The sequence below is a fragment of the Coptis chinensis genome, chromosome 4 (genome assembly GCF_015680905.1).
Source record: "Coptis chinensis isolate HL-2020 chromosome 4, ASM1568090v1, whole genome shotgun sequence".
NCBI classification, from domain to species: domain Eukaryota; kingdom Viridiplantae; phylum Streptophyta; class Magnoliopsida; order Ranunculales; family Ranunculaceae; genus Coptis; species Coptis chinensis.
Window position 1 is genome coordinate 69,227,102 of NC_141459.1, and position 72,089 is coordinate 69,299,190.

The 72,089-nt window shown below is 38.6% G+C and overlaps 3 protein-coding genes across 3 annotated transcripts; all 3 read left to right on the top strand.

Annotated features, from left to right (window-relative positions):
• The first annotated feature begins 19,888 nt into the window (after positions 1-19,888).
• Positions 19,889-28,867, top strand: LOC147504547 (eukaryotic translation initiation factor-like protein). The gene is made up of 6 exons (XM_086557370.1): positions 19,889-20,415; positions 20,501-21,464; positions 21,585-21,772; positions 23,330-23,366; positions 24,875-24,942; positions 28,130-28,867. The coding sequence occupies exons 1-6, from the start codon at positions 20,315-20,317 to the stop codon at positions 28,623-28,625; spliced, it is 1,854 nt and encodes a 617-aa protein (XP_086413496.1). The 5' UTR covers positions 19,889-20,314; the 3' UTR covers positions 28,626-28,867.
• Positions 28,868-43,584: 14,717 nt separating this feature from the next.
• LOC147504548 (uncharacterized) lies at positions 43,585-44,511 on the top strand. Its single transcript, XM_086605260.1, has one exon. The coding sequence runs from the start codon at positions 43,585-43,587 to the stop codon at positions 44,509-44,511; it is 927 nt and encodes a 308-aa protein (XP_086461386.1).
• A 3,055-nt stretch (positions 44,512-47,566) lies between these two features.
• Positions 47,567-48,151, top strand: LOC147504549 (uncharacterized). Its single transcript, XM_086605261.1, has one exon. It carries the CDS (start codon positions 47,567-47,569, stop codon positions 48,149-48,151), a length of 585 nt encoding a protein of 194 aa, XP_086461387.1.
• The last annotated feature ends 23,938 nt before the right edge of the window (positions 48,152-72,089 follow it).

A 72,089-nucleotide genomic window follows, 5' to 3' on the forward strand; every position in this document is an offset into this window, starting at 1 on the left:
GAAGGAGTCAAAACAATCGAATCTCCCAAAAGTTCAAAATAAAAAGAAGACGATATCAGAAACAAAACGAAACAAAAGCCAAGTCAGAACTCCCAAAATTCAAAATCATATGGAGTCACAAAGCCAAAGGGCTAAACGAATGTATCACAATTCGAAAGTAAAAGAACAAAACGAGGTTCTTCTCTAGTTACAAGTATCTTGAAGACCCAGTTTCTTGACTTATCAGATTTTGTTTTTCCATTCCTTTTTCTTTCTAAACCATCACCCTAGCCCCGTAACTCCTAATAAAATACCTCTAACATGATGAGGAATATGATGGTGTGATAGTAAATGGCAAGCGTGATCAATCGACCCCGATTTCTTTGTACGTCATTTGACTATGTGAGGAATATAAGTGCCCACTGCACTTGAGAGAATGAACCTTGAGTGAATCTATCAGAGAGTTGTGATTGCAACACACCCCTGTGAGAACCCACTTTAAGGAAGCTCTCCAAAAGCCTCGGAAATAACTCTGCTTTTGCATTTTCTTGCTCATGTTTTGTGCATTTATCTTTAGATGATTAATTAAATTACTGTATATATGTTATTCTAAGTTCAAAGGAGCTTGTCCTTATTCCCCGCTAATGTGATGTATGAACTTCTAAGAATAAATAAGGAAACAAGACCCTTTGTACTAAATAGAAAGAGTTTGTGAGTACCTTCACTGGAAAACTCTCACGAGGCTTAAAGCTCGTCCACTAGGGAATTCCTAGTAGTTTAAGGCTTTGTTGCATATGGTCAATGCAATCGCACTTTACGAAACGAGATTAGTATAAATGATAATAAATCACTCATTTGTGATCTTAGTTTTTCTCTCATCCTTACTTGAGGACAAGCAAGATGTTATTTGGGGGTGGTGATCAGCTCCCAAATGTGCATTTTATTACTCGTATATTGTTGTATTACAGTCCCTCTTACGCTTAATAAAAAGACAACTCATAGCTTTTATTGCCTTTTTAAGGTTAAGGAGTATTTCAGACCACTTATCATAAAAGTTGTGTCTTAGCACCAAAAAGAGCCTTAATCACGCTTATTATGAAGACCAATAGCTGCTATGGAAAATTACTAAAAAAGTCAAAGTCAACTGATCAAAGTCAAAAGTCAAAGCCCTCAAATAAAAAAACTAGAGATAGAGTCCCTTATCTCAAAATATGAGGACTTTCTCCTTAAACCTACCTTGGTCATAAAGAAACCAAAAAGCAAAAGCAAAACTGAAAATGTGAGGTGTCTAGTTTGTAATAGAGAAGGAAAAATCTGCAAAAGGCAAAAGTAGGGGTATATAAGCAAAAAGCAAGGGAAGAGAGAACCTCATCCATTGTCTTAGGATCCAAACCATTTGGTTTGTTTAATTTCTTGTCTTGTTTTTCAATTCATATTTTCACTTTAATTTCTTGTTCTTTTATTTTATTTCAATCAATCTTGTATACTTGTTCTCTGTTTTAATCTTCAATCTTGTTTACTTGTTCTTTGTTTTAATCTTCAATCTTGTTTACTTGCTCTTATTTCAATGTTTTAATCAATCTCCATTTTCATGTTTTCAAGTCATTTTAATACAACAATCTAGCTTTCAAGTTTTCATTAGCTTAGAACCATTCTAATCCTTTCAAGAGTCTACCTTTCTTCTTCACATCTCCCTCACTCAAGCTCTGAACAATTTAAGATGAACCTCAACTTCTAATTAAACTCTTTTTAAGTATACAAACCACTAGTAAAACTTCATGTTGCCTCCCATAAGCGCTACGTTTAATGTCGCCAGCCGACACAGAGGGAGGAAACTTAAGTTTACCCCTAACTAAATTAGGGTCATATCCTAATGTGGTCTGACTTGTTCTATCCTTCGTTTTCTCACAGCAGAAAATAAGAGTGATATAACCATAATAGAGAAATTCAAGTACATATTGCATATCTAATTGAAAGAACATTCTCTAAAATAATTAAAAACTATACTAGAATGACTAGTAATATTAACATTGTTATACCTTATGTGGTCTATAATTTTGTGGAGCTAAAGAGTTAATGTATATTGATAACTTCCGAAATATATAGACACTCGAAAACAATCAATTAATCCAATGCAAATAGACCCACACACTAGGTTGCCCCCGTATTGCTAAGTTTTATGTCTTCAGCTAAATGTAGTGAGGGTGCACCTCCCTCTTCATAAAGGAGTGCACATTCTAATTAATGGTCTAATTGTAATTGAAAACTCAAAAAAATTGAGGATCATTCCAAAAAACATGATATGGTGGTGTGGGATCATATGTGACATAAAAAAAGATAATAGAACGTTGAACCATAGAGGTTACTTAGATCCATTAAATTAGAACAAAAGAAATCATAAAACTTCTCAATTTTGAAAAGGACTTTATGTCTATTTGATATGAAAATGAAGTTAAGAAAGGGTCCTCATAAGAAAATTCTACCATATAAGTATCATTTTCTTTTACTTATTCTAATAGACGGGTAGGTTGTGGGTTGAAAAAATTATACAAGATTAGGGAGGCATTGTTAGAGAACTTTCTAAGTGTAAATTTAGAATCAGTCCTATGGGGAACAATTATGTTCTTCTCAACTATGAGGTAGGTAGAACAGTCCATAGTATCACTATTTGAAGTCTCTTTTTCTTTGAGTTACTCTATGGCATAGGAATCAACTGTCTCTCTGATTGTTGGGTTGTTACTATCCTCTAAACGTAAAAGACATTCTTGAAAGGAAAGATCGGAGGAAAGTAAATCAAAAATTGCTTCTTCATAAAGTGGTTCATTCTTCGTAATTGGACCTATTTCTTTTGATAAAATGTTCAATGGTTTTGGGTCCTCTTGAGTGATTCCTATTTTGTCTTTGTTCGTTGGTTTATCCGAGTCTACAATACCACAAGAAGATGCCTCAATTTGGATTTCTATATTGGGAGTAGAATAATCAATTGGTTGAAGTTCTGGTTCAGTACTTGCATTCGTTTCCTCTTGTAAAATTTTGGTAGGACAACTAGTAGATTTTCTAAAGAAATATGTGATTAGTTTTTGCTTTTGAGTATGGCCTACATTGTCTTTAAGTGTTTGAGGATTATTAGATTCATAATGATCGTCAATATATATCCCTAGTTCTATAATATTGGTGTCACTAAAATTGAAACCATCCTCAGTATCTAAATTGTTATCTAAATCTTCAACAACTTCTATAGTATCCCCACCCATGGTAGTTTTATCTATGGTCACACTATGGGTCATATTATGTGGATTGGTAGGATTTTGAACTAATTCATTCCGGAAAAATTGGGTGGGTGGTTAGTGTTCACCTATGGTATTTATGAAAAATTGGGTAGGTGATTGGTGATAAGCACCCAAAACTGTAATATAATGATAAAACATGCATCGAAGTATAGGAATATTGGAATATCTGAAGTCTTCCCACTCAGCCAGTGAAGCCCAACAAAGCCTGACTAGATCCGAAATTTCCAAAAGAACAAAACCAGTGCAGAACGGGTCCACATATAAAGAAGCAGCAAACTTCTGAAGCTCACATCTGATAAATCTGGATTCCGATGTTGGCTAGTGAACTGCCAGAGCGACCAGGGCGACAAACTCTACGCAAAGACTGAAAGTTATAAAAATATCAAAATCGGCGCCGCCACTAGACACACCACGTGGACCCACTCTGTGGGCCCAAAAGGCATGACGAGTCAGCATAGGCAGGTGGCAAGTGATGGTCACAATTTTGTGCCACCTTGCAAAAGGAAAAGACATGTACCAATTCAATGTTTGAATTGAATTGGGCTAAAAGACAAAACAAATTATAATAAGACAAAACTTTATAAATACAAAGTTTTGATCTTAACAATTGAATGAAACAAAACCTATTAATGTTGGGACTTCACGTGAAGGGTCGCTAGCCTATATATATGTGAGGGGGGTCTTCGATATTCCTCCTTCAGCATTTTATGCTTTAGCCTATACATTAGCTAGTTAATTATCATCTGTAGTTTTCATTCCAGTAGCTTAAATACTGTAAGTCATTTTTTCTTAATAAAAGTCATTTCTTTTCAAGTTTAATTCATGTCCTGTATTTATTTATTTAATGTATATAGCAAGTTTAATTATTCCTTCTATGACCATGAGCTAATCCCCCCCCCCTCAGGGGGAGGGTTATGCTGCTCATGTGAGAATCCGGATTGACACTTTAATGTTCTAGAATCACTACTTAGGAATTAGGTGTAGATTAGACATCCGGTCCCAAAATGACTAAGATTGTACAAATTTGGAGTGCTGACGCTCCAGAACAGTCTCCCGAGAGACCCAAAATGTCTCGCGCACGACTCTCTGGTGTCAGACAGCTCTCCAATTTGTCTAGCTGATGTAGAATCGAACCAGAAGCTGAAATAATATTCCAAAGATGAAATATTAGTTCAACTCCTTATGCTAGTGCGATGCGACTCAGAGATGTGCACGTTTTGCTAGGGATCGATACTCGACGTCGTCTCGGGTTTGTCTATGAACTCGAGACGAATTAGAGCTATAGTGATATGGTAATATAAAATGTTAAAAAATCATTCTTGCATGAGTATGATTAACCCTCTCCCTGTTTTTCTATTTTAGTTTATTTACATCAAAATCACCGTTAGTAATTTACATTATTTACATTTCCATTAATTTAATTAAACCAACTAAAAAACCTAAAATCCTACTCACTAAAAGTTGTAATTCCAGTTGTGAACCTTGCCGAGCCTTAAGGTTTGGATGATCCCTTACTCGACCTATCCTATTAAACCCACGTGAGTAAGGTAACTTGACTAAATGGACGACTATACGGACTTTGGACTTCGGACTGTGGACCTCGAACTTAAGTATAAAATCAAAAACGTGAATTTAACGTTTTAAATTGGTGATTAAACTAATTCATTCCATCTGTTGCTTCATCATTTTAAAAACATTAACTTCTATTGAAAGATTTTCGAAAGACATGGTCATAGATCCATTGCGGCAATTGATAAGAGCATTGGTTGCTGCAAAAAAGGGACGCCCTAGAATAATAGGTATAGAATCATGAGCGACTTCAGTGTCAAGGATGACGAAATCAACAAGGCAGTAAAAATCTTTTAACTTTGACTAGAACATTTTCAACTATGCCTTTTGGGTATTTAATGAACCGATTGGCTAATTGTAATGTAATAGTTGTAGGAGTAAGCTCATGGAAACCGAGTTGTTTGAATAGGTAGTATGGAAGAAGGTTAACACTTGCTCCAAGATCGAGTAAAGCAGTAGTTGTGTATTTATCTCCTATAGTGCAAAGAATGGTAGGACGACCAGGATCTTTATATTTGACGATTCCATTGGTTTCTGTGAGGGATGGAAATTGTTCTGTAAGAAAAGCATCTTTTGAAAGGTTAGTTCTTCTTTTGTTGGTGCACATATCCTTAAGAAATTTGGCATGTTTGGGTAAATGTTTGATGGCATCTAGAAATGGTAGATTTATGGTCAGATTCTTGAATGTCTCTCTGATTTCATCAAAATTTTGTCATCCTTGGGTGTCATCAAGCGTGATGGGAAAGGTGTCTTTTGTTTATATTTCGTAACTGGGTCATATGAATGAGTTGATGGTTTAAGAACTGGAATATCTATAGGGACATTTGGAAGTATCTATTTTTCAGAGTCTAGTTATGGTAAAATTTATACTATAATTAGTATCTCTATAGGTGCAGGATCTTCTGGTAAGACTACTCTATTGTCAACTATTTTGCTAGAACGCAAAGTTATGACTGCTTTAATCTCTTGTGTTTTAGGAGTTTCATTTTGATCATTGGTAGCATACTGTTGTCTTTGATGTAACAGCTGGATTGTTTGTTTTATAGTTTCCATGATTTGTGTTTGTTGTTATATATCAAAGATAACATTATCTCTGATGTTTTATCTGATGGGACGCTAGTAGGTGGTGTAACTAGAACTAGGTCTCTTTGGTTGTTGAGTGGTAGATTTTGGTAGTTCTGATTAAAATGGGATGAAACCATTGCTCTATTCTGATTGTTATAGGTACATTGTCCTTGTCTGAACTGATTGAATGTATTTTGTGGTTTGACATGATTAGTGAACCCTGGAGGTGGTTGGGTTTGTGGATTAGTGCTCCATGTATAATTTGGGTATTACCTTCATAGTGCATTTGGTACATTGAAAGCACATACTTCTTCTGGTTGAAGTGATGAGATGTTGTTGAGCAAGGGATAATTGGTATCTATGTGATTTAAGTTGAGACAAAACGTGCATAGTGAGGTATTTACGTTCATGACTGGGTCAAGAGAATGGTTATTTTGTTTGGTTGTGAGGGCATCTATCTTTCTTGTGAGGGATTCAATTACTGTCTTGATCTCTAGATTGGATTTTACTTCAAAAATACCATTGGCTTTAGATGTACTGGGCTGGGATATTCTAGAATTGTTTGTGTCGCCCCAATGAGTACTCTTTTATGCTTGGTTTTCAAGAAATGTTAAAGATTCGGTTGTTCCTCTATCTAAAAAAATTTCATTACTCATGATATCGAGTGTTACCTTGTGTTCTTGGAGAAGACCTTTGAAAAAACATTAGACAAGAGTGGATTTTTCTAGTTTATGGTGAGAATATGAATGGAGTAGGTCAGAGAATCAATCCCATGCTTCAGAGAATATCTCACTCGAACTCCGTCTGAAGAACTGTATTTTGCTTACTATCTCCTCTTCAATCAAAACTATATCTTCATGAAGGAGAACACTACATTTTCCCCACGTATCGAAATAATTGGGCTTTTGAGATAAAAGCCATGCATGGCTCTTACTAGCTAGAGTGAAAGGAAACACTCATAATTTAACTTGATCATCATAAATGCCCAGATGATTGAAAGTATTGCATACCTCATGTATCCGTCTTAGGTGCTTGTATAGTAACTTGTGTTCAAAACCGTGGAAGACGGGTAAGAGATTGAACATGTTTGGTGGGATGCGGAAATCCCTTGTGAGTGGTGTGAGTCATATACAAGATGGATAACCATCTTATAACCATGTGTAGATGTTAGAGAGAGGCTCTTCAGCTTGTACAACTCCGTCCACCATCTTAGAAAGTGGGGGAACAAAAGATAGGAGTTTGTCAAGACCGATGTGCTCTCCTACGTTAGTTTGTTTTAGTTGTGCTAAGCTTTTGATTGCCTGAGCGTAGTCTCATGAATGTTTGCAAGACTAGAAAATCTAACTATATGCGCAATCAATGAGTTGGATGCTCAATCAATCGAAATACGTTTATGCGCTTAGGAATTTTGGAAAATTTATTTTGTCTGTAAATTTGATACTATGCCATGTTCGTAACGAACAATTGGGCACAAAACTAGGTTTTGGGGCTCTACACGCTTCAAAAGAGAAGATCCCTACTTCACCACATGGGGTTCTACCAAGAATCTCAATCGCAATGAAATGAGGGAGGGGAGTGAGGAAGGTAGTTGGTCCGGTAGTTTTCCACTCTTAATCTTCATGCTAAGTGTTTGTCCTGTGGATGTGACTAGATTGGCTCTGCTTGGTTGATTTTAGATTTTTGTTTAGTCATGTAGCATTTGAATCATGCAACGTCCATTAACTAAAATAGGGATTAATCCCACTTGTTATTTGTTATGGCTCGGATTTAGCTTTAAGCGTGTATAGTAAATACGTACAATACAAAAATTTAACATGGAGTCACGCAAGCATGCTTTTGTAAACAACCAAGTATCCTCTGACTGGGAGTTGTGAGGAGGTTGAGAGATTACCTCTTAAGTGTGCGTACACGTACTTGGGCATGGAGATGACGTGGTGGGGTTTGACCAAGTGTTGGGTGTCTTGATACATCAAACCCACCTTTCGAGCTTTACGTTTTTTCGATTACAAAATTTCTAAACTAAACCCACATTTTAGGTTGGAATGGTGGCAAAGCCAATAAGTTTACAAATTTGCCTTCGTGGGCTCAATTTATAGAAATGTAAAGCAAAAAGTAACTAAGCTAAACTTTTTAACTACTCATGATTGAACTATTAACTATGTGATTATGAAAAGATAACAAGAATTGTCAAAGATTGAATATTTAATCCCCAAGTTGATTTGTAATGTGCGAGCCTTTTGTTATATGACTCGCCTCGCACATTCAAATGTCTCAAGGTGCACTACAAGAAAATAGGGCTTTAGCCATGATGACCCGGAACATTTGCCACGGACCAAAGCTGTCGAATACTTAGCCACGGTTGTTCTCTGTTGGTATTGTAATAGTTGTTGTAGCATGAGTTGACAATATTTTGCAACCTTTCTCCACGGTCAGTACGCGTAGGTGTTCCCATGGTTTGGACCGTTGGATCAGATCCTTAACACTATCTATTCTCTCCCACGACTATACGGCGCAGTCATAGATCCAAAATTGCTTCAAAAATTTTGGCGCGCACCAAAATTTCCAACCACAAAAACACAAAATATTCAGAGAAATTTAGAAACTAATCTCACCTCTAGCTTCCACCGCCTCTGTCACCATCTCTCTCATCTTCTTCCCTATCAGTTCGTCCCCTACCACCACCTCTCTAACAGTTCGTCACTACCACTTCTCTCACGATCTCTCTCATCAAACATCAAAGATAATGCTTACAACTATTTAATTTTTAAGTGTTTATTTTATTAAAAGCAAAGGGTGTTTTTTTTTTGTTATTCTTGGCAAATCAAAGGACGTCCGACTATACACAAAATCAAACTCTTGGTCTTCATTGCCTTCAACTTTATCTTCAAACTATCGGTAATCAAAACTCCTCTTTTCCATCTCAACTCACATACGATTTTCAATTTGGAATTAAGTGCAATAGGTTGCATGTGTTTTTTGACGTTGTACGTACCACCAACAAACTGATTGAAGTTGTAGTTTGATATTTGACGTACGTTAGATTAAAGTTAGTATTTTTTTAAGTTGGGCTTTTGTTTTTTCACTGTTAGTTAATTGGGTTTCATTTATTTGATTTATTTATATGTGGATGTTGCTATTCTCACTGGTTTAGTTCGGTTTGAGATTTGAGTGCTTGATTTGTCTGCTTATTTTAACTTGTATGATTGATGGTTTGTTGATAATTGAATATGGTACTATTAGTTTTTTATGAAAATAAGGTTGAAGTTTGTTAAGTTTTGATCATGTTACTGCTTTTGAGTGTTTGCCTTGACTGTTTGTTTCATGGATGTTTTTTCAGAGAACAATTTTTTTTTTCTAACTATATATAGTATTAATATATAACTATTAAATTACTGATTCTTTGTTGGTTTGAAACATATAGATAGAAACATATTTAATTGTTACGCATTTTTTTTTTGCTCAATAAGGTAGGCCTCAGTGCTTATAGGGTTCTCTTGTAGCGTTTTACTTACTACGGAGGTGAGCTGTAAAACTATTAAATGTATTTTGTTATTGGTTGTATGAGTGAATAAAACAACTATGTGAAATGAGTTTATTTAATTTTCAATTTAGCTCATTTGGATATGCTCTCTTAATATATATTTTTTTTCTAATCAATATGACCTCCCTAGATGGCCGAGTTTTAGTTTTCTTAGTTTGAGCATATTGCACACATTTATTTATTTCAAAAATGGATTTACATTGATATTTGTTTGGTTACTGTCTCTTTTGCTTTATCTGTTACAAATATTTTTTTTTTTCATTACAAATTGCTTAGGTTTTAAATACATATTTATGTGATTTTTGCTAGTCCGGTAAAAATAATTCATTTTTAGAGATTTTGTTAATTTGGTTAGACATTTTTGCTTCAGATAAAGGTTTGGGATAGGTGTATTCATGAATGGATCATGCTATTTATCTTGTATATAGTTTGAATTTTTGAACTTGTGTGATTCTTATTTATTTGTAGATACGTCATGGATGGTTTTTCTCCAACTGATAGAAGTAGTTGGGTCAATTTAGACTGCTATAACACCCGCTTTATAAATGGGGTAAACTATTTTATGGACTTTGTGGTAAAAAAGACTACTGTAACAAGCTCTTAATGTCGTGTCCTTGTTGTGTTTGTAAAAATGGAGGGAAAGCAAAAACCTACGAACTCATGAGGTATCACATCTATAAAAACCAATTCGACCCAACATATTTAAACTGGATATTTCATGGTGAAGAAAGACATGATCCGAATGTGGAGTCCCATGGGAACTCTAATCTACATGAGATGAATCTAAATGATGCATTTACTATCGTGGTTGAAGAATTTGGTGGTGAAGAGTTAGATTCATTTCTTGGAGATCTCGGAGTTGATAATAGAGAGGCACCGGGGATTGATGATGCTGAATCGATATTGTCAGATAAGAACTTTGAAGAGGTCATGAGTGTTTTGTACCCTGGTTGCAAGAATTTCACTGTCTTAAGGATTGTCATAAAACTGTTTAGAATCAAAGTTACACATGGGTGGTCTGACATAAGTTTTACCGAGTTGATTCAATTACTTAAGGCAGCGTTACCGACGAATAATTGATGCATGCCCAAATGATTACATTTTATATTGGGGGAAGAAAAATGAATTGTTGCAAGAATGTCCTACTTGTAAGGTGTCGAGATATAAAATTGCAACAATTGAGGAGAGAAAAAACCTTGTAAGACTACCTGCGAAGCAGTTGTGGTACTTTCCAATTGGGGATATGCTGAAGAGAATGTACGGTGTCGGTTGGATAGCCAAAGCTATGTGTTGGCATTCCACAAATAGATTGGGGGATGGTGAGTTGGGTCACCCAGTTGACTCATCATCTTGGAAACACATTGATAGGACATACCCAAGATTTTCTTCTGAGCCACGTAATGTTCGATTAGGCATTGCCACTGATGGGTTCAACCCCTTTGGAATGCAAAGCACATCGTATAGTTCTTGGCTAGTGATGTGTGTCACATATAACCTCCCTCCCTAGCTATGTATGAAATTGCAATTCACTATGCTAGCACTGCTCATTGAGGGACGACGACAACCTGGGAAAGACATATATATTTATTTACAGTCGTTGGTCCATGAATTGCAATCCTTGTGGGATAAAGGAGTGCTAGTCAAAGATGTTAATAGGGGTGATGTGTTCAATATGCGTGCAGTTCTGTTATGGACAATTCACGACTTCCCAACTTTTGGGAACATCTCTGGATGTAGGACTAAGGGGAGATATGTTTGTCCCCCTTGTGGTCTAAATACATCTACTGTGAGACTTGTTCATGGGAGAAAAAATGTTTACCTTGGTTATAGACGATTTTTGCCGCAATTAGATCCAAATAGACTTGATGTGAGAGAATCTACTTTCAACAAGGAAGAAGAGCTCAGGTCACAACCCCTACGTTTGTCTGGGGAGAAGGTTAAAAAGTTAACTCAGAATCTCAAAGTGAAATGGGAAAAGTTAAAGAAAAGGAAACGGGGAGGTGGTGACTCCGATGATGAGGAAGATATGGATAGTGATTCTCATTTTTTGAAGCAATCAATATTTTTTAAACTTCTTCCATATTGGGAAGAACTCCCCGTTCCTTATAACATTGATGTGATGCACACTGAGAAAAACGTATGTGAAATTCTTATTGCTTTGATGTTGGACACGAAAAAAAACCAAAGATGATCTCAATGCACACAAAGACTTGAAACTTTTAAGGATAAAGAAGAAGTATTGGGTGACAGACAATAATTGTAAAAAGCGTGGAGTGTTCTGGCTTACACCTGCCGAGAAGTCTTTGTTTTTTTCCACCTTAAGAAACATGCGTGTACCTATTGGTTTTAGTAGCAATTGGAGGATTATTGTCAAGGAGGGGCCCATGGAACTCAAAGGGATGAAGTCTCATGACTATTACATTCTAATGCAACATTTGCTTCCTATATTGATCCAACACGCATACAAAGATGGGAAGGAGGCTCTGGCTGTTCTATTGAGTTTTTGTACTTTTTTTCGTGCTCTATGCTCGAGGAGAATTGAAGTTGATGCTTTGGTTATACTTGAGATAGGTATGGCTAGAACCTTATGTGAGCTTGAGAAGATGTGTCCTCTGTCGCTTTTTGGCATAATGATGCATCTTCCCATTCATTTAGCCAATGAGGCCCGCGTGTTAGGACCAGTGTTCTATCGGTGGATGTATGTCTTTGAAAGGTATACTTAGATCAAAAACTTTTCACATGATTATTTGGTTTTATTTCTTGTACTTTCTATTTAAGTTTTGTTATTTAAAGGTTAATGAAGCAGTACAAGGATTATGTTATGAATAAAGCATGCCTAGAAGGTTGCATTGCTGAGCGATACTTGAAGGAGGAGACAATGATATATTGTGGAGGATACGAAGGAGGGGGTGGCCTCCTTCAAAAGCTAGAAGAGTGCACTGAGGGTTTTGAGGTAACAATGCCTCCTGGTTTGCTCGATGAAGTTGACAAAGTAGGTCCTCTTGGTCCAAGTAAACGTTACCTTTTAGAGGGTGTTGAGTGGGAGCAAGCATGTAATTGGATATTGATAAGTCATCCAAAGTATGAAATGTGGGAGAAGTAAGTCTATTGTAGTTTACGTGTATGTATTTTTCAATTACCAAATAGACATTTTTATATTATTTATTGTGCTTTTATTAATAATATTGAACAGAGAGTACAATAACTTCCTCGAGGTCTGCAAGAGAAACACAAGAAGAAAAGTCTGGCTAGTTCAAAGTACCTGAAAAAGATGAGCTCATGCCATGGTTGAGGAGACAACTTGATGTTCAAAACCCAAAAGATGACGAGCTTATAGAAATAGCAAGGGAACCAACACGTTTTGCCATAACATATGAGAAGTATGCAGTCAATGGTTTTTTATTTGTCACCAAAGATTATGAGTTGACTAGAAGAAATCAAAACAGTGGAGTTTGTACCAAGTGCCCAACTACCTTTCGCTCTAGTGCTAAGGATAAAAATCATATAGAAGCATCTGCGGAATACTACGGTGTTCTTAGGAAAATTGTTCAATTGGAGTACCGAAATACTGATTACAAACCAGTGTTATTCAAGTGTGATTGGGTTAAGCTCCCAAACGGTGTGAAGATGGATAACGAGTCAAAATTGTTGTTGGTCAATCTATCCAATATGCTTGGTTCATCTCAAATGAATGACGAGCCATTCATTCTTACTAAGCATGTATCCCATGTCTTTTACTCTAAAGACCCAGTCAATCTTGATTGGCATGTGGTTATTGAGGTTCCAAGAAAGGTTTACTCTGATCTGGACTCAACAAGAGTAATGTTAGAAAATATAGTTGTGGATGAATTGTTCGCAAGGCCTATCATTCCAGAATGTATGGAGGATGAGTTGATCTTTAATGAAGAGAATATGGTTGCTGTTGTTGAGGTTATCAACCGAAGAAAAAGACCTAGAAAGAAATGAGATGTTATTTTATTATATGAAGTCTTTTGTTCTGAGAATTACATATTTAAACCTGTTTTGCTGCTTTTTATGAATTCATATTTAAATTAGTGGTTCACGTTTTTAAATTAGTGTTTCACATTTTGACTAATTTCTGAATTCATTTTTTGTTATTTGTACATTGATCCTTATTGTATTGATCATTAACTTAACTATATATGCAAGTTCTTGTTTAATTTGCAGAGTTAAGTTGTCGCTTTGTACTATGGCTAGTAGCACATCCCCAGATTCAGCTCACCCACTAAAGGACTCCCCCAACACTAACACTGGTAATTAGTTAATAATTCATGATTATCTTATTAAGTTAATTATTTCCATTTCATCCTTATATAACATCATCAGTTTTTGCATTATCAGGTGGGTCTGCTACTTCACGACCACGCTAAGATAACACTAGAGGTCTTACTCTACCTATATCCGATCATTTCGAAGAGGGGCAGAGAATTGAACTTTGGCTTAATATTTATAACCAGCCTGATTTTCCTGAAGAAGGTGTCAGTAGGCTATCTAGTGAAGCTGCTCGCCTTGCGAACCGTGAGATCCCATGCTTCTATAAGGATTTGCCAACTATGATGAAACTTAGTAAAGGAACTCACTATAACATAATCATTAAAAGCTTGAACGTGTTAATGGTGACGAAGACAAGGGGGTAGACTGTAAGTATGTTCGGGATAAAGTCATGGACGCATGGAGGAGCCACAAGGGTGAACTGAAAAAGAAATATGTTGCTGGTAAGGATCCAGAAATTGTGAAAATGAAGGAACCAGACGGAATCCCTTTGGAGGATTAGAAAGCTTTTGTGAATCATTGCCATTCAAATGAATTTAAGGTACTGTATTAGACATTCTAATGATATACTATACAATATGCCTTGTCCTTACTAGCTTATAAGATGCAAAGCAAACTGTAATTGAATTTGTGTATGTTTTGTAGGCATTAAGTGCGAGAAATATTTAGAACCGTGCAATGCAAATTGAACCAAACTGTGGGGGGAGGACACCAGCACAAGTTTATTGCCGTAAAATTGCAAAGGAACAAGGTGTGTCAGTGGAAGAAGTTGATTGTGGTGATATGTACGTAGAAATGCACACACTTAAAAAAATTGGTACACCCCAACGACCGAGTTTGGTAGTAAGTCTTTATTTTATATGTTTTTTTCTTGGATGCTTAGTCAATGCATCATATATATATATATATATATATATATATATATATATATATATATATATATATATATATTTAAAAGTGTATGCTTAGTCAGTGATACATCTGTGTTATCTATATGATTTTAGAATTTTTTTATGTTTTCCATTGAATAGGATAAGATTTCTCAACGTTCCCCTTTAAACTCTGACACGACCTCCAACTCCGACTTTGAAGCATGCGACAATGATGTTGTGACAAAGGTATGAATTTATACTTTGCTCAATTTTTTTTTTTATTCCTCGAATTAAAATCTCCAAGTACACAGGTTGTTGGTAAAGACTCAAGAGGGTGCATGCGGGTCATGGGTTATGGTGTCTCTAAGTCTTCATTTAAGCATTCGGCTCCTTATAGGAAGAGATATCAGAAATAGATTACTGAGGAGTTAAAAAATCAATTTGAAAAGAAAATTGATGAGCTGAAAGACTCATTTGATGGAAAAATAAATCAGATTAATGAAACGGTGTAGAATCTTGTCCGCCAAATGCCGCCCACATGTAATTCACGTGATAAAAAAATCCAACACTTGGTAAGTTTGTCAAACTTTAACCAAAAGACAATTACTTCCTATTTTAAGTCTAAGTTGATATTATCCTAAATCTTATCTTTCAACAAGTTGATATTATCCTAACTTTTTTTTTAATTAACCATAATTAACAATGATAAGAGCAAAATATGACATTATCCATAAAAAAAACCTAAACTATCTAATAATGATAATAAACTAAGCTATTTTTCTTTTCTTTTGTTTATTTCTATTAATTTTTTTTATATATTTTGGATTTTGAAGAACACTAAATATTGAAAATAGTTTCAAAACATTAACAGTTGAAGAAATACGGACTAAGGAGAGAGATCTCCTGAACAAGGACTACCATCTGAGCCAAGGGTTTTCCAGGTGAAGCAACTTGAGGGGGCGGGTTGCGGGTTGAACTGGGCGGGTGCTGGCCGAACCGGGAGGGCGCGAGTCGATCAAGGGCGGTCGCGGGTCTCTTTCTGGCAGCTTTTGACCGGCTTCCTTCTGTGGCTTCACGAAGTTGTCTTTAACCCAGAGTGATACTTAAAATCATCAAAAAAAATGGATCAGTAAGATTTAACAGTAAAGAAAACTTGAAAATAAGAAAAACAAGTTGAAAAGTAGTAAGAAAAGATAAAGTTATTCCCCTTTTGCTTCACCCTTCTTCTCATATCATCAGATCCCCAGTAGCCGCGCCATTTGAAGTTGATCTAGTGGTTGGGTATTGGGTTTTGAAGTTGTTCATCCTAGATCTTTGAAGAGTAGAAGTGTGATGGAGAAAAACTAAACTTTTCTTAACTTTTCATTTGTTATTTGTATGCTTTTGGTGTATGAAGATGTAGACAACTAGTTATTAAGGGTTTGAGGATTAAAACATGAATACTAGAGTTGTTTAGGTGTAAAACATGTTGATCTTGATATGTAAAGGTAGCTTGGTTAGCAAGTTATACTAATTTGATTGATTCAAATGAGTATAAATAACTTGGGTGTGTTGAATGAATGAATAAGAAGATGTTTTGAAGAACTATTTTGATGAAAAACAAGATTAAACACTTTGAATGGAAGAAAATCAACTTGATTTAACAAAGCTCAAAGCTTTAAAACAATGAAAATGGAAAACAATAATAATAAAACTAAATAAAAACAATTAACTAATTATTATCTCCTACTCCTACTCCTACTAAAGTCTAGATATTAGTTAACTAGCTCCCTTATTTTGTGAGCATCTCTACACTTATATATATGTAGAGATGTACTAGTTTGCCCTCCTCATATCTTATCCATTAAGTAACCTAATCAAGAACCTTCTTGTACCTTCTTTGAGTGGATATGATCAAGCCTTTTTTGGCCCAAGCCCATGTCTTTGGAAGTTTGAGCCCTTTGGTCTTTTGAAGCTTTAGGTGCTTAGTCATAGTCTTGCAAAGGGTTGAGCCCTTGGTCCTTGAAGCCTTGGAGTGTTTCATGATCTTTTGAGTTTTTGGGCTCTTGAGTTGACTTTGACCTTAACCTTGACTGTTGACTTTTTGGCACTTTTTCTCAATTGTTCCATGAGATCCCTTTTAGGGTCTTTTTGTCTCATTTTTGCTCTAGAACACGTCTTTTGAGATATTTGGTCCATAATAGGTTCATATCTTGAAAAATCAATAAGAATATGAGTTTTCTATATTATTGATCATATAATTTGACTGAATTGAAACATTATAAGGGGATAAAAACACATATTTGAGGACTAATCAAAAACCCTGTACAGACATAGCATTTAGGTTAATTATGTGTTTAATAATCATAAATTAATTATATTTTCGTGCTTTTACAGGTTTTCGCACTCAACATAAAAATAATGACAAAGCCAGTATTTAAGCACGAAATAGTGTGTATGCATGAAGTATTCTGATTTAATTAGCCCACATGAAGCTTAATGAAGCCTGACTAAAGCCCGAGGACTCAAACATAACTTTTCCAGGTCAGAATGGGATTAACGTGCTGAAAAGCATCAAACTTTCGACGCCCATATCTTATGAACCTAGACTCCAAATTCGGCAAGCAAACTATCAGAATGATTAGTGTGACGAGATTTACTCAAAGGTGGGACTTTATAAAAAGTCAACTTTCAGACCCACCACTGGTCAAAACATATAGGGCCTACTATGCGGACCCACAAGATTTGGTTCTTCATTATTGATCAAGTCAAGCTCTCAATAATTTGTGCCCAAGTCAAGCTTGATAATTGATGATTGAAGACTTTTGTGCACACCACTAATTCATTTTTTGTCTAGATTAGAAAATGGATATGGAAGAATTAAATGGTGTGGTTGATTCACGTGGGTGGAAAGGAAATGAAGTACTCCCTTGATATTCTTAAAGAGGTGGAGTCTTCAAGGGGAGTTTTTACCTTACACCATAACTAGTTTTAGACTTTACTCCATTTTTAGTTCTACACTTTTCACCAGGCAAAACTTCTATTTTTCTAGTCTCCTAGTTTTCTTGTAATTAAGCTTAAGTTTTGTAACATCTTTAACTCTCAAAGGCTAATAAATATTTTCTTCAAGTGTAAATTTAGGAATTCTTCTACTTCTCCTCCTTTCTAGCTATTGTCTTTGTTATGAATTTGTGCATATCTTGATTCTTATGATCATGAGCTAAACCCTCCATTGTGGAGGGTTAATGAAGCTCATGTGCGGAATTTGTATCTGTAAAATGGTAAAGTCACTAGCATTATGAATATCAAGCTTTACTTGATATCCTACCACAAAATGGTAGTGTCCGGCCAAGTTTGGAATCTGGACCTCAAGATAGACTCGTGCACGCAACCCAGGTGACACTGGGACTAGTCGCATGCACTACTACTTGGTGGAATCAGATTGTGAACTTTGGACGGGTGGTGCAAGGTCAAGCTAGGAGTTGAATGGTACATTCAGAGATGAAGTACTGGTTTAACTTCTTATGCTAACAATGTTCTCAGACATGACTTCGTTTTGTTAGGGACCAAGACTTTAATCCGTTTCAAGTTTGTTTATGAACCCAAAATTTGATTAAGAGACGCAGTGATGAAACTAGATCATTATTAATTGATAGTTAAACCTTGCATGAGTGGATTTAGTTCTCCACATATCTCTTTCTATCTATACCTCTCTTTTGCATTAAAATTAAGTAATTAGTAAAATTAAAGTTTTTAGTAACTTGTAATCCAAGTAACGTAGTAAAGTAGTTTAATCGATATCAATCTAAAATCCTTCTCACAAGTTCCTTAGAGAGTAGGCTCCAGTGAATGATAAACAAGTGTTCAGGACATTAGGTTTGGGACAAAACCTTTGCTCGGATTATATTTCAACATAAACGTGAGTGAGGTAACTTGAACAAATTGTATTTGAGTGTGTGTGAGACTAAAATCCTATACATATACAATAGTTCAATTATCAATAGGGTCTTGGGGATATCCTACTACTTTATATGTTTCAAGTAGGGTTTATATGTGTGGGTTAGCTTATGGGCCAAAAGTATCATTAGAGTCCATTACATTACATACAAGCCCAAAAGGTGCCAAAAGAGCACGTCTTTTAATGTAGCGCAATTCATGTCTATTTGTATTAGTCTTGTGCGAGCGGGCTTTATATCATTAGAAAGATCTTCTCGAGCCTGTCGTTTTGACATATAATGGGCCTTAATCCGAGGTCTGAGTCAAAAGTTATATACCCAATTGAATTTCTATTAACGTTTAAGCCTTTTTGCTATCCGGATTGACTTTTGCTTGACCTCTTTAACGTGGGCTTTTTGAAAACTTTTTCGTCTTGAATCTTGGCTTAAGTCCATATAATTCTCCTTAGCAATCAACTACTTAGCTCCATTTTATGCAAATTTGACCTCTTTTCACACATACTCAATTCCAAGCCCTGAAACATACAAAAAGGAGTAAATGGTACGTGATTCATTCACATTATTATAAATACATTTGGCCTAAATGCATAAAATGTTCTTAAGGGGTTTAAACCACAGCTTTTGGTGTTTATCATGGGTCTGAAACCTTTTCCATCTCTTCTGCTTCATATGTGTTACTTATTACCTTAACTTCATTGCCCAACACAAAACCTTGCAATTCTTCTTGTAAATTATTCATTTCTTCTTCTAACATCATTGGCTCAACACAATCCTATAACAGAAAACTGAAAGTCATCTTCTTCGTTAGATTCATATTTAAATGTATTGCCAGCTTCATTTCTCTCACTAACAGTGGGACCAAATTAAACTTGTCACTATAATCATCATCATTGTCTGAGTCATTGTCACAATTCATTTCCACATTAGCAACACCCATTCAATTCCACATCAGCAAAACATCATTCAACTGCACATCATCAACACCATCCAATTCCATATCACCAATATCATGCATTTCATGAGCATATGCATGTTCCAATGCCTCCATGTATTCATGAATATTCTGACTACAAAAATCATGGTCTAAGTCATCTAACTGAGAGTCTGAGACTGCTAAATGTTCTCAGAGACTCCTTCAACAAACCCTCACTATCTCTTGATCACCTAGCTTAGACTGCACAATCACTTTCTCAGTCCCCTTCATCACATTGTTACCTTCATTATCAGAAATTTAAAGTAACAAAGGCTCTCCATTATGTCTCATGAACCTTCTTATAGGTGTCATTGATTGCTTTAGTGGGAACGTATTTTTTTTAATTAGCACACTATTGGATGTGTTTTTTTACGCACCCATTGTGTAAATTTCTTTGTAAAATACATGTGGCTCTTATGAAACTATGAAACCATGGTAGAGAGAGCGTACGTGGTCGTGTAAATTTACACTATCCATTACCCCTTGGTGATGCTCTAATCCGAATCTGAAAGACAGGCTTGAAAGCCGAGGCTATGTCATTGGGCGGGCTGTGTACGTCATGAGCGGTTTAGCCAGTAGCCACGGGTGGGTAAAGTGGTCACCTTTAAACCTGACTCTCAAACCTTTTTCCACTTCCTTGTTCTTCTTCAACTTTAGCAATTTTCCCGTTCTCTCTCTCACCAGAATTTTGAGGCACAATATAAAATAGTCTTCACGGGCATCATTTATTATTATTAAAAAAAAATCTATTATTATTAAAAAAAAAGAAAAAAAAGAGGGAGAGGAAAGAAAAAAAAATGTCGAAGAAGAAAGCTTTCAGCGGTTCAACAATGACGCTGAAAGACTTTCACGGTGGTTCCATTCCATCTGATCTCCCTCTCCCTTCTGCTCCCGGAATGTAAGTTTCCCATCTTACCCCTCCAATTATTATTTTATTTTAATTCCCTAACTAATTATTTTCTTTTGTTCAATTTTATTACCAGTGTTGTAAGACCTACCGATCGATCCGGTTTCGATCGACAGATACCAAATGCATGGGGAAATAGATCAGATCATCGTATACGTCCCGGATCTTCCGGTAACAATAATCGTAATAATAACAATTATGATGAGAAAAGTAATTTTTTTACTCATAGTTCACATATGGGAAGAAATTTTGATGAAGATGAAAGGAAACCATTAGATGGTGTATCCATTCCCCGACGTACCGTTAGTGACGATACTTTTCGGGGCGGGCCAGTTCGGTCTGAACCCAAACCTGATTCTCCTGTTGGGAGATTTAGTTCTCGGTCAGTTACTAGTCCAGTTTCTCAATCGGCCAATCCTGTTAGGTTTTCTGGATCGACAAATGTGCATACACAGATCCATAGTGGTGGTCAACAAGTTGGTGGTGCTTTAGTTCCGAATGCTTGGGGGACTAGGAAAGAAGTGGCGAGTGTTAATGAGCCAGTGCCGTCTTCGAATTGGACTGGGCCGAATGCAGTTTCGAGATTTGCACAAGCTAGTGCACTTGAGAAGGTGTCTTCGGGGAGATGGCAGTCTAAGCATTTAGTTGTTAATCAACCTGATGTAGAAGCTATTAGGTTCTCGGATGATACTGATTTTCGGTCGAATTCGTTTAGTGGGGTGGAGAATGAGAGGGGAGATTTTAATGGAATGAGGGGGAGGTATGAGGAGAAGAGTCGGGTAGTTGAGGATGAAAGTTTGGGCGGTGGGAATGTGTATTATCAGGAAAGGGTGATGCCCCAAATGTACACTGAAGCTAAAGAGCCGAATTTATCATTCAACCGTGAGGTGATTCGTCCAGCTTCTACTGAATGTAAATTGGGTGGGTCACAAATGCAACCCGTGATACCTGCCGATGTAGTCGAACGGCCTAAGATAAAGCTCCTTCCAAGATCAAAGCCATTGGAGACTTCGGAACCACCTATCGTTGATTATAAGCAGGTAATGCTACTTTTTTTGCTAGTTGTTCGAAGCTGGATTTCTAGTTTTATAATCTGAAAGTTGGGTAATTTAGAATTTTATTTTATTGAATGTTTATAAGCAACTGTTCTCTGCAATCAGGGGTACCGACCGCCATCCAATCCCGGTCATGTGGAAACTGTCATTGAGTTGCATGCAAGTGAAATTTCAACGAAACCGGGATCTTCTGGGAGTGATGGGGGAAAGCGGGCAGTGGAGAGGCCCAGGTTGAATTTAAAGCCGCGGTCCCAGCCTCTTGAACAATCCGAAGGAATAGCTGAAAGGGAAAGGTTGGTAAAAGGTTTCCAAGTTTTTTTTTATAGAGTTAATTTGCCTGCAGGATTTAATTGCAGTTCTCTAAGTGATATTCATAAGTGCATGATGATTGACAGAAATTAAATATTTTAAGAATATAATAGTGTAAGAGAGATATTTGGATAATGGAAAGAGAGTAAGGCCCATGTAGTTTTGGAATTGTTTCACCCTCTTTATGGATTTCATAAATACGAAGTTTACTGGTTGCTTGTTGTATAGGCTGTTACGGCTATGGATTCTAGAGCGTATGAGCTCACATTTTTACAGCGTCTTCCTTTCAAATCATTGTCCTCATTTTCCTCTCTAAAAAGTGGAAAACTCTAAATACTTTTGTTGGAATAGCCTACATCTTGTTTTCTTGTCATCCTTCTATAGCAACATCGAATGGTAAGCAAATATTGAATAACTTACATCTTGTTTTCTTGTCATCCTTCGTTTTTCCCTTGGTAGTTGGTACACTATTTTCCATGTTTCCTTTACGTATTCCTTGAGGTTTTTAGTCTTTCACAGATTCAAACTCAACCTACATATAGTTCTTGAGGATCTGATTCCTTTCGTTGAAGCTATCGTGTTGTAACGTTAACTCTAATCATATATAACAAAAAAATTGATTATTCATTGTATGGAGTAATAATATTTTAATAGCCCAAACAAGTGACAGCTCACTATGCTAAGCTGAAGTTGCGTTTGGATTGACTTTTAATGGGTTCAAGACTGGTGCATGGTTACTGGTGTGTGTTGAAGTCAACTTGGTTACAGACTCACAGGTGCTCCATTCAGCCCACTAATCTGAATTCTTTAAACAAGCTGAGCGAAAAAAAGAAGAAGAAAGAGATTCCTTAGTCTTGTTGTTGTACAGGTTATGTTCAATGGGTCTTCTAGAATGGTGGATAATTGGATTCTAATGTTACTCTGATGTCTGATTTACGGTGCAGTAAAATTATAATTAGCCTCAGTTTTTTTTTTTTTTTTTTTTTTTTTTTTTTTGCATTTGGATTGACTTTTAATGGGTTCAAGACTGGTGCATGGTTACTGGTGTGTGTTGAAGTCCAACTTGGTTACAGACTCACAGGTGCTCCATTCAGCCCACTAATCTGAATTCTTTAAACAAGCTGAGCGAAAAAAAGAAGAAGAAAGAGATTCCTTAGTCTTGTTGTTGTACAGGTTATGTTCAATGGGTCTTCCAGAATGGTGGATAATTGGATTCGAATGTTACTCTGATTTACGGTGCAGTAAAATTATAATTAGCCTCAGTTTACTTAAATAAGCGTGATGACAAATATATCATAGATGTAAAACTGATATCTTAACAAACTTAGGGTGTTAAAATGACCGAAAATCAAGTCAATAATCAGAGCGTTTATGGAGAGTATGATGAAGACGAAGGAGATTGATTTTATATTTGTTTCTGATTATTTATAGTCATGAACTGCTGTGAATTACTTGGAATCAGTATACTGTGCATATGTATGTGACTATAGCAGAATTAATTTCTTTGAATTAACGTTTTTTGTTAATTTGTTCATTTACAGGAAAGGTTTATTTGGTGGTGCTCGCCCTCGGGAACTGGTAAGCCCTCTAAATTTTATTATCTCGAATTCGTTACGATAGTAGTGTTTAAAATCAAAATTAAAATTCTTTGTCCACCACATTAAGTACGATCACCTTACTTCTATTAATATAATATATTCTTTTATCTTCTTTTGGAGAAGACAAGGAGCAAAGCCTACTGTTCACAGTTGACATTTAAAGGTTTTAAATAGGGGAGCACTCCCTCTCCAGCCACATCCTACCCACTCCCAAGACGTACAAAATGAATTAGGACTTATTTTTTGTGGATATGATCTGCTCACAATGTAGATCACCCTCACAAAAAATCATCCTATTTGGATATGTCTAACCTTGCGAAAACTAATGTTCAATTTTGAACTTTTATCTAATGGTCCAGCATTTTCTGATTTCATAATAAGATTTGATTAGGTTAGACATATTTGAATGAGCCGAAATTTTGTGGGCATGTTATTCATGGTGGGGAGATCATATCTACAAAATATCAGCCCTTCCCGCCCGTGTTGTATGTAAAGTGTGTAAAGGAGCAGTGTGATGTGCAAAGGGATTTGGAAGAAATTCTTATTTTAAGTTCCATGGAACAAGATCTTATTCCTACCGAGTGATATATTGTTTAATTACCAGTGAATTTATATTGTCAGAAGTTTGGAATCACAAGTTGAGTTGTAAAATTTTAGAGCTGAAATACCATAAAACGATTGAACACGCGTGTATATTGAAATTTCCAGGAATTATGCCAACTTGCTGTCAGTTAGTATGATGCAGGGTGACTAGAACTGCATTTATCGATTTAGTGAACTTTGGGTGTCTTATGTTGCTTTGTCTCTCCCAAAAGTGTTAATAATGTATAATAAATCCATAGTTACCACTTTTGTATGAAATGTTCCTATTTTATGTTTGAGACCTTCACTCATTACTTGTTACAATGCAGATTAATAACTGGCGGAAGGAACAATTGTGTAAATTTTAGAGTTTGAAAAAAATATTGAAGAGCCCTAAAGATTGTTCTTTTATTTCTAATCTCTCATTAAACCCAATAACATCAACTTTGCCTGCCCTTATTTGTAACTAGAGTTTACCTTGCTAACCAAAGAAACCAACTAAACTTGCCATGTGGCGGCAAACAACTTTATTAGATAAAATGAAACAAAGCAATTAAAAAGAGGGCGACACCTGTTACCTGCGCACGCTTGGGCTAACCTTCATTCGATTTGACAAAGCAATTCGATTGTCAGAACAGTTGAGTTATTTTTATGTCATAGAGGGGAAAAAAGAACTACAGAAAGAACAATGTAATGAATGTATATAGGACTAAAGAAGTCATTAAGGTTTTTTTTGTTAGATACATATCTGGAATCATCTGTATTTGACTATTTGTCTGTAATGCATCTAAAGTTTGCTTAACAAGAAGAATAGGTCATAGGCAAATGAATACATGCAGTACTTTGCCCTCTTGCTTGCTATCTTATGTGTGGTTTGTTGCTTGATACTGCATGCTTGTCTCTCAGGTTCTCAAGGAGCGCGGTGTGGATGATATTGTAATCAACAATGTTGAATTGAGCCAACCATCAAACAGGTAAAGAACGCTTTAAATGACTAGCAGGTTACTTTTCTACTATGACTAAAAATATATTGGAAACATTATAGTACTAGTATAACTGCTAGCAGTGGGGAGTGAGCAGAGAGGGAAGGCGGAGAGTGAAGGAGGGAGAGGGAAGGTGAGTTTGGGGCAAAGAAGAAGAGAAGAGAGTCTGAGGACAGTGAAACCAACGAAACAACATTTTGGGCCACATACCCCCTGGCCCAGAACGTTCACTACGGTCACTTGATTATATGAACAGGTACCACCTTCAGGTTGAATAATCATTTGCGGGTAGTTCTCGAATATTATGATATTCTTGGAGATGCCTTTTACTAGTTAGTAATCACTTTTTTTTTTTCAGTAATAAAATTTATGTACTGTTGACGCTTATATAATGTGGGCACTCCCTTATCTAGTAAGTAGGAGTGTGGATACTGTCATAGCCACCTTTTATATACCCTTGGAAATTTGGTGTTACTAGTTCCTCAACTAGTTTCTGTTTTTAACACGCTTGAACTACTAACCTTTGTCTTTATTATATATAGCTTGCATTAGTTACTGCTAGAAAATAGCATGGAAAGAACTAGTCTAAGCAATGAAAGCTATCTAATTAGTGATTAGTAATAAGTGCATCTGTAAAGCTCTACTATGAGGAGTATCACACTTTCAATTAACTATTTCTTGGACAATTTGAATGCATTTTTAAATGAAGGACTAGGATATATGACTTAAAAGCTTTGTACCATAAGACATACTATATTTTACAAATATTCCGAGTCCAATCTGTATCCACGGATGACACAAACAATAATGTATGGTAATGGTATGCCTCAATGTTTGGTATTTCTCTGTGTCGGACACTCGGATACACGTACACTGTATAAATGTAACTGATCTCTGTACCATGAAACTAGAACTTTGGTTCTTATGGGCTTGCAAGGCTGCTTTTAATCAAAATTTTTTTAACTACACCGATGATTTATCAAGATTTGCTTAATTTTTATGAAGATTTTCTTGTAATTCTGCAAAATCGTGGTACATTTATTTTGAGATCCCAGTTAATTTTTTCTTTATTTGCATATGGAACTCTCAAATTTGCTTGCAATAGCGCATCCAAATAATTGGAGTTTTTGCTTCGAGGTAGTTTGCTACTAGTGTGCAAATGGCATTAAGATTTTGTTTCTTGACTTGATTTGCAGTTGAGAACACTACAATTTTTAAGTCATGTAAGCATTTCTTAAACGGGATTTGTGACAAACATCGCCTCATGCCTAACGTATAGGACGGGGAGAACTCCTATTTTGTATATTACTTTCTGGCGGTTCTAGATTTTCGATGCGTCATGAATGGTGCATCTGCAGCGGTATGCATTTAGAATCACTACATGTGAAAATTCAGTGCAACATGTTGAACTGAGAAGGTTCAGTACAGTATGATTGTTGCATTGAGAATTACAATGCATCATACCTTTTAAAGATGCATAACATACGTAAATTGCCAAAATACCCCTTAGATTTCATTCCATATAGTCAAAGTACTCATTGCTAAAACCTATGGCCACATGGGAGTGTCCACATTAAAATAGAGTAAGGGGTGGATTCATAAAGTTAGTTACTTCTTCCCTATTTTTTGAAGCGTGGACTCGGACACTGTAGCAGAGGTCTCTTAAAAGTTAAAACACTTGTTTATGTTTAATCCAAGACCACCCCAATTTTGTTTTCAGCTAAGTTACATTCACACGGATATGCGTGTTTGTATTTGACCTGGATACGAAGTGTCTGACATGCCGAAATATCAAAAGATGAGGTATATATGACATAAAATATGTGTCCGTGTTGTGTACGATCAGCACATGTGGATATGTATCCAACACAGATTAATTTAAAATATGCCGTGTCCATGTAACATAGTTTTTTAGTCTTTTGTTTGTATTAAATCCCAAGCAAAAGTTCAATACATTAGCTTTACTTACATAGATTTTAAATGCTCCTTACTCAACATAATCTTAGCCCTTGTTATCTTTTTCAAGTCCATTAAGAAGCTCTCACGGTACTTTTGTCTACCAAATGATTACTAATAGATTAAGAGGGATCCCCGAAGTCAAAAAAGTTGTTTCTGTTTCGTTTTTATGAGGTCTATATCTTACACCTTAAAGCATTGGCTATTGGATCCACAAAGACACAAATTGTAATGATGTTTGCATTATATCTCACCTTAGAGCATTGGCTCCAGAAGGACAGGCACTCAGTCACACACACATATGCACAATTTATAATGAGGTTTACATTACATCTTGTGGCTTTGATTACTAAATGAATGAACCAGAAAATGGTTCTCAAAATTGAGATGATCACCTTCTTTCCTAGATTTATTTTAGTTTAGAACACTACAACCTCCCGCGAAACCTTCCCACGATTCATTTATTTATTTTTTCTAAATAACAAAAAAGTAATCAGATTTGTTTGTTTTACAAAAGAGAAGAAAAAAATATAGCAGTCACTGAGATTCCAGTGTTGTTCATTCTGCATTTATGTCTTGAAAGATTGATTTTGTGTGCCCTGATGCACTAATGATATGAGACTGCCAAATACTTGCGGGTCCATGCAATGGACTTCTGTCATATTTGCCGTCATTTTTTAGAGCTTGTCCGTTCCAATCTTTTAGATTTCAATAGTGATATACTGAATTTTACAGCTGGGAAGATCGTACGTCATGTCTTGAAAGATTGATTTGTGTGCCCCATTGCCCTAATGATTTTGGACTTCCGTCATATTAGCCGTCATTTTTAGAGCATGTCCTTTTGAATCTTTTAGATTTCAATATACTAAATTTTACAGCCAGGAAGGTCATACATCAGTAGATTGAAAAACTAGCAGGTCATTCAAGTGCAAGTTCAAAGTATTTGTGACGCGGGCATGTGCCTGGAAAAAAATAGTATTTTTTTTTTTTTTTTTGCCCTTTTCGATTATATATTGAATGAATCTTAGTAACCTCGATCCAGACATACATTCACATGCTTGATCCATAGCCATCATCTATTTTAGTTTTACTAGTTGTTGTTTGGAATTGTATGATAAGGCTTTAGATGTATATATACCTCCAAATTGTTTTGTTTCATGCGATAGATGATTTATGTCCTTTTAAATATATGAGAACTAATATCGCTTGTTGGCATTTGAAGGCTAAAGCAAGATCAGCCAAAGACCGAGGCAAAGCTAGAACCTGTGGTATCTGTTGCGGCACACGGTGATAAGGTTGAAAATATTCCTCATGAAAGGAGCGGAAAAAATAATGAGAGAAGAGATAACCGTGCAGACATGGATAAAACTGAAGTGAGAGGTTCATGGAGGAATGAGAATTGGCGGAACACTAGGGAGCCTGAGCAGCAGCAGCAGCAGCAGCAGGATTGGCGCCCTGAGCCAGAATCTTGGCGCAGGCCTGCTGAGCAACCCAACTCACCCCCACCTGATTCTGCCGGTTTGCGCTATGGGAAAGCTGCTTCAGCCATGGAGCTTGCACAAGCTTTCTCAAGGTCAAATTCAGGCCCAAAGACAGCTGATCGAGTTTCTGCTCAGAGGGCCCTGCCTGGTCGAAACCAGATACCTTTTTCTCGTTTAACTGATACCCGAGAATTTTACTCGGGTCCTACCCCAAGGCGCCAGATCAACGGTTACTGAATAAGATCGGTGGTTCGAGTATTTCATTCTTCCATCAGAATTGTGTCACAGGTATTGTTAATTATTAATATTGAGAACTTCAATTCTTATAGCACCTGCAAATGGAAGTTGCTAGAAGATGTAGCTTTCATATACCTGATGTCTGTGGAATGCACCTTAATGTTAGGTTTTTTATGGTTAAATGTTGAATTAATTTGTTTTCACCATTTGGGAATGGATGAGCTACTTTTGCTATGGTTAAACATAGTCTACAAGTGGAGGCATTATATCCCTTCATTATAATTTCAAATGGCAGTGACTATGCAGTTGACTGAACTGTGTCATTCCAGGCAGTGACCGAGAGTTGTAACAACTCAAGCCTTAGGAGGTTGGGCTCGTGGTCTTGGGACCACTTAAGGTTTAGGGTTAAATGAATATAAAAATATAAATAAAGAACATATAAATTATTCAAAATGTGATCTGCCTTTCTTACTCTGTTTTGAGCTGCGTAAGTCAGTTCTTGATTTTTCAGGATCACATTTTTTTTTACAATTTTAATTATGATGTGACACCTATAGTTAGGACTGTGGTGCCCATCCACTGTCAAAGCTCCTGGTGCGGATCTCCGCTGGTAGACATTCTTGGTGTCCATGTCCATGGTACCACTTGCTGATATAAGACACTGTATAGTCGGGATTGTTCTTGCCCATGTGGTGTCTGTGTTCATTGGAACCACTGGCGAAGTTCCTGGTGTGGATTCTGGTGGTAAAAAATTATTGGTGTCCATGTTCATAGAAACACTTGAGTGCATTCAGCTATTGTGGGAATCGTTGTAGTTGCCTACTTGCCTTCATGGTTCCTCCCGGAAATTACCATAACCAGCTGTCAAGGCAAATGACTTAATCTGTATCTAGGCATACATAGCCAAGAGGGGGAGATACCCACTTACAAACTGTGTTTTCAGAATACAGGAGAGCTGTACATTACTATGTGCTGCAAACTGTCTATTCAGCTGACTTTTCTCTATTGCTTTGTATTTTATTAGATTTTTGTCCTCCACACTTTTTAAACCTTTTTGGATTATATGCTCTTCATAGTTCTTTATTTCTAAATACCCTTTTGTTCCTTTCTTTCCCACAGTGCGTACAATGTAGCATAAAGACAGCTTTTTATCACTTCATCTTGTAGGCTGCTACCATGTAATGTCACGGAGATCCATCTCCATTTTCTATTGGACTTAGAGATATGTCTTAGAAGTCTACAGCCCTGTTCTACATCGGCTCAATATTTCAAAGAAAGTTTGTTTAGTGGTCTCCTTTATAGGTATATCCTGGTGGAGCTATCCTTGCTTTGGTTACACCTTGGAGCACAAGCATATGTGAGGGAGTCTGATCCAGATTCTTTACCACTTAGATCCTTACACTTCTCTCTTTAGTAGCAGGAGGTTTCCGAAAATCTAGTTGCATAATCTGCAGTTTGATTCTATCAAGTGGTCCTCTCTAGAAGCCTACCTTTGGTATTGATATAGTGTGTAAATCTGCCAAAGGGCATAATGACATTGTTTAGTGTGATTATTCTTCAGAGGAAGTGGTTCTTGTTGTTGAGGAGAATGGGTGAACATATATAACCACATCCGGATGGCCTCACTTCAAAAGACCTGAAGTGGAGCAAGAGAATAGGTGCTTAACCTTTATATTAGGATAACCTGATGACCATTGATGGATCCCGTTCTGGGGGCAGAAAACTAGGTTACAGTTGAGTTCATATTATTGGATCTATAGAAAATTTCCTTGCTTTTTTATGACGTGTGAAGTTTCCATTCTTGCAATTTGTTAGAAGTCAAATTGCATTAGGTAAACCTACTCAATATGGGAACTTCTGTGTTAACTCAGATGGTTTTAGCAAGATTTAGTTTCCTATTGTAAGAGACTGATTGGTTGGGTATGTAGTTTCTTTGTATGGGATGTCGTCTAGCAGTTAAATTTGGTCGAGTTATATTTGCCTCTTTTTATAGGGGTATTATTCCTCACAGGTTAGTTGACACTGATTGCTGATCAAATGATATCAGGAAAGCTTACATGGACTGACTCTACAGTAGAGAATATAAGTTGATTGAGCAGAAGTTGATTACTACGCCTGTTTTGGGTTGGCTTAATCTTTAGAGTAAGAGGAAGTGGGCGTTTCCGTTGTCCTTAACCAATGTGGGAAGCTTATTGCTTAGCAGCATTAACGTACTTATGAGCTTCTATTAAATGTGTGGCTTCTTTTTTGTTATGATGATGTTTCTTTAGATGATGGCACTAGATTGGTGCAGTGTCTCACGCTGTACGGGAATAATGGCATAGGTGCTATAGCTAATGCTTATATAGCATGGGACATGTCGTGTTTAGGATATCTATTTTCATATATAGGTCTTAAGACGTCTAGTTAACCAGGACAGCACAACTGTGTAAGAAGTCATAGTTTGTGTTCGTTTTTGAGTGCTGAATACGGAATAGGGGGTGGACCAATTTAAGTGTCTTGAATGCTGAATCTATTTTCTTCTTGCATTCAACATTGATCCATTTGCATTTAGCTTTGCTGTGTCATAATCTGGCTTCTCCATATACAATAGTATTGGTGGAATCATTCGAAACAGTGAAGGAGAGGTCTTACTGGCTTACACAGGTGCGGGAGGAGAGAGATCAGTCCTATATCAGGAAATGAGGGCAATCTTGATGGGACTTAAAGGATGTGGACAGATAGAAAAGAGAAAAATCTTAGTAGCTTCTGACTCAAAGAGAGTTATACAGATTTTAGTGAACAAAAGAAGTACCATGGAACTGTTTGAACATCAAAGCTGCTATAGTTGATGTAGTGGTAGATTAGATTCAGTAGAATTTATTCATGACTTCAGATAATGCAATAGGGCTGCAGACTTCTTGGCAGCGCAAAGAGAGTGTGCAAGGGTTGTAACCCCCTCGTCGTAGCTACGCTACATCTCATTGTGGAGGAGGACAAATCTGGACAAGTATATGTGAGATTTAATGAAAGTGAGGACTGTAACCCCAAATTCTATTAAAAAAAGACATTTAACATTCCGCATCAAGTTGAAATATCATTAAATCAAGTTCAGCAGACTAATCCTCTTTCAACCAAATACCATTAAATCAACAACCCAAATCACCAATCGCCAATCAGAGCATGAATCAAGCATGCTGTGATTCTTTAAGCCTATAAGAGGTTTTAATCATTAGGTTTGTCCTTAAAAAAAATCTAGGTTTCATAGTTAAAATATCTTTTTGTGTGTGTACTGCTCGTTCAGTCCACCTCCATTTTTTTGGAACAAAGTTATGGGGTTAGGCAGACCCCTACCTGAATTAGAAATTCAATATCTTACATTGATTTTTCCAAAAGAGTCAAGAGATACATCCATAGGAGATATAAAATAAGAAACAAGAAACTGAGTTTCAAGTTTTGACAAATAGTCGGCCACCCTGTTAGTTTCTCGATAGCAATGGCTGACCCTACATACTTCCAACAGGTTGCATAGATTGTTGATAGATTTCACAATATTCAAGCAAAACCAAGCAAAACCATGGAGGTTGTACTAGACCATTAACAATCCGAACCGCAAACAAAGAGTCAGAACTAGCATCAACCCTCCCAAAGCCATGTAGTTGACATCCTTGCAACCCTTTCTCTATAGGTTGTAGCTCCTGAAAAAGAGACTTCCTTACAAAACCACCACAAAAAGCAAAGACAACTTCACCTAAATGGGCTCTTGCAGTACCACCATATCCAACGCCAGTAGCACTAACTGAGCCATCTGTGTTTACTTTAACGGTACCTATAACAGGTTTAATCCATTGGCACAAGATTGGTGGCTTCAGTTGTATGTAAAAAAATCTCTTAAATATCCTCAAGTTTTTGCGGCTGATCCAGTAGGGCAGAGTGGTGGTATTGCAGTGCTCAATAAGGATAACATATCCTTTCAAGTGATTGATGGCTGTAAACATGCAATATCTGGTACTTTTATCAATTACCTCTCTAATGTATCTTGGCATGTATCTTTCATATATGGGGATCCGATAGCCCACAAAAGACGTGTTGTATGGGATTATCTCAGAGCCTACAAAAGGGTTTTCTCTGTCCCATGGCTCATTTTGGGTGATTTCAATGCTGTTGTGTGCTCGGCTGAGAAGGAAGGGGGGAATCCTATACCCCCTAGACATTTGGATGATTTTGTTAGCCTCATTAATGATCTTGATATGACTGATCTTGGGTTCTCTGGACCATCTTTCACTTGGTCGAATCATAGAATGGGTGAAGCCAATATTAGAGAAAGACTGGATTGAGCTATTGCGAATGTGGAATGGCTAGATATTTTCCCTATGGCATGTGTTTCACATTGCAACTTCTTTGTGTGATCATGTTGCTCTTGTTCTTCATATGATTGGTGTGGTTGATAGTGGCCCAAAGCCTTTCAGAGTCCATGACATGTGGAGTAAAGATGTTTCATGTGAAGGCGTGATCGAAAACTGCTGGAGTCACCCATCCTTGAGGTCGTCATCTTTCATTCTTAATTCTAAGTTCAAGCCTCTCAGAACCTCTCTTCGGACATGGAATAGGGAAGTGTTTGGGAACATTTTTACCTAGATTAAAGAATCAGAAACAAAGTTAAATTCACTTCTCTCGGAACCTGTTACTAATGTCAATCTTCTAGAGATCAAGGAAATGAGAAACAATATTATGGACCTATATCAGAAAGAACAGTTATACTGGAAACACATTTCTCACTCAGCCTCTGTGCTGGATGCGAACAACAATACAAAAATTTTTCACTCCTTTGCTAGCTTTCGGCGGAGAAGGAATGGTATTGATAAAATTCAGAGAAGGGATGGCACATGGCTTACCTCCAGACAAACTATTGCCACCGAATTCCTCACTTCCTTTGAGGATATTTTCAGACCACCATCTAACCCGACTCTTCCTATTTCTTTGAATACAATTGTCAATCTCTTTGACCCTTGTATAACTGATATAGAAAACATGTTTATCATCAGATGTCCTTCTATTACAGAGATTCAGAAAGTTGTTAAATCCATGGTGAGTCACAAAGCACCGGGACCTGATGGCTTTCCAGCCATGTTTTATCAAAGATTTTGGAGGATTGTGGGTACTGACCTTGTTAAGATGGTCCAGAATTTTTTCACTGAAGGACAATTTGGAAAATATCTTAATCAAACTTTCATTTCTCTCATCCCCAAGATAGACAACCCTTGTTACACTTCACACTATAGACCCATCATCCAATGTAATGTTTCCTACAAGGTTATCTCCAAACTCCTTGTGAATAGGTTAAGAGGGTTGTTGCCTAAGTTTATCTCTCCCAACCAAGGTGCCTTTGCACCTAACTGTGCAATTGGAGATAATGTTGGAGTAGTACATGAAGTCATCCATAAAATAAAAAAAGCGGCGAAGAACAAACTGGGTCTTTTTGCTTTGAAGATGGACATGTCAAAGGCTTATGACAGAGTTGAATGGGTTTCTCTCCTTGCTATCATGAGTAAGTTGGGTTTCTCTGACAGAGTTATTACGCTGGTTCGTTTTTGCATCTCATCTCTACTGTGAAGTATAATGTTTTGTTGAATGGCCCACTGAAGACCATCACATCGATTAGGGGACTTCGGCAAGGGGACCCCTGTCTCCATACCTTTTCATCATACTCTCTGAAGTTTTATCTAGACTTATTCTACAAGTTCAAGCTGCACAAGCCATTTCTGGCATCAAGATCTCAAGGAAGGTTCCTAGTATCTCTCATATGCTATATGCGGATGATTTGATTATATTTGGGAAGACTGTACCGAATGAAGGTCACAATATCGATAAGATTCTAAGACTCTATTGTGATGCCACTGGTCAAATGATAAATAGAGACAAATCATCTATTCTTTTCAGTCAGGGAACAAGTCCTGATATACAGGAGTCGGTGAAGCACACTTTGGAGGTGGCATGGATGACTGGGTCTGATATGTATCTTGGCTCGCCTATCATCTTTTCAAAATCTAAAGTCCAGGACTTTCACTTTTTGCTAGATAGGGTGAGATGTGCAGTGGCGAATTGGCAGGGGAAGCTTCTTTCCCAGGCAGGCTGGACAACTCTCATTAAAGTTGTTGCTCAAGCAAAGCCGGTTTATACTATGTCTGTGTTCCATATTCCCATATCCATTACCGCTAAAATGGACAAGGCATGTCGGGATTTCCAGTGGAATAGTCCGGATAGTAATGCCATTCACCTCTGTAAATGGAGTAACTTATGCAAAACTAAAGCAGAAGGGGGTTTGGGTGGGTTTCAGGGATGCTCATTTTTTTAACTTGGCACTCCTTTGCAAACTTTTCTGGAGAGCTATGACAGAAAAGTCGCTCTGGAGTGAACTCATGAGGTCTAAGTATACCAAAACTCTTACCTTACATAATTTCACTACAGATACTTCTGATGCTTCTCCTATCTACCAAGGTTTGAAAAAAGTTAAGTCTTTTGTGGAATTGGGTGCGCTGTGGAGGATTGGGGATGGTGCATCGGTGAAATTTTGGACTGACCAATGGGTGATGGTGATGAACAAACCATGGGCACTTCTGGATCTTGTCACCCCCCTTCCACCATGTGTGGACCTGGAACTTACAGTGGATGATTTTATAAATCCTGACGGCTCTTGGGATTGTGTGCGCCTCTCTTCTTTGGTTCGTCCTATAGTTCTTAATTCTATCAAGAGTGTGCAAGCTCAGCCATCTTCTTATGATAAGCTGTTGTGGAATCCGGCTTCAAATGGGAATTTTTCAGTAAAGTCTTCCTATGATTTTATTTGCTCTCTTAACAGGTCAGAAGGTCAATGTTCAACTAATCCACAAAATAAGGATTTGATGGGAATATGGAAGCTCAAAATTCTAGCAAGAGTGAAACTTTTCTTATGGAAACTTGCCAAAAAATTACTGCCCACTGGTAGTGCTTTGGTGGAGCATCATATCAATGTAGAGAATTTTTGCATTTTTTGCAATGATATGCCGGAAGATTTGGATCATTTGTTCTTTGAATGCCCTTGGAGCAAAAGACTTTGGTTTTCTTCTTGGCTCGGGCTCAGAGTGGAGCTTTTATGTTTCAAAGATGGTTTAACTTTTTTAAAGGCAGAGATAGTCTTTCTGAGAATGTTTCCCTATATGCCTTTGCTTTGTTGTACCACCTTTGGTGGCATAGAAATGATTGTCGGTTTAGGTTTGTTCGACCTAACCATGAACAAGTTCTTGCCAAGGCTTTGGCTGATTGGCATGAATGGATTACTGTGGATAGCCCCTTGGCTATCTTTTCACAACAGATAGAACCTTTTGAAAGTGAGGGGGAATGGATTACTCCTCTTTTTGGTCAATTCAAAGTAAACTACTATGGTTTGTTTACGAAATCTAAGCTCTCTAGTGTTTCTGCAACAATTATCAAAGACTGGAATGGAGTGTGTGTTGCTGCTGCAACCCAACACATGCGGTCCCTATCTCTCACTGAAACTAGCCTTCTTGCCGCAGAATTTGAGGTTGATCTCGTCAGACAAAAGGGAGTGGTGAATACGATCTTTGAAGGAAATGATCAACAAGTGATCAAAATCATCACTAATCCATCAAGGAGCTCAAATAAGGATAGTAGCGCTGCTATAGAAGAGATGAACAGGAAGCTGACAGATATGATAGAATTTTTGTTTAGGAACACTTCTATAACAAGGAATGAATGGGCTATAAAGCTAGCAGAGTGGGCTGGTTCTGATGTGTTGGGTTGTGGAACCGTCGAGCTTTGCTCCGGTGTCCGATGCCGCGTTCTAGACTTTTCTGTTTGGAGAAGGAGGCGCACCCTGCGCTCCACTTAGCTTTGGAGAAGGTGCGACCCGCGCTCGGATTAGCCTTGGCCGAGGTGCGACCCGCGCTCTTGCCTTCCGAAATTTTTACTGATTTTCGATATTTCGGCCCAAAGCCCATTTTCTCACATTTTTCTATGTGTACCTATATAAAGGAAATAGATTAGGGTTTGAGTGAGGCCTCTTGTTCTTGATTCTTGTTACCTCTTTTAAACTCTTCAATCTTTACTATAAAGGAAACTCAGCTCTTGTGTGGATGTAGGTAACATTTACCGAACCACCTTAAATTTTTGTGTCTCTTTGCATTATTTACTTCCATATTTATTGTTGCTATGAATTGTGATGATAAACTATGGCTTTGCTTTGTTGAGTTTGTTGTGATAACTACCAAAGTCTTGAGTGGGTGATTTCTTTGGTGTGATCTCCAAGTTGAAATCATTTGGGATAGAAAGTAGCTAGATTGAGGTGTGACTTTCTAGTGAAATCTCCCAACAAGTGGTATCGGAGCACGATTTTGAATCATTGGAACAAGGTGTGTGAGGAAAGTCTCCACCTTTAGCATTGAGAGTTAGGTGTTTGAAGAAATTCCTCTGAGAGGTTCTCCACCGTTGTTTTGGTTCAGTAGGAGTCATGACGACCGACAAAGGAAGCTACAAAATAGAGAAGTTTGATGGTACAAACTTTGGCTATTGGAGGATGCAAATTGAGGACATACTCTATCAAAAGGATTTGTATGAACCTTTGATGGGAGAGAAGCCAGCGAGTTGCGAGCAAAGTGAATGGGATTTGCTAGATAGAAAAGCATTAGCGACAATCCGATTGAGTCTCTCGAAGTCTGTGGCCTTCAATATTAAAAATGTGAAGACGGCGGCGTCTCTCATGAAGGCACTAACGTGCATGTATGAGCAACCTTCGGCCACGAACAAGGTCTATTTGATTACCAAGCTCTTCTCTATGAGAATGTCAGAGAATGATTCCTTCAAGGACCACTTAAATGAGTTCAACCAAACGAAAGACCAATTGGAGTCAGTTGAGATTATATTTAGTGATGAAGTGAGAGCGTTGGCGTTAATAAGACAAATGCCTCCAAGTTGGAAGGCTACGGTTGTGGCTATGAGTGGCTCGGCAGGAATGAATAAGTTGAAATTCGACGATGTTGTTAGTATGATACTAGCGGAGGAAATTCGAAAGAGTTCGGATAGGGCCTCGACATCAGGTTCGACTTTGAGTACCGAGAGCGAAGGGATGCATGTGCACAAGGGTCGTGGTAGACCAAGAAATAGAAGGGGGAGAATGAACTCTCATGCCCCTAGTGATGAGCTTAGAGATGATAGTATCATTGTATGTTATAATTGTGGTTTGCCTGGCCACTATAGTAACCGATGCCAAGCACCAAGGAGTGACAACTACAAGAAGAATCAAGAAGCTAATGTAGTTGAAGTGGAAGATGATGCCTTGATATGTTCGATGGAGAAAAATAAGGAGTCTTGGGTTTTAGATTCCGGTGCATCATTCCATGTGACCTTAAATCGAGAGTTCTTTGTGAACTACACCAAAGGTGACCTTGGAAAGGTCTTTCTTGGTGATGACCAATCTTGTGCCATTGTTGGCAAAGGTGATGTCCATGTCATGTTGAAAGATAGGACATGATTATTAAGGGATGTTCGAAACGTTTCGGATTTGAGGAAGAATTTGATTTCGGTGGGTCAATTGGCTAGTGAAGGATTTGTTACAATCTTCATGAGGGATACTTGGAAAGTCTCTAAGGGTTCTCTAATAGTCGCTAAAGGCGACAAGGATGGTACTCTCTACATGACCGCTGCGGGTGTGGGTCGAATGTCAGGGCAAATGGCAAAGAGGATCCAAATGTTTGGCAATCATGAACTTGGTCACATAAGTGAGAAAGGAATGCAAGTCCTTCACTCCACTGGTAAACTCCCGTTAGAGTCGACGGACTTTGACTTCTGCAAGAATTGCATGTTTGAAAAGTAGAGAAGGGTGAGTTTTCAGGAGATGGGTCGAACTCTGAAAGCTAGGAAGCTTGAGTTGATTCATATAGATGTCTGGGGGCTAGCTAATGTCTCTTCACTTGGCAAAAGTTATATTTTGTGACTTCCATTGATGACCATACTAGAAAGGTGTGGGTCTATTTCTTGAGACACAAGTTTGAGGTATTGGAAGTGTTCAAGACGTGGAAGGCCATGGCTGAGAATGAGACATGCTTCAAGGTGAAGAAGCGGAGATTCAATAATAGTGGAGAGTATGTTGATTCAGGTTTTGAGAAATATTGTGCTAACAGTGGCATCAAGATGGAAAAGACTTTGCGAGGGACACTTCAGGAGAATGGGGTCGCAAAGCGGATGATTAGAACACTGATAGATAGGGCTAGGTGTATGCGTACACTAGTAGGCTTGCCTGAGCAATTCTGGGTAGAGAGTGTTAGCACAGTAGCTTACCTGATCAACCGAGGACCGTCAGTACCTTTGGATTTTAGGATTCCAGAGGAAGTGTGGAGTGGGAAGGATGTGAATCTTTTCCATTTGAGAGTTTTTGGGTGTGAGTCCTATATGCACACTAGTGACCAAGCTAGGAGTAAGCTTGATGTTAAGTGTACCTTCATTGGATATGGCGATGATGATCTTGGTTATCGTTTTTAGGATGACCAAAACTGGAAAATTATTCGAAGCAGAGATGCTTTGTTCAGTGAGATGGTTTTGTACAAGGACATAAAAGAAGCACAGCCCGTGGAGCCGGTTACAGACAGTGACACTGAGTATGTTGAGTTGGAAGGCTCTTATATGAGTCGTGGTGTTGTGGAAGTTCCACAGTCAGATGATGATAGTAGTGACTCGGGTGAAGAGACTACACCATCAAGTCCATCTCCATCTTATGCACTAAGGAGGTTATCCAGGCAAACTGTACCGAGCATGAAGTATCCTCTTTCCACCAATTTATTTACTGATGATGGTGAATCTCATTGCTATGATACGACATTGGAGGTTGGTGATGCTAGCAAGTGGGAGCTTGTTATACATGATGAGATGAAGTCCCTCGTCTTTAGTGTCACTTGGGAGTTTGCCAAAGTACCCAAGGACATGACTCTACAGAGCAAATGGGTGTATCGAGTCAAGGAGGAACATGATGGTTCCAAGAAATATTTGGCAATGATATTCTCCCCAAATACTTTTCAGTCAGTGTTTAGTATTGTTGTAGCGGAATGTTTAAATCTTAAGCGCAGTTAGATGTGAAAATTGCTCACCTCTATTGTGACCATGTTGAGGAGATTTACACGCGATAACTGTTGGGTTTCCTACGAAAAAATAGAGAGAATATGGTGCGCAAGCCGAGAAAGAGCTTGCATGGTTTCCAACAAGCCCCTAGGCAATGGTACATGGTTTGAATGCACCGAATATATCCCATGCAGTGGGAGTTGCTTGGAGGTTTATGGCTAATTTTGGCAAACATCATTGGGAAGCGGTGAAACAGATATTGTGTTTTTCATAGAGTACCATGGAGACATGTCTATGTCATGGTAGGGGTGTTGTGAAGATGAAGTTGAAGTGTCCAACTTCGTCGGGTCTTCTTGCTTGAAGACCATCTTGGATGAGCCGAGTGTTTCATTAGTAAATTGGATTTGGATTGAGTTGATACAATTGAGATGTGATGTGCATGTAGAATCTCGAAGGTTCCAAGTGGGAGATTGTTGGGTTGTGGAACCATCGAGCTTTGCTCCGGTGTCCGATGCCGCGTTCTCGACTTTTCTGTTTGGAGAAGGAGGCGCACCCTGCGCTCCACTTAGCTTTGGAGAAGGCGCGACCCACGCTTTGGTCATGAGAAAGTTATTGGAGTTGGGCACGACCCGCGCTCGGATTAGCCTTGGCCGAGGCACGACCCGCGCTCATGCCTTCCGAAATTTTCACTGATTTTCGATATTTCGGCCCAAAGCCCATTTTCTCATCTTTTTCTATGTGTACCTATATAAAGGAAATAGATTAGGGTTTTGAGACAACTTTGAGAGATTCATTTCATGGGTATTGTGGGAGCTCTATTGAGCTAGGGTTTAAGTGAGGTCTTTTGTTCTTGATTCTTGTTATCTCTTGTAAACTCTCCAATCTTTACTATAAAGGAAACTCGGCTCTTGTGTGGATGTAGGTAACATTTACCGAACCACCTTAAATCTTTGTGTCTCTTTGCATTATTTACTTCCATATTTATTGTTACTATGAATTGTGATGATAAACTAGTGGTTTTGCTTTGTTGAGTTTGTTGTGATAACTACCAAAGTTTTGGGTGGGTGATTTCCTTGGTGTGATCTCCAAGTTGAAATCATTTGGGATAGAAAGTAGCTAGATTGAGGTGTGACTTTCTAGTGAAATCTCCCAACATGATGGTCCTAAACAGTTTTATTTGTACTGCCTTAGAGATATTTTGCCTATTTTAATATAATGTATGAAGGTTTTATAAAAAAAAAAACCCTCCTTTAAATACAAATAGCAGCTAAATTTACCTCGACACTGAACAGAGTTAAGAAGCTAGAAAACAATTGCATATTTATCTATTTTGGACTTTGTGGACAATATTTGACGTCTTAATGCAGAGTTGAAAGTGTTTGGTCGATTGAACTGTTTATCATCGTGTTGACATTGTATATGCTTGAGATAGAGACATGGAAGAATTAACGCTCACTTGGCATATATCCTCTACCATTGATCTGAATGAAAACTATACATCACAAAGCATCCACATAAACTGTAGAGGACCATAGATTGGTGGACAACTTGACTTTCATCAAAATAAAAAGGCAGCAGGAGCAAGTGCTGGAAAAACTGATTGAGCGGATGATCGCCTGGATTGAAAATGTGACCCGATTAATTGAATCAATGTTTGAGAAACAAAAATAAAATATAAGCACTTAACATCCACAACGAAAGCATTTTTAGGTTGTCTTAGCACCTGGAATAATATGAAAATTAGATTAGGTATAACAAGTGGCAGAGCCAGAAAATTTTATTTAGGGATTCTTTAGACACAATTGATCAATAAAGTTCTTTTCATCGTGAACTCGTGATTTACAAGTAAACTTATTCTAGTACTTTTACTCTAGTGCATCATCAAGTCGTGACAGGGTACCAAGTTATTATGTACCAGCACCACGTAATTTTCCCTTTCTATGAGGACTTTTTTTTCAACATTTCCTTTTTGATATGATGGAAAAATAGTTTAGCAATTTTTTAGAGGAATAACAATCATCTACGACCACAGCTAGTTGCCTTCCCTTGTCACAATTATATATACTGCTGCCTACTTACTGAAAGTGTAGTTTTCCCCTACAGTGATCGATTACTTCTCACCCAAAACAGAATTGTTTGGGACATATAAGCCCAAGCGCCTCAAGAAGTAACATTGAAAAACACCTCATGTGAGTACTATGCCGCTCCGCCAGTGGGGAATATGTGAACTGAATTTTCTTGAATAATATGCTTAAGTTGTATCATCTTGAAAACCTTGGGCGTGATAAAGAGACTTCTCATATATGACACAACCACATGGGGATGCTCTTAACAAAGGAAACTTGCAACGAAGTCGCAGTTCAAGACTTTAGATCTTTGGGGACCTATTTTTTAGGGGAATGATAGACTGATGGTTTGACCAGACGGGCCAGCCGAGGGTACCTAGCTCCTAAGTCCAGACACCCCGGGGTTAAAGTCCCGACCAGATGTTAGTCTGTGGCCAGGAGTAAATTTGAGGTCACACATTATGTCTAATAAATGTTTTTGGCGTCAGAATTGTGCTAAGTTGCAAGCTAGGCATCAACATCCTGTACCGAGACGGCCAGACCATAAGAAGTATACTGTATACTAGAAGCAACAAAAGACCACTCTAAAGTCTAAACTAAAACAAGGAGTTAAGGTAAGGTCCAATTACCGGATATGGGGGTGGCTATTATCGTGAAACCGAATCTTGTCGTTTGATCCTGATTTTCCCGCCACTTTACCTCCTGATCTGACTGTTTGTTTGGTCGTCACTACAAAGACAACTCGTTCCTCTGAAATCGCGCAGAGCGAAGGTGTCCACTGAACAACGGAAACTGAATTGAACTTCTTTAGCATACTCCGATTCCTTAGAGGTGAATGATCACTGTAGCGACCCAATTTATGATGGCCGAGGGTCCGGCGGGTAATGGATCCAGGAAGAGGACTGGGTGTGGGACGAAAGGCATGTTATTTAAGGCCGTGGACATGGGAGTCAAGTATGGAGGCGAGAACCGAGGGACCCGACGGCGTAAGAAGCCGTGGCGTGGGAAGGATAGCGACACTGGAATTATACCATCCGGACCGCGTGCCCGGCAAAGCTGGGGAAAAACCCTAACGACGTACGGGAACTTACCACGTGGCAATCCATAGACCGAGAGATGAAGGGATAGATGGAGGGCCCAAGGGAGAGTAGGGGGATTATAAATAGAATAGAGAGGAGGAGGAGAAGAGGTAGGTCACAACATTTGGCGCCGTCTGTGGGGACAAAAAAAAGAGAGTGAAAAATAGTGAGATGGCAACAAAAGAAGAGTGGGGTGACCAAAAAAAAGGCGACGGTCGCCCGAGAGATGGATGTGGAATCAAAAGGAGCGAAGGGGAGGAGCGGGGATAGGGAAGAGGCGATAATGTCCGGAGCAGAGGAAACAAGGTTGTTGCATGAGGAAATATCGAGGTTGAGGGAGGAAAATGAGGGGTTAAGGAGGGAGAGAAACAATAGAAGAGTCGGAAAGGGAGGTGTCTAGAGCGGGGAAAGGAGGAAGAAGGGGGATCGCGGAAGAACAAAGCGGTGGTGGGGCTCACCAAGGAACAAGTCGAGGGAAATGATCGCCCGGCCGATTTGAAAGGCTAACACAGGACGGACCAAGGGGTGGAGGTACAAATGGCCGAGTCGGGTGGTGGCGGGGTTGAATCGCAACCCATTTGGCAGATTTGATATGGAAGTCGGAGGTGCGAAGAGGTTCAACCAGCCAAGGTTTGAGAGGTATGATGGAGCAGGGGACCCGGTGACCACATTCATCATTTCCGTGTGAAGAGATGCCGTTGTGGCGAGGCCGTGATATGACGGACTAAGATGTATGATGTTCCGGCAAGCTTAAAAGGGGAGCATCCGATTGGTATTACAAGGTTACCTTCTAAGAGTATTAATAACTTTCGGGGAGTTGGAGCGGCGTTCATTGATCACTTCATACACCAGAAGAAGCGTGTGGTGGACATCGCGGCCTTGTTCAACGTAAGGCAGAGGTCCGCGGAATCGGTGAGAGATTTCTTGTGTAGATTCAAGGTGGAGACTTTGAAAGTGGAGAATCTGGACGAAAGGACGGCGGTGATAGCTTTCGAGAGAGGGTTACGCCCGGGAACAAGGGTACATGAGTCGGTAGCAAAGAATGAGATAGCAACATTACAGGACCTGTACCCGAGGGTGGAGAAGTACATCAGGTATGAAGACACCATGCAGAAGGAGGTGAGAAGGCCAGGGAAGGCGGTGTTATCGTTGGAGAAAGGTGAGGGGCGTCGGCGATATGAGCCCTCTGACAAAGGGAGCAGCGGATATCGAAGGTATTCGTCGCGGCTCGAGAGGAGCCGAGAAGAGGCTAGGAGGGAGAGTCGAGACAAAAAGCCCTATCGCGAGGAAGAGCAAGTGCCACTGAATAAATCATTGAGTGAAATACTACCATTGATTCAGAATTTGCAGGGGTATGAGGGTCCACGAACCAAGCCAGTGGAGGTACATGGCATACCCTATTGTGCCTATCATCAAATACACAATCATGAGACGAACGGCTACTATGCGTTAAGATGGTTAATTCAGAGGATGATAGGAAAGGGATTGTTGAAGGAATTTATAACGGAAGAGGAAAAGGGAGAGCAAGTGCCTACCCAGGGGAGGATACTGGGAACGATCAACGTGATCTTCAGTGGAGAGATATTGAGCCACAATGCACACCGAGACAGAATACGGCGGGCGGCAAGTGTACATCAGGTACATGAGACAGCATGACAGTCGTGGGCGGATTACTGGGCCGCGAAAGGAAGGAAAAGTATAACGTTCACCGACGCGGACCTTCGAGCCATCGACTCCCGCATGAGAGGGGCGTTGGTGATCCGCGGTGGCTATGAGAAATTACATAGTAAAGAGGGTGTTAGTGGACTGCGGCAGTGCTGTAGATTTACTGTTTAGAGGGGCAATGGAAGAAATGAAGATAGAAAGGAAGTAGTTGAGACCCTCACCAACAAATTTGTATGGGTTCAACGGAAGCATGACGGAACCCCTGGGGGAGCTTCTGCTCCCAGTGACCACGGGACCCGTTACAGTGTTTTCAAGATTTAAGGTGGTGGATGTCGACTCGCAGTACAACGCCATCCTGGGGAGGAGGTGGATTCACGAGATGAAAGCAGTTCCCTCTACCTACTACCAAGTGATTCGGTTCCCTACCCCTACCGGGGTATACGAGGTCCGCGAGGATCAGGTGTCGGCAAAAAACAGCCACCAGAGTACAGTGAAGAGATTGATTCGCGGATCAGAAGAAGACACCTCACGTTCCAGGAAGAGGCAGGCATAGCAATTACAGTGCCCCATCGGGGAGGGGTCGGCGAAGTTAACAGAAGGACCGAAGACCTTGGACGAGATAGAGGTAGTGAATTTGGGGGAGGACGGTGAGGAGAAGTTCACATCAGTGGGATCCAGTCTGTCTGAGGAATGGAAGAGCAAGTTAATACGGTTCTTGTCTGCCAACAAAGATGTGTTTGCATGGATGATTGAAGAAGTCACCGGATTAGACCCAGAATTCGCATGTCATAGGTTACATATGAGGGAAGACGCGAAGCCAGTAAGATAGAAGATGCGAGGAATTAGACCGAGGTACGCTGAAGGAATTCGCGGGGAGGTCGCGAGGTTGAAAGGGGCAGGTATAATACGAGAGGTGTCGTTTACCGACTGGTTGTCAAATGTGGTAGCGGTACCTAAGAAGAATGGCAAGGTGCGGATGTGCATCGACTTCACTGACGTGAATTCAAAATGTCCCAAAGACAGCTACCCCATGCCGAGAGTAGACGAGCTAGTGGATAGAACTCCGCAGGGTTTAAAGTATTTTCTTTCAGGGACGCGTCAATGGGATATAACCAGGTGGCCATGTATGGGCCAGATCAGGAGAAGACAGCCTTCGTAGTGGAAGGTGGGACGTATTGTTACACAAGAATGCCGTTTGGATTGAAGAACACCGGGGCCACATTTCAGCGGCTAGGGGAGAAAATGTTCGAAAGCAAGATCCGAAAGGGGATTGAGATTTACATAGACGACATGGTGGAGAAGAGCATGTCGGAGGAAGAGCATCTAGAGGGTTTGAAAGAGATGTTTAAAATATTGCGGTTGTACAATTTAAAGCTTAATCCAGAGAAATGTACGTTCAGCGTTACTACGGGGAAGTTCTTGGGATACATAGTTACTCACTGGGGAATAGAAGCCAACCCCGAGCAGATAAGAGCCCTAGTGGAGATGCCGTCGCCTCAGGATGTCAAGGAGGTGCAGAGACTTGCAGGAAGGGTCGCGGCTTTGAAAAGGTTCATCTCAAAGTCATCAGATAAGTGTAGGCCGTTGTATCGGTTGCTGAGAAACACTCGGAATTTCGAATGGACCACGGAGTGTGAGGAGGCGTTCCAAGAGTTGAAGAGTTATTTAGGTAAGGCTCCTATCCTGTCGCGACTAGAACAGGGAGAGAAATTGTACTTATATTTGGGGGTCACGGAGTATGCCATTAGCTCGGTACTAGTCAGGATTGTGGGTAAATTAGAAAAGCCGGTGTACTTCCAAAGTAAAACACTGCTGGAAGCCGAGACCCGATATAGCAGAATAGAGAAATATGCCTTGGCATTGGTGTTCTCGGCCCTGAAGTTGAAACCATACTTTGAGGCGCACTCTGTAGTGGTGGTGACAAATCTGCCTTTAAAGCAAGCATTGAAAGCAGAGAAGTCAGGGAGGATGCTGAAATGGGCAGTAATGTTGAGTTCTTACGAGATCTGATATCGATTAGAACAGTGGAAAAGCGCGAGGCGGTGGTAGAATTCTTAGCAGAGTTTCCAGCGGAGGACCCCACCTGGGGAGAAGAGATGGTCATGGAGCCGGAAAGGGTCATGGAACAGGACTGGTTGGACCCCTGGGATCGAAGGAATGGATGGAGAGTCTTCGCTGATGGGTTGACCCACGACACTTGTAGTGGGATAGAGCGGTGTTGGTCACGCCCGGAAAACAAGAATGGAATTAACCATGAAGTTAGGGTTCGCGGCATCAAATAACGAAGCAGAGTATGAGGCAGTAATAGCGGGCATGAGAATGGCAGAGGATTTGGGGGTGAAAGAATTGACAGTGTATTCCGACTCAAATTTGGTAGTGTGCCAAGCAAATGGGGGTTTGTAGCCGCGGTGCCACGCGCATGGTAAAATATTTGAAAGTCTTTGCAAAAGAGGGCCGCCGGGTTTCGCGAAGGTTAAGTTCATACACTTGGGCGCGGCGAAACGGACATGCCGGCGCCTAGCTAGCATGTGGTGGCGACGCAATCCACGAATCTGAAGAGAGAGTGATAAAGGTAAAGTGATTGGAGAAACCTAGTACGTGAGGAGAGGGGGAGGAAAGAATGGCGAGATATGTCAGGAGGAGGAGGAAGAGGGGTTGGATTAAACCCATCAAGAGTTTTTGTCGAGGGCGTGGTGAAAGATAAAGGGGAGAAAAGAGATGGAGCGGGCGTCGCCCGGAGATACGTGCTCATCATAGGGGAGCTATATCGAAGGAATTTGGGTGGGCCTTGCTAAAGTGTCTCGGGCCGAAGTTAGCCCTAGAAGTGCTGGCGGAGTTGCATGGGGGAGATTGCGGAAGTCACTCAGCGGGCAGAACAACAGCGCACAGATTGATAACACAGGGCTACTTTTGGCCACACATGAAAAGGGATGCCGTGGACTACGCTAAATAATGTGAGAAGTGCCAGAAGTTCGCTCAGATGATCTTTGCGCCAGCGGAACCACTACATAGTGTGTCAAGTCCGTGGCCTTTCGCGATGTGGGCAATGGATATAGTGGGTTCGCTGCCCATGGCTACCGGCAAAAGGAGATTCATGTTGGCGGCCACAGATTATTTCACCAAATGGATCGAGGCGGTGGCCCTGCAACAGGTCAAGGAAACTCATGTGATCAAGTTCTTGTGGGAGAATATCATCTGTAGATTTAGGTTGCCATATATTATCATAGCGGACAATGGAACCCAGTTCACCGGGTCCAAGGTGAAGGCGTTCTTGCAAGCATACAAAGGTAAAAGCGGGGGTTCGGCCCCATACAATCAGAAGGGGCAAGGCGGTGAGTCTTCCAACAAGGCTATTATGAACAATCTCAAAAGGAAGCTAGAGGATAAGAAAGGAGTGTGGGCAAATGAACTGAGTCATGTTCTTTGGGCATACAGGACCACGCCTCGAACGTCAACCAGGGAAACTTCCTTCTCTTTAGCTTACGGGGTCGAGGCAGTGATTCCCACGAAAATGGTAGCAGCCACGGCGAGGACACAAAGCGGTGGGAGAGAGGGGCTGAACGAGGGCATACTTGGTAGCGGATATGACTTTAGCGAAGAGAGAAGAGATCGCGGCCGCGAATCGGACTAGAGGAATATCACCGCAGATCTTGAGCGTTATAACAAGAGAGTCAAGCGCGACAGTTCAGAGTAGGGATGCCGTATTGCGACGAAGTGACGACGAGCAATACCAAGAGAGAGAATGACGGAAGGGGGGGGCGGCGGGAGGGCCCTATACGATGGTGGTCGGCGTAGGAGGAGCTGGTACTTACAAGCTAAAACGCGGAAGGAAAAGTGCTAGAAAAGCCATGGAATGTGAGAATGTTAAAAAGTTTTATGTTTGAATGTAATGAAAGTCGAAACGATATAATTGGAGATGTTTGTAAATATATAATACAATGGCACTTTTGAGGAGTAAATTTCGCCATCCTGCATAAAATGTAACAGTCAGGCTAAACACGGTTTGAGGGCAAGAGACACCCAAGGACGAGAGGTCCACCTCAAGTTAGAGCCGCGGATCTGAGAGAGCCTTCCGGAAGAAAGGCATACGCTGCACCGGGGGCAAAGAGAGAAGCCCAGCGGTTGGCGAAGCCACTCCAAAAGGGGCCGCGGTGGGGAGGAGCCTTCCGCGGTCGAATTGTTTAAATCGGGTCCACGGCAGGTTGAGCTGCCCCGATGGAACTCGAAGTCGACGAGTGACTCCGAAGGGAAACGAGACATTCCCAAGCGAGAGGCGTGGATCGCACGTGGGGGCAAGAAGAGAGAAGGCCCCAGTGTAGAGAATGACAAAATGAGAGAGAGTAGAGGCAGGAAAGGACGAACAACAACATGTCAGACAAAACAACAATTAAAGCTAAGAGATCATACATATAATCGGGAAAAGTGAAACAGTTCCTAATCAAACCAACACACAAGTAAAAAGGGAAAGAAAAAATAAGATCAATGGCACACTTAGTTGGGAAAGTCAATTACAAGATAGCTAGTACAATAACAGACAACCAACGTGGGGCTAGTCTAAAGTCTGCAACAAATCTTCGACAAGAGGAACATGGTCGAGAGCACTTTCGAGCGGGGCGGGAGGTGGCCTCGTAAAGCGAGTCTTTGGGCGGATCGAGGGGGCAACATCAACTGACCCTTAAAACAAAGCGCGTTTACTACGGCAATGGGGACCGTGGCTACTGGATCTTCCGACATGGGAGAGGGAGGCTTTTCTGGGAGGAGTCGGCCTTCTTTTCTGGGACAGCAAGCTTCTTGGCCACACGTTTGTCAGCTTGAGCTTTGAAGCTTATCCGCAGTTGCTCCATGTCTTGAGTGTGTTGCAGAAGGAGAGCGGCCGTATTCTCCTTATGTTGGAGGACAAGGGCTTCCCGTTGTTTGCTTAAACGGTCATTCACTCCGTCCATAAAGGCCTGGTGGGAAGCTTCAGCGCGCGGTCCTCAATTCATTTTCAGCTCGAAGTTTGGCCATGTCCGCGGCTGACAGATCAGCTTGGAGGCGTGCACAGGTGGCCCTTAGTCCATTGGGACCGCCGACCTCCTTCTCTAAGGATTCCACAGAATTCAGGGAAGAGAAGAGGCCGCGGATCATATAGGCCATGTCCAAGCTCACCTAGCAATGGAAAAGCAATCAGAATAAGGGGCAAAGCAGAGAGCGATGGAAGCGGTCGAATAAAGGAGCAAAAGCGAAGTGAAAGGTGGGCAAGAGAGACATACCTTCTCCCAGCCGGCATACAGAGAGGTGTGATGCTGTTCAAAGGTCCCAGAATCGGCATAAACCAAGTCGCGGGGAAGATGGGAGCCGTAGAACATGGCCGAGGCCACAGCAGGGTTTTCTAAAGCAGAATCCTTTACATTGACGGGGGCGCGCGACCTTGAAAGGGGCGGAAAGTTTCCAGAGCCGCGGACCCAGGGAGAGAGCGAGTGGTTTCTTTGCCAGGACGCTGTAGATGTGGAGAGGGCGGAGGAGCCGCAGAAAGGCTTGCGGTAGGAGATGATCTGTTGCGCTTGTGGGGGGGGCTCTTTCGGACGAGAGATCCGCGGGCGATGGGGGACGGTGAGGCGGGACAGCTTGGGAGTTGGGGACTTCAGTCACTTCATCGTCAGAGTCACTGTTGAACAACTTAATCTTGGAGACGTCCATGGGGGGGCGCCGAAATTGGAGGGAAGTTGGAGGAATATATTGATCGTCAGTCAGGGAGTGGAAGGAAGGAGATGTATATTGGCGGGCGGAGAAGGAAGGTGGGCGGTGGACCTTCGACTATCTCCTCTAGAGCCCGAAGCCACGGCCCGAGATTTGGTGGTTTCACGAGTGAAGCCGCGACGGCGAGCTTACTTTGGGAAGGATGGGAGGCAAATAGTGAGGCGGTGAAGGGACGCAGGCTTTTCGTTCTTTGGGGGCGATGGACGATAAAATGGGTGAGTATTTACCCAAGGTGTGCGAGAGGGTCGATCCAATAAGGGGTTCCGTGGGAGGGATCTATGCGAGAACTTCAGCTTGAGAAGAGCCCGGTTGCGGATTTGTTCAAAGATTGCGGACTTCAAGCCGACGTAAAATCGGGATTTGGAGTCAGATTTCCAACCTGCACAGGAGAGAAATAAAGATAAGGAGTGAGTCCGCAACATAGTCAATATAAGAAAGAGAGGCGAGAAAGTTTAACTCACCGCGAAAGGTGAAGGTGAGATGGTTGAGAGTCACCAGATGGAACATTTTGCGGACAAGAAATTACGAGACGCGTCTGAGGGGTAATGATGCCAAGTTTTGTCCGAGGTGGTGAGTTTGAGAATGAAGGACTGTTTACCGAGACGGACGCAGAAAGAGTGATATCCAACGCTCACATCTTTGGTACTCTTGCGTATGTAATAGTGAGAAATTATGTCGCGGAGGACTATTCGGGGCTCATGGTGGAGGTTGTAATAGTTTGCGGCATACATGATACGCCAAAAATTGCCTATACCCTGGCAGGGTGGAATGTTGAAGAGGTTACATACTTCGACATCTAGTCGAGACAGCGGTAGTCGCAAGCCAGAGACAATTTGGCCAACTGTGACCACGAGGCATCCAGGTTTGGGGGGGACCAGATGAGGGAAGTGAGTCACGTCGGGCACATGCTCGAGGAGGATGTCGTCTGGGATGCCATAGCCAACCCTAATCGCTTCCAGATTAGGTCGACGGGAGTGTGGGGGAGGCGGTGGAAGTTTGAAAGGCCGCCCAGTGGTGGAGGGGGCCGCGGTGGGATCAGACGGAGGAGAAGACTCCTCTGCATATGACCGCGAGGAAGTCGGACTGTCGGATTGGGAATCCGACATGGGAGAGAGCTAAGAAATATGAACGGTTCACGAAAAGAAATGCAAAAGTTAAGAGTAAAGATTACCAACTTGGTGCACCAATCTAGTAGCAAGAGCAAACGCTTGAGCAGGCGAAGTGTATAGAGTGGAGGAGTGGGAGGAAAACTAGAAAGGGGAAGGGGTCGAATGTAAAATGGGGCGAGAGTAGTGTCGGAAGAAAGTGGAAAGTTAAAAAATGGCGTCTGGTAAGGAAGAAGAAGAAAAGTGAGAAAGAAATGAGAAGGAAAGAGGAAGTGAGTGGAAGTTAAAGCGTGAAGGGGGTAAAAGGGAAAAAGAATAGGATCGAAAACCAAGGAGCCGTCAGTTGAACCAGAGGATAGGTGACACGTGGAGGAGCAGGAAACGAGGCGACCCGAACCAAGCACGCGGGGGACACGTGCGCCAATGATAGGAAGGCGTGAAACAGAAGCCAAGGAAAAAAGCAGGTAAATTGAGTTCTGGAGCCCGCGAACATTCAGGAGGTTCGCGGACTCGAGAGGGGGCATTGTAGCGACCCAATTTATGATGGCCGAGGGTCCGGCGAGTAATGGATCCAGGAAAAGGACTGGGTGTGGGACGAAGGGCATGTTATTTAAGGCCGTGGACATGGGAGTCAAGTATGGAGGCCGAGAACCGAGGACCGACAGCGTAGAGCCGCGGTGCGGAAAAGATAGCTGACCTGGAATTGTACCATCTGGACACGTGCCCAGCAGGAGCACGGGAAAAACCCTAACGTCGTACGGGAACTTACCATGTGGCAATCCATAGACCGAGAGATGAAGGGACAGATGGAGGGCCCAAGGGAGAGTAGGGGGATTATAAATAGAATAGGAGAGGAGGAGAAGAGGTAGGTCACAACAATCACTTTCCACGCAAGTTATTGGTGGCATAATCAGTCCTGATTCTTCTGAGTGAAATACGTTCGTATGTATGCACGGAGTGAAGCAACCAACGAATTTCAGCAGCCACTTCATTTTTTAGCCTTTTGGATAGATGATAAGAAGTACACAAGTTGTTTCATTATAATTATAGTTTTGCCATCCAAGTGAAGTGATTACCACGAGGTTGAGTTCTCTTTTTCTTTTTTCCTACTTAGTCTTGACCAGTTCTTCAATGACTATCCTGGATATGATTGTCTTCATGCCAAGACAATGTGAAGACTTTTCATCACTAAGCTAGGTGGGGTAGTTGTATGACTTTCTATCAATATTAAATGGTAAGTGGGTAAAGAGGACGTCTAGGGTGCGTCGGGTGCACCCAAAATTTGCATGCGTAGGATTTTCAGCCACATATTTTGAAGGGTAAAACCGGAATAACCGGGTGAAGAAGTTTCAATTGGGTCACTAAGCTACCCATTAAACCACTAGTTGTAGCATACTTTAGTTAAACTACTACATATAGCATATACGTTAGTATCGAACAATAAATGACATATTGAATCTAGTGAACGAGATTAGGCATAGCTGGAAGAGGAGATAGTGTTGATGGAAAATTCGGTGGGACAATTGGAGCTTTAGGAAGCACCTGTGACCTATTAGCTCGAGACATAGTTGCATGTGGCTTTTTGAAGGGTGTGGTGAAGTGTTGGGGTTTATACCAATACCAATCGATTTCCCCACTACACATGTATTTCAATACAATTCAACTCCAGACAAATTTCTAAATATCAACTACAACCTATGCTAACATGCCCAACTCACTAAACAACTATTAACAATAGATAATAATGTAAAGCAGAATTAAACACATACCACAACACTAAGATATACCGTGGTTCAGCCAATGATGTCTACTTCCACAAGAGCTAGTCATTTTATAAAGTGGGAAGGAATATTACAATCTCTCACCTTACTAGATCACTTTTATCTTTTTATAGGGTTATCTCTCTATAAAAGTTATCTCTCAATCTTGATAGCTTTCAAGATTGGGTTTTCTTTGACTTTTGTGTTGTCCCTCTCGTGTATTTGGTTTTGCCAAAAACCCAAACTTATGATGCAAAACTCGTGGTTCGCAAAAATAGAATCTTGCCAAAATAGGCATGGGCACGTGGCGCGCTCAGAATTGTACTACAACGGTGCAGGGTGCGCTCTTGCCTTGGATGATGTCCAGGCGCTTGAGTGCTGGGTGCGCTCCAGATTTGCCTATGCAGGGCACGGGGTCATGCCTTGGACGATGTCCAGGCTCTTGAGCGCAGGGTGCGCTTCAGAATGGCTTGTGGAGGGCACGGGGCGCGCTTTGTCTTCTCCACACAAGCTAAAAATGAATTTCTCTCCTCTCCTCATGTGAGGGATAACTCTAACATGGAGCACTGTGTTGACTACATATTATAGAGAGTCCATGCTCGTTGTCCTTCTATAGCTCGTTGTCCTTCCTCTCTAGAAGCAAAACTGTCGTGCAAAGTATCAGGAAACCCCGTTACTTGCTTGTGGCACTCAAACCATGTCCTATATAAACCCAAGATTAGGTACTTCAGTAATATGATACTTTTACTCACATAGTCAATAATATGGTACTCAAAGTTACATATACTTCAATAGTATGATACTATAAATCACATATTCCATAATATGATACTATTCATTACATATATTTCAGGAATATAATACTATAAAGCCCATAATACTTCAATAATATGATACTCTTAGTCACAAATTCAATAATATGATACTCTAAATTACATATACTTTAATAGTATGATACTATTAATCCTATATTCAATACTATGATACTAGTAGTTTCATATATTTCGGGAATATGATACTATCAATCGCATAATACTTCAATAATATGCTACACTTAGTCACATTTTCCATAATATGATACTCCAAGTTACATATAATTCAATAGTATGATACTTTGAGTTTGATATACATTTAAGTACTACAAAACTGGTATTGAGATTGCGTTTAATCATATGATAAAAGTTTGTGTTTAATCATATGATAAAACCATTGTATCTCAAACTATTTTTCCTAAAAAGTCGACATACTACTTGAGATTGCGTCTAGTTAGTGCAACTATGTTTTGTATGTCATTACATTATGGATTCCAAATAGTAAAGAAGATTTATGTTAAAAAGAAAGTTATGGAGTTCTGACAGGTTATTTTCATACTTGTCATGTGTTCACAATGCAAACGTGTTACATCAGATTGTATCTTAACTACTAGCATGGCTGAACAGACATAACAAAATGGGCTATTATCGAAAAAGTTACAACAAAATTAGCAAAAAGACACAGATAAGTGCTTCAGTTTAAAAAAGTTGTCAAGCACTTGTCGAGTGCTTCATATATATACATCGTGAGCATTATAGAGTTGCAATCATAAAAATGTCAGGTTACATCTTACCAAGTTAAAACTTGCAATCAGAAAAAGAGAGAAAAAGTTAGAATATATCTTACAAGGAGCCATCTTATGAAGCTATAACTGTGCAGAAGTTCAAAGTTGAACTTTGCATTACACATTACATTTTTCAATTTATTTTTAGGTTTGAGAATTTAGACAGAGTCATTTTCAGTGTAACAATGGGTTCCACAGTCAAAGTGGTTGTTTTCTTTCTTGATGCCATCTTCACTGCATCACGAAGCCATTGAAATCCCTGATAGCTCTTGCATTTCAAATACCTTTCTCCAACATTTAATCCATACTTGGTAGTCTTAGCAGTCCTCCTCCCCTTATAGTTTTTTGTATTGCATTCACAGTTTACCCAAGGGCACTCGTTCATCCAATGGCCTGGCTGACCACACTTAAAGCATTCGTTTGTTGATGAGCTTGATCCAGAAAGTTGATCAGAAACAACTTCATCTAACCATTGCAAATAACTTCGACATGAATCATGCTGGCACTTCAAGTACTTCCTTCCTGGATTGCTTGTTGTTTGCGATTTGCCCAACAATCGGATCCCATCACATATAGCTTCTTTACATTGAGAGTACATAAATTGGCACTCAATAGTGGAGTGTCAAGTTGATCACATACCTGACATTCAAACTGTGGTGAACGAAACATGTACTTCTCAATTTGAAACTCATGAAGATAGCGACAACGAACAAATGTCTCGATCAGCAACTAATGCAGAAACTAAACTTTTTAATAGGCTACTTTAGACCAATAGCTCAACCAAGTTCAATTATTCAAGAATTAGTAATCCATAAAGGAAGTAAAACCTTCACACAACCAACAAATTTTTTCATGCTCTTTATACTTGATAAATTTATCTCTCTTAACATTTCAAAGATCAAATTCTTCGTGCTTTATACTTGATAAAGTTCTAAGTGAAGAATGACACTCAATAACTCAAAATTTTCTCTTATTTACCCCTAAAACTTAAACTTAATCAAACTCATGAATTTAAAGGGAAATTACCTTCATTTTTGCAAAATTAATGTGCTCTTATGCTTACTTCGTGCTTCTTATGCTTGATTGGATCTTATGCAATAGCAATAACTGAGATTTTTTTAAAAAAAAAAAAAAAAAAGCTAAAAACCCTAAACCCTAACCCTAGATGTTTATATAAGAGAAAAGTAAAAAGAGGGACGGGTTATACTATTGGAGCATACGGAGGGAACAAATGCATTGACTAACTTATATTAAAACAGTAGATGTAACATACTCCAATTAAGCCACTAGATGTAGCATACTACTATTAAATTACTATCTGTAGCATACTCCTATTAAACTACTATCTGTAGCATACTCCAATTAAACCACTAGATGTAGCATACTACTATTAAATTACTATCTGTAGCATACTCCTATTAAACTACTATCTGTAGCATACTCCCATTAAATCACTATATTGGATTTAATAAGTATTGCGAGCGATGGCAAAGTGGTAGAGATATATTGGAATAAGAGTTTTTTCCAATGCGTACATCATAATGAAATATGCATGTCGACGATAATTTGAACGTGAAAACGTAGCTGTAATTTGAATGTGAACACTCAAGTACCACACATACCTGTAATTTGAATGTGAACACTTAAGTACCAAATATATTCGTAATTTCATTTAAAAACATAGCCGTGATTCAAAAACCAAACCACAATGTTTAGGCATTGAAACACAAACTTAAACACTTAAGTGCAACCTAAGAGTGAAACACCAAACTACGTTACAACCAGTCAACCACAATTCTCATATGTTATTTATTGTATCATAGACACATGCTATAATGATTGAAAGAAGATGAGGGCTTCTCACATTGTGTTTTTCTGCATTTTGATTTACATTTCTTTTCATAATTACTTGTCCTACTTTCTACTATATGAGGCCCTAGTATATATGCTATTATTTGATACTAGGACTACCAAATGGCATTGCATGTAGTAGCCTAATTACAATTTAGTAGAAAGTCCATTATATTCTCTTTTCTCTTATTTTATGGCTGTCTCCATCAAATGAAGTCCAAATGTATGTTAATTACCAATAAGAAAAGAAAATAATACAAGTTTACAATTTGATATTATGAATGTCAGCTATACAATACATAATATTTATGTTCTACCTAATCTAACATGAGCAAAATACTTATGCTGTCATTTTCTTTTCATGTGTAGAGTACTTATGTTGTACCTAATCTAACTTGAGCAGCCATCTAACTTCTCTAAAAAAAATAAAGTAAATCAAAATAAAAAACAAAGGCTCCATCAATAAACACGCCCCAAATCTGAAACAATTATATACCTAAGATACGTGACTTTTCTAGAAAAACTTTGGCAGAGTCTCCTCTATCATTTTCAACATTTTCATAAAAGACTTGTCATAACCTGAAAATTAAAACAATGTACTTCTCAGTCATTAACCCAGCTACTTAACCGTCTCGACGAATGCTAGAGCAGTTAAATAACCGGTTGACAAAAATGAGATCACTGCAATAGAAAGACTTACTACGCCAAAGAACTTAAATGTCTCGACTAATTACAGATCATCCAAGCACCTCGTACAAATCCATTACCAAAAACACAAATTAAATATATACTTCTGTGTCCGATAGCTATCAAAAGGTTTACATCATTAACAAATGGTACTTACTATACAACTTTCAAAAAGAGAAACAAAAGTGGTTCAAAGATAATACCTAGGGACCTTCTGAGTTCTGATGATACTTACATTAGAACCATCCAATTGGTTTGTATAACACACATGTTCTGGATACTAAAAAACATACTCCATCTAAGAACTAATACACGATATCCAACTTGCGACATTACAATTGATATGTTGAAAGTAACCTCTAACAAAAAAGTTTCCTGTTTTTACCTAGAACTCTACCCCACATTACTTACAATGGTACCACATCAACTATCCAACATTGCACCTCCATTACACAACTTACACAGATATGGACATAAGTTATAAAGTTGTATCATCCAAAAACAAGTTTTATTCCCAAGCTTAGCAACCTAGCTCTCATTCCTATAACAATTGCCTCTTTGACCTAGTTACTCTGACAGGTGCTTGTTCTTTTACATTTTGCTGCACTGGTACTGCTTTTTCCTGCTGTACTGGTACCGGTTCACGGGATCCCAACACTGCTACTGTGTTAGAGACTAATGGAAGCGTAGCACGTAAGGGAGCAAGACATGGATGCATAGTCAGAGACCTAATGTGAACTAGTATAATGTGCTATACAGCTGAAGCTAGGTCGTATAAGAACAATCTTACATAAGGAATTACAAGCTATTCTTAATGGCTTCAAATTGTGTATACTACCAGGTAGGTTATAAGAAGATAGAGATTGCAACTGACTCGAGATTCTTAACAAGAAAGAAACCATGCCATGGTCTGTTAAAAATGAGGCGATAGAGATTTGGGAGTTAATGCAACAGCCTAGCCAAGTGAAGGTTGTTAATTTTTTTAAAAAAAAGTCTAATAGAGCAGCTGACTTTTCAGCCTCCCTAAGGGGTCTAGAAGGGAAAGATAGATCTTACATGTAGTAATACTATTTATGTAGGAAATAGAAATAGGTTGTTATTAGCACGAAAACATACAATATTCATTAAGTGTTAGTAGAGTTTCACCAAGTTTTGTTGTCAATGCATTTGTCTCCTTCGAAGTATTCTTTTTCTGCGGGTATTTTCTCTGATACTTTCGGTATTCCACGGTGACGTTGTAATCAGGTTGGAGGAGCTCTAAAAATATTTTGAATTCATGTCATTACCACTTGCAATAATAAGATGCTTCAGAGTAGTGTGGCTTATAAAAGGCCCACGCCGTGACGATAACAATCTCATTAGGAAATTTAAAATTAATATTGGTTAGACAAACTACCTGGAGTGACATCAAGTGAAGAATGTTCGGGTCGTCGGTGCAGACAAGTTTTATTTGGGAGGCCAGCTTTAATTGCTTGGATATATCCAAAGTTAATGAGAGTATGATGGAAATTATACTACGATGGAAATTCAAATACTAACAAGATATGATAATTTAACTATGGAATACTAAATTGGTAATATGATAAGGACTTAGGGGGGATTGATTCCACCTTAACTCAACTTAATCAACTAACAAAGAAATGTCCCAATCCAAATTTCAATACTTTCGCATAACAAACTGGTAAATCTAATCCCTAATTATTCATGGCAATCTCTACCAAATAATGACTAGCATGTGAAGCAATCAAACCCATTCTCATGATAAACTAATTACTTTCTAGAATTGAATAGATTATCACGACGATTTATAGACTAACAAAATCAAGTTTTTATCAAGACTTCCTCAAACCACTCTAATGGAGGTTTTAGCCTTGAATCATCACACTATCATTTCTAAACCAAGAACAGTAAAAACAAGTCATATATAATAACTAATTAAACTTTTTTAATCTAAATTAACAATAATCTAAGATTCAAAAATGGATTACAATTGAAATTTAAACTAATTTAGAACTAAGATTATGAATACTAATTATCAATTTAAAACAACTAAATCTATGAATGCAAGATTAAATTCGAAATTAAAGATTAAAATATAAACTAAGTATTTTATTCTAAGATTCAAAACTTGTTCTAATAACTAATAAGATTGACAACTAACTAGATTAATCTATATAAACTAATTTAATGAATTAAAACTAATTCTATATTACAAAAACTAAATTTTATGAACTAGAACTAGGTTTAGATCTAGATAGATTAAGAGCTAAGCTTTTGTCTCTTGATATAGAAGAGCTAGATCCCCAAATTCATGCATGGGCTGAGAAGCCATGTTTTGGGCAGAAAAATTGAGCCCAAAACCCAATTTGTTGAATCCAAGACTTCTAATTCTGGTTGTGTTACTGTAGCATGAGGTTTCACTAATTTATACTACTCTGATCGAGTCAAGGTCTGGACCATTGGAAAGAGATTTCTGAGTCGGTCATTTTGATATAAAATAGGCCCAAATCCGAGGTCTGAGGCCAAAGATATGACATTTTGAAGTTCTGTTGACTTTTCTTCAGCTTTCTAATCTGGTTTGACTTTCACTTAACAGCTTGACTTGGGCTTTTTAAGGGTTTTTTCTCCAGGAAACTTAGGCTTTCTTTATAGAACTTTCATAGCAATCACTTTAGCTCCTTTTAGCGCCTAATTAGTAACAAATTTGCATTTATTCAACTCCGAAGCCTGAAATACTCAAAAACACATAATTAGTGATAAACCTATATTATTTATCACATAATTAGTCTAACAGCTATATTATTAAGGGGTTAAACTACAGTTTTGGGCTCTTATCAATACTAAAATCTTGAAGTAAACTACTGATGACTTTGCTAAAGAAAAGGTTAAGTATCAGGAAGCCTCTGATAATGAATATAACCAGGTCACCTCAGTTTTAAACCTCATAGGTGATCGGCTGTAAGCTTTAAAACTATATGTTCCTTATGCTATCCTTGTAGAACATGGTCTTATTTCTGATGATGCTGATGAAGAAGAAATTCCAACTGTGACTCCTTTTAATCCTAACCTAGCAGCTATATCAAATTCTCGCATTTCTATTGATACTGCCTAGACCCCTGCTGATGTGGATAATCTCCTTAATATTCCTTCCTTTAACAAGTAAACAAAGTTCATTATTTTGTAATACTGATATAATTGGATTCTTCCTCAATCTTTAATACTTGTTGTATGTTATATTTCTGAATATCATTGGGATTTGAGCATATAACCCCTTGAAACTCTATACTGCCAATATCTTTTCATAGAATCATATATTTATAAAAAAATTGAAAACTAAAATTTTCAATACCCTCAAATAGAGGGAGTATCATTGATAATTATAATATATATCTTTTGAAAAACTGAAATTTTCGATACCCTCAAACATAGAGAGAATATCATTGATACTTATACTTATATCAATAGAAAAATGAAATTTTCGATACCCTCAAACAAAGAGAGAGTATCAATGATACTTATAATATATAATTTTGAAAAATAAAATTTTCGATACCCTCAAACAAAGAAAGAGTATCAATGATACTTATAATATATAACTTTGAAAAATAAAATTTTCGATACCCTCAAATAGAGAGAGTATCATTAATACTTAGACTTGTATCATCAGAAAATAAAATTTTCAATACCCTTAAACAAAGAGAGAGTATCAATGATACTTAGATTTGTACCATCAAAAAATAAATTTTTTGATACCCTCAAACAAAGAGAGTATTAATGATACTTAGACTTGTACCATCAGAAAATGAAATTTTCAATACCTTCAAACAAAGAGAAAGTATCAATGATAATTAGACTTGTATCATTAGAAAATAAAATTTTCGATACCCTCAAACAAAGAAAGAGTATCAATGATAGTTAGACTTGTATCATCAGAAAATGAAATTTTCGATACATTCAAACAAAAAGAGAGTATCAATGATACTTAGACTTGTATCATCAGAAAATGAAATTTTTGATATCCTCAAACAAAAAGAGAGTATCAATGATACTTAGACTTATACCATCAGAAAATGAAAATTTCAATATCTTGAAACGAAGAGAGAGTATGAATGATACTTATAATATATAATTTTAAAAAATGAAATTTTCAATACCCTCAAACAAAAAGAGAGTATCAATGTTACTTAGACTTGTACCATCAGAAAATGAAATTTTTGATACCCTCAAACAAAGAGAGAGTATCAATGCTACTTAGACTTGTACCATCAGAAAATGAAATTTTTGATACCCTCAAACAAAGAGAGAGTATCAATGATACTTAGACTTGTATCATCAGAAAATGAAATTTTCGATATCTTCCAACAAACAAAGTATCAATGATACTTAGACTTGCACCATCAGAAAATGAAATTTTCGATACCATCAAACAAAGAGAGAGTATCAATGATACTTATAATATATAATTTTGAAAATTGAAATTTTTTATACCCTCAAACAAAAAGAGAGTATCAATGATAGTTAGACTTGTACCATTAGAAATTGAAATTTTTGATACCCTCAAACAAAGAGAGAGTATCAATGATACTTAGACTAGTACCATCAGAATTTCGATACCCTCAAACAAAGAGAAGGTATCAATGATACTTAAAACATTTGATAATGAAACTTGTAATACTTACCCACTATTTTGAAACTTAAAGGCTCATATTATCCTTAATAAATGAAATCAGCAAATGAACTCAAAATCCAACATGCATTGAAATAAAAGCCCATTAAATTTTACTGACATACCATTGAATGAATTAACACTTTTAAACCGTTCCTGACACAAATAACCAAAAAATTACTTTTTCAACTGATCCCATTAAATCTCCTCGTTTTCTTGCTAATCACCCTTAAATTTTCTCATTTTCTTGCTAAATTATAAAAGGAAAAACGATAGTTTTACCTAGGAATAAGTAATTAAACTCAAATGTAAGTAAAACTAAATGAATTTCTTATTGCTAATTTATCAAAGTTTCTACTCTCGTTATCAATGCAATATTTGGAGTAGAGAATTCATTCCATTCCTAACTCGTTTAGAATGTAACGTTTCCTAGCTTATGTATTCTAACAAAATCGTAAGAGTAATGATGGAAATTATACTACGAAGGTGAATTAACTAATCAAGATGTGATAACTGAAATGACGGCAATTCAATACTAAATTGATAATATGAGAAGGAATTAGGAGAATTTGATTCTACCTTGATTCGATTTAATAAACTAACATAGAATTGTTGTAATCCAAATTGCAATGTTTTCACATAACAATTGGGTCGTTCTAATCCCTAATTGTTCATGGTAATCTCTACTAACTAACAATCAGCATGTGAAGCAATCAAACCCATTCTCATGGTAAACTAATTACTTTCTAGAATGGAATAGATTATTACAACCATTTCTACGCTAATACAATCAAGTTTTCATCAATGCTTCCTCTAATGGAGGTTTTAGCCTTGATTCATTAAACTATCATTTCTAGAACAAGAATAATAAGAACAAGACATTATTTAATGAATAACAATTATTTTATTAGTCTAATGGAAAGAGTCTAAAAATTGAACTGAATTAAAACTGAATTTATTAATGAAATTAAGAAAAAAGTAAAACTAACTAAGTACAGAATTAGAAACTAAATATTTGATAATTAACTAAGTAACTAAGTACTTTAAGAGCTAAGCTTTAGTCCTCTTTATATATAAGAGGTTAGGTCTAACAATTTCATGCATGGGCTTTGGAGCCATGTTTTGGGTCAAAAAATCAAGCCCAAAACCTCATTACTTCAGTCCACAAAGGGGTTTTCAACTAGAAATTACTTAAATAGCATTTTCTTCTACTTCTGCTCTTCTGATTGGGTCAAGGCTTGGACCATTAGATAGCTCATTTTGAGTCGGTCGTTTTGACATATGGTAGGCCCAATTCTGAGGTTTGAGTACAAAGATACGGCCTGTGGAAGTTCTATTGACTTTTGTGCACTATTTATGGCAGGGTTGACTTTGACTTTTCAGCTTTTGACCGAGCTTTAAAAAGGTTTTTTCTTCTTGAATCTTGGCCTTTAATCATAGAACTTCTTAGCAACCAACCTTTGCTCCTTTATCTCGCAAAAGGGACGCATTTCTGCACATAATTGACTCTAATGCCTGAAATATATAAAAGCACATAAACAACACTAGCTCTGGTTTATTAATTACATAATTGGTCTAAAAGCAATATTGTTAAGGGGTTAAAACTACAGTTTTGGGCTCTTATCAAACCACCCCCAAACAACATTTTGCGTGTCCTCAAGCAAATATGAGAAATTAGAATAAGTGACCAAAAATAGAGTTCTAACTAATCTCGTTTTGCGAGTGCGATTGCATTGACCATATGCAACAAGGCCTTAAATCACTAGGAATTCTCTAGTGGACGAGTTATAGCGTCATGAGAGTTTTGCAGTGAAGGTACTCACAAACTTCATCTATACAACAACGACTAAGAAATAAAACTATTGTTTCCTTACTTATTCTTATATATATATATACATCTCACTAGCAATGAATACAGAATAATCAAGTCGAAACCTAAGCTAATATATGCATAATAATCAATCATCTACGAACAAACATATATACAATGAGTAATGCTATGTAATGTACTAACAGGTCCGTTTATGAAACTTTTGAATAACGTCCTTAAGTAGGTCCTCACATAAATGTCAAGACAAAAACACTCTGATTTTTCCGCTCAAGTTTTGCTACTCTAGTGTGTAGTGGGCACACTTTACCTTACAATCTCAATGACACACAAGGAAGCCGAAGTCGATCAAACACATCTGCCACTAATTATCACACTAACCTATTCCTAATTGAGCTAGTGGTCTTTATTAGGTATTGCAAGGATTAGGTGATGGTTTAAGAATGAAGGAAATGGATATTCATAAAGAACCAATATGAGATAATAGAGTCTTCATATTATGTAACTAGAGAAAACCTTGCTCTTACTTTGCTTCTACACTTTGTTTCCATCCTTAGCCATTTTTTCTTTTTCTTTGGCTTTTGACTCCTTTGATTCTATTTTTGGAGTTATAACTCTTTATTTTATTTATTTATTTATTATTTTCTTTTCTTTTCTTTGGATGGAAACTTTCTTTTCTTATTTGAAGCAACTAACAAATTCTTGATTTCAAAGGTCTTTCTCTTTTCTATTCTTCATCTCTATTCTCAGACTCATTCAAAGAATGGGTAGGCTGATTTTTATTTTTATTTTGTTTTATAAAATGGTAAAGGATTTGTGGTTTATGAAGGGCTAAAGAAAGGCTCAGAGGGGAGACTAGTGGAAAATAATTTCATAAGGTTTGAATTTCTGGCTATATTGATCCAAAGAGGGACTAAATTCTCGCTTAGGATATGGCATAGTGATCAAGCAAGTGGACATGTGATTTCTCTATCCGGAATTTACTTCTCCTTTGTGTCATTTCTCAAATATTTCACTCATATAAGGCTTTAGGCTTTATTCTCACAGGATTTGTAGAATAAGTATACTAGCCTAGATTTCAGAAACTTACTGCCAATATCAACATAGATACTCATGCAATATATTTATAAAAAGATGCAAAGATTATTACCTACATATTAACCTAAGTTTCTAAAGACTATTCTAATGCAAAAGCTAACGTGAAACTTCTAGATTATTAGGAGCATAGAGAAAGAAAACAATATCAATATTCCTAAGTGTATAGCATAACTTTTTATTTATATTTTTGAATTTTTGATTTTTTTACTAGAAAACAAGTGCATATTGTACATATCTATATCCTAACAGATGCCTTAAATTACGCATGTTTCTATGCCACCCCAAACAAAAAAGCATGTTTTGTCCTCAAAGTATAGGCATAAGAAGGGTAGAAAAATACCATGGAAACACGTGAAATTTTGGAACATCTGCAAAACAAAGTTAAAACATACTAATATTGATAAATAAAAACAGACGCAACTCTATATGAGTTCTACCCGTTTGATAAGGTTATATACTAAAAGCATTACTTTTGTATTAACTATAATTCTTTATATTTTGAATGAGAATCATATGGGCAAATGTTATGCATATTATATATGTTATTAGTTATATGCATGTGTCTAATACTTTATGTTGTAGATGATATGGTGTGAACACACAGAAGATCATATCATCAGTACCTTATAAAATATAAGTAATCGTTCACAACCTAGATGGATTTGGACAAACCATTGGTACGGTTGTAGTATAATCTGGTATTAGTCTATCTTGACTATAGGATTACACTAGTACACTTTGTGTGTATTGAACAGGACCAAGTGAGGTTGTTTCTCCTTATACTGACAATATAAGAGAACAAACGCCTCTGTTATTATGGATGTTTGTCCTCCTAATCCGGATATAATAACGGGCACTTACATGCATTGTACATTGCTTTAAATCATTAATGAGTGAGATTCATATGTGAATCAACAAACTCGATGGATTGGGTAATGAGATTGTATGTAAGGTGTGTTGTTGATTATAGAAGGAATCCCTATCCCGCAAGAAGTCGGGTTGATGATGTCCCCTTGAGGAGCTCAAAAAGATTGTCATGCAACCTTGCAGGTGGATTTATTCCGACATGACAATGAGGTTGAGTGGTACTACTCAAGGACATAAGAAGTTGACTAATGCAATTGTCAGTAACTTGACTTAATCAACGGACATTCGATATCTTAAACACGGGGAGATCAACGAGCATATAATATGGAACCCATAAACGCTGACACGTAATTTGGGATTAGGGCGGTAGTGCAACAATGACCTTTAGTGGAATAAGCTATTTGTTGACGAACTTGGGCCGTGTGTTCGGGGAGAACATGGGAAGCCCAAGCTCGTCAGGAAGCCCAACCCTAATTTCTCCCCATGGTCCCTGTTGTAGCCTATAAATAGAATACTCTCTCTCTAGCTGAAATTTACTATTCATCTGAACAGAAAAAGAGGCAAGGAAAGATAGATCCAAAATTGGATCTAGCTTTGTGAGAAAGAAAGGGATTGGTAGATTGTTGTCCACACAACGACCAATCTATTCTAAAGGAATACAACAGAAAATCAAGGGGTTGATTGTTGATTCGGATTCATAAAGCTTGGATTCTCAGAGTTATCAAAACCGGATTTGAAAAGATATGTTCTCTATCCAAATCGTGAGATCCCATTGATTCCGCTGCGCGTGGTTCTCGTGGTTTGTAGAAATATTGATTCTGAAAATAACGGTTCCAACACCGTTATGGGGTGACAAGAAGTAAATCGCTTGGGAAATAAGCAGACACGAACAAAAATAAAAACTTACCTCCTATCCAGCATTTAGGCGTCATCATCCTCGTCTACATAGAAGTGAGGTTCTTTTGCATCCTGCCATGCCATGATAACTTGCCAAGCCTCTCTCCATGTATCATCAACCCGTGCTAGCCTGTTAAGTGTTACTCATGCTGATCGGGTGTAAGGAGCAACCCATTGAGGTTGCACCCTCCATCCCGACCAAGTCATAACATGAAACGAAAGAACAATGTAATTGGTGGGTCTCATAATTTCAACCCCAACCCAATCCGTGTAGCGGGTACAGAAATCAAGGAAAAACAGCACATGATATAACAAACCAAAATAGGCATAAGAAGGTACTTATGTCTCATACTATGGCCTCTAGCTAGTCTAGCCACTAAAACCTTGGGAATGTCATATAGGAAATGTCCCTCAGCTAAAGCAAGAAAAACATCACCAGCGGTACTATGCGCTGAAGTAAACTGCCAATCCCCTAAAATATTCGTCATAATGAAAAACATGGTAAGGCCTATGTTTAGGGACATGCTACCAAGGGCTATGTTATACTGCCCTTGGTCCATTACACGAAAAACTCCTCCACCATAGGTATCGTGAAAGAACTCATAGTTATAAAGGTATGCATTATTAGTTAGATATCCCCATGAGTTTGTTGGAATAGGCATAGGCAGTTCCATAACAAAAGCAACCAAAAACTTACTGAAATTCATAGTCGTATCATTAACTACGATAGAGAACATTTGTTCTCCATCTGGTCGACAAAAAAAGTTTGAATTATTATAGAAATATTCAGTAAGTTGAGGTGAATATGAGTCATCAGGACTTACCAGTAGATATGTCCATTTTGACAGCATGATTCTATCACGGAACCATCCTCCATAGGTGTTACTTCAGAACATATCTTCAAAAGACTGCTCCGGTATGATATGAGGCGATGTCATCATAACAAATACACTCTAGAAGTGCTGCAAACAACCTGGGAAAAACTCACAAAAAATCAAAAATTTAAGTGGCTACAAAGGTCAAGGCGCGGGGTGCGCTCCTGTCTTGCTCGAGTCCAGGCGCTTTAGCGTAGGGTGCACACAGAATTGGCCTATGAAGGGCATGGGGTGCGCTCCGTATACCTTGAGTGCTATGCAGTGAAAAACTAAGAGAAAAGTGAGAAGTGAAAGGGGAGAGTGCAAGGTGAGAGGTGTGGTTTGTAAGTGTAGAGTGAATCAAGTATTTATAGAGGTTAAGTTTCTAAAACCAACATCCACAAGTTGCCAAAATTGTTAAGGCTCTGATGGAAACAAAAATTCTAAAACCAAAACGGAAACAAGTTAGGTGCATATTCCAAATATAAACCAATAGTTTTTTGGTTGAATTTAAAATAGCAACTTCCTAATTCTATTCATTGAAATTCTATCACCACAACAATATATAATCTTAGCCACACCAATATTGGCAACATTCTCAACAACTCATATTTTCACAGTTTTCAAAATTTAACTTCTAAAATGGTGGATAAGATAAAAGAAATGCAAAAAATACTAATACCACCCCCAAACAATTCGGGAAGGTGGGATTCATGGAAAAATCATCGCATGCTTGGACAAAAACCAAATTAAATTAAAAATTCAACTAACAATCAAATAGTCGAAAACGATTATATAATCCAAATCTAACTAATAAACTAAACAACTCGAAATAAAAATCTACGAAAATAGGAAAATTTCCTAAACACCACAACTAGACTACAAGCCACAAGACGAGGATGGTTTCGAGTCATCAGTCCTGCGTCGACGACGCTCATGCCTCTCAGACTCATAAGAAGTAGAACTCTGATAGGGTGGCAAGCGTCATAGCACTTCCACTTGGAACTTCCGCTGACTCTCTAGATATGCGTTCATGGATTCCTTCCGCTCCTTATCACGCTGGACTAGGGTCTCCACGGTAGTCTTGAGCTCCTCATAATTCTGATGCATGGTAGTCTGCCTAGTTTGGATGTCTTCACAAATGGTGTTAAAAGAACGCTGGCCACGGTGAAGCACTAACATGCGTTCTATATTAGAATTACACTTCTCCAAAGCATTGGCATCAAAACATGTCGTGTCTTCCTCCTCATCATCCAAATTAACATCTTCCACAACCCTATCTCTAGGCAATCTCCATGTCTTCTTGATACATTCTGTATAAGCAATTGCATTTGCATGCAACTTCAACATTATCCGCTCAGTTTTCGGTTTCTCTCTAAAAGACAACATAATCTTAGTGATCAAAATAGGAAATGGTATGGTACTTACTCCAACTCCTCTAATCATAGTTAACAAGAAGTCGGCAATACAAAAATCATACCTCTTTTGCTGTAATACCCAGAGTATGTGTAGACAGTTCAGACTGATGTCACTGAACTTCTCTTTCCCAACGATATTCTTACCAACCCACTGTGCTACAACCAACTAGTTGGTTCTCAGAGACGACTGTCGGACACAATGCGATTTTGCATTGTATTGTCCTTCCAACACAGTCTCTCTCATCAACGCCTCTACCCGCCCATACTGGGATTCCTACACGGTGGCTACAAGGTGGTGTTTTGAACCAATGTTCAGAACATGAGTCAACATCGAAGCACACACTTCTCTCTTTGCACCATTCACCTTCACAAAAATCTTCCTACCCTCGATTTCCTGCTTCTTATAAAAATTCAAAACCAAATCCTCATGGTAAAAATCGTTCTCCTTATACCACAACCTTTGCCAACTCCTTCTTTGCATCTCATCATTGTAAAACGGTGCAAACTGTTCCGTTTTGAAAACTTGTTCCGGAAGAATTTTCCATTTTCGGGCCATTGTTGTTTGAATTCGAAAAATGGGTCTAGGGTAAGGTGGGGAACGAGTTTGAATTTAAACTCACTCAAAAATTTGGAGTTAGGCGCGGTGGATTTTTGATGGAAACTCGCTCAAAAATTAAAAATTTCGGTGGTTTAATGGAGGTAGAGTGGAGAAGATGAATTGGGTGGGGCAAATTTGGAGTGGGTGTTGTTTGAATTGAGTGGAAGAATCGGTGGTGGTGTGAGGAAGATGAAGAACTCGTGAATGAGGTTTTTTTTTTTTAATTTTTTTTTTTTGGTTCCATGGTTTCATGGAAGTTGATGGCGTGAGGAAGATGAAGAACTCGTGAATGCATTTTTGGGTTTTACTATGGACTCACGTGCGAGGCACGTGACTACAATATTTTATGCCCAAGCCCAAACAATTTTGGAAATACCCATTTTGTCCCTATACACGCAACCTTAAAATTGAAATTCTTGACTCGTTACCGTCTGATTTTTGCAAATGAGCTATAAAAACGATCAGGAGAGAATTTCCAATCCAATGATCCATAAAACACTCTATTCTAACCGTGGTTGACATATAAAAAGATGGAAAACACCTTGAAGTGCGTGAATGACGTAAGTTATGCGAACAAATGAAATCTAAATTCATAGATAATGTCAACCCGAATCAAAATAAGATTAAATGGCATTAACAACAAAAAGGGAAAGTTGAGCAATCAAGGATGGAAAGACCAACACCCTACCCCCAAACAAATTTTATAGAACAGAGTTTAGAAAATTTGTTTTAAACATGGGTCTTTTAAAGTTAGATTCCCGAGACTTCCTAGATTACTATTTTTATGGTTTATTTTTTTACTTTTTATGAATAAGATTTAATATAAAGAAAAACAATAAAGCAATAGAGACATAATTCACACCATAGAGAAATATGACTCAAAAACTGAGAAAACATGCAAGATTGGAAAACGTGGACTTAGGATCCAGTACTTACAGTCACACATTCCATAGGGAGGGCCCGATTACCTGAATGGTGCACTCACCAATATATGGAAGTGAAAGGAAGTACACCAAACAACAAAGGTGAGCCCTCATAGACAGGGTCCTGTAAAAAGACTTCCTCCACATCAGGGGACATTGACTCATGAAAATGTTTTAACCGTTGCCCATTGAATTGAAAGGTATTGTTGTCCTTGGGATTTACCAAGGTGATTGCCCCGTAAAGGGTGACTTCAGTAACCAGAAAAGGACCAGACCAACGGGTTTTTAATTTCCCTGGGAAAATATGCATACGGGAGTTGTAATGCAGGACCTTTTGACAAATCACAAACTCTTTGCACAAGATTTGTTTATCATGAACATGTTTCATGTTAGCTTTATAATTGATAAGCACCCAAAAGTGCATTATGAAACCCTGTTGAGACATATAAATTTGGTTAACTATGTGTTTAATAATCATGAAATAAATATGTTTTCATACTTTTGCAGGTATTCGCAGTAAACATGAAAATATGGTTTAAACCTGAAATAAAGCACGAGAAACGACATGTATATGAATTCTTCCAAATCCGCACAGAAGCATCAAACTTCCGAAGCTCCTACCTATTGAACCAAGACTCCAAATGCGACAAGTGAGCTGCTCAGACAATCAGGGCGATGAACTCTACGCATAGGCGGAAAGTTGTAAAATTACCCAAATACCGGACCGCCACTGGACTGCACACAGGACCCATTATACGGGCCCGCAAGATTAGATGAGTCATCAATCATGGAGCATGTCAAGACAAAAATGACAAATTATTGGTGCAAAGTTGACACCTTGCATGTAATTAATTAGATTAGGTGTTAATAGTGAAAAAAAAGGCAAGGTGTCACTTTGTTTTAATGTGGTGGATAAAAATGAAGTAAATGTGGTTTGATGTTTCACATGGGAGGAAATGAGATGTCTCTCAAATGAAGAAGAAAACAAAACAAGGGGACACTCCATTTACTCCCTTGACTTATTTTCCTTACCTTGTATTATTTTAGTTCCTTAGCCATTTTTAGTTTTTAGTTTTTTTTTGTTTTGTAAGAAAGCTTGTAATAGTTTTAATGGAGGAAACCTTGGTTTTCTTCTAGGAAATAAATAAAAAGCAAGTGAGTTTAGTTAGTTTTTCTTCTTCTTCTTCTTCTCTCTTTTGTTCTTCTAGTTTGTAATCCTTTATCCCAAGGATCATGAGCTAACTTCCCTTTTTGGGGAGTTAATCCAACTCATGTGAGGGAGAATATTTGTGGTTGGCTTGGTAGGTTGTTAGGAAGAACAGCTAGACCTACATCCTATCCCAAAATGATAGTTGGTGTAGTGTCTAGTTAGGAATCAAAGTAATGAGCTTAGAGATAAGTCATTAGCTGCTAGCATGTATGAACTCTTTAAAGGCATACATGTTAGAGCATTTCACGGTGATAGTTTTCACCCCTCTATCACCGCCACCTCCTCACTTTTCACCCCCCTATCACCAACCCGGTGATAAACAAGCGGCAATGCAAAGGTGATAAAAAATATCTCGGACGGGATGTTGGATTCCGTGCGGACATAAAAATTGAAAAAACACTCGGACGGAATGAAACATCTGAAATTAAAAAATGAAAAAAACCGGAAAAATCATGCGAGACGGAATCTAA

Excerpts from the sequence above, each read along its gene's own strand:
- LOC147504548 (XM_086605260.1), top strand. The coding sequence starts at position 43,585 with ATGTATGATGTTCCGGCAAGCTTAAAAGGGGAGCATCCGATTGGTATT.
- LOC147504549 (XM_086605261.1), top strand. The coding sequence starts at position 47,567 with ATGGATATAGTGGGTTCGCTGCCCATGGCTACCGGCAAAAGGAGATTC.
- LOC147504547 (XM_086557370.1), top strand. The coding sequence starts at position 20,315 with ATGTCGAAGAAGAAAGCTTTCAGCGGTTCAACAATGACGCTGAAAGAC. Across the intron at positions 21,465-21,584 it reads CTATCGTTGATTATAAGCAG|GGGTACCGACCGCCATCCAA; the intron begins GTAATGCTACTT and ends CTCTGCAATCAG. Across the intron at positions 23,367-24,874 it reads GTGCTCGCCCTCGGGAACTG|GTTCTCAAGGAGCGCGGTGT; the intron begins GTAAGCCCTCTA and ends CTTGTCTCTCAG.